The following is a 70,792-nucleotide window of genomic DNA, read 5'->3' as shown; positions in this document are numbered from 1 at the left end:
CGATGTGCAGATAGATCTGCAGATATATTGGCCATCGGCTGTGCTGCAAAGCTGACACAATATGTCTGTGAATGACGTCGTTCAGACATATCGCCGGTACACACCCGCCGTCGCGCCTTTGAAATATCTGCCGTTCAATTAAACAGCCGATATATCTCCCAGTGTGCACCCACCAGCTTTAGGGCCTGTTTTAGAGATATATACGCAATGCGGATATTTTTGCACTTGAGCGATTATCGGTAAATTGCACATGCGTCTGTCAAACTGCTTCTTTGTACGCAGATGCTTGGACTTGCAAAGCCATAGGTGGACGTCTCAATACAAATCCGAGTGGGACATTTGCATAATTTTGCGCAGCAAATGCGTACAAAGAAACAGCAGTGGTGGCATTTGCTTACAGCCATGAATACGGCCCGAAGTACAGTACTTTTATTCGTTAACATGTAACCCAAAGGCCATCATTTGAAGAAATGATCAGAATATTTTAGTTCACAAGCTTGGTAAAGACGTTCTAAAGAACAGACTTGATTTTTCTGACATAACTAAATTGCAATTTTTCTCGGAGTAAAGCATGATAGTCAGATGATATGTAATTGTCCCATATTCTTCATCCTGAGGTCATAGCAGCTCAAAATCCCCCTGTTCCTGGAATGAATTGAGACCACTTTCCATGGAACAGCTGGAGATCTTTGTGAGCAGACAGAGAAGGATCCTGGAATGTGGATTAATATCAGCTTGTGAACTCCCATCTTATTTCCAAATGATGTCCCACTGGTGATTTACTAGGCCTGGAAGCTGACTGCAAGGAATTATAGGCGATGACTGCACCGAACTCAAACTACCAAATACTTCAAGCACCTAAACTCCTTTTACTCTTTCAGACAGCTTTTGTTTCTCTTCATGTATTTAAATGTAGTATATGTTTACACTATTTGAAGCCTAAAGATCTAAAGCTGGTTACACACGGTACGATGTGTACCTAGCGATGCGATCCGACGGCCGCTATATTGGGCGGTCCCCACACACGGAACGATATAGCTGCGATATCGTTCCAATCCGTTGGATCAGCAGCTATATCACTCCATGTGTGGGGGCCTTTAGTCACAGCTTATGTCAAAATCCATTAAACACCCCAGTATCATTGTAGTTATTACCAATGTTATCTACTAAATACAAAGTTTCCAAAATCTTGGGCATTGATAGTTTCATTCCACAAATGTTCATATTGTGACAGAATATAGCAAATGGCAGAAGGGAGAACGGACAGTCACCTCTTTTATAACATTTCATATTTTGGGTGCATAATAATTATTTATGCACCTGGAAATCTCTTTATCATGGTGTATCAGGCCACGGGGAAAACTTAATTGACTACCACTTAATCAACCATAATATCTCCATGTTTTTGTGTTTACATATGTTTTTAAGTATTTATATTCTCTAATTTGAGAAAAATTAACTTTTTCTATCCCAGTAACAGTGCACAATGTAGCATTAACTGTAGGAATTTGCTGTAAAGCTGCAACAAAAATGCCTGAGAAACTGTTGGGAATATGACAAATGAAAAGCCTACATGTCCAGACACACTTTGCTGTTAAAGGGAACCTTTTCCATGTTGTGTAATACACCGTATAGAGTAGACCTATGTCTAACCAATGTGAGCTACACATAATTATAATACAATTATTTCATACTCTAAACCATTGCTATGCAACCCGTTACACTTTAGGTACCACATGGGCGACGCGATAGCCTTCAAATAAGCCGCATTTGACATTACATCCTAAAAATTAATTTATTACATTCATTCAAATAAAAAGAAACATATCTGTAATAACATATTGGTAGACATTTTAAACAGGCATTACCAGCTATAACAAATTTGTTGGTAAAGCTGGAAAGAGCTGGTGAAGGCTCACTGAGGCCTATCATTGCCCTTTACAGACATGGGGTTACCCTTTTTCAACATATTGAGGAGATTCAATTCAGTGGGATTTAAAAAGCATGGAGGAGTTGTTCCCATAGATATTCAATTGCCTGCGTTGTGCCCTGCCCTTAGTCAGGAGATGCCGGTTACCGCGCCTTAAGCCACGCGTGTAGTCACGGTAACCAGAATTCTTGAACTTAAGTGCCAGCAGCATCGTGGTCCTAGTTTAGTCAGATTTCTGCTCACACCTCAGGAGGGCTCGAGTAGAAATCCCCTAGTCGGGAGTTTAGAGTGCAGTCAATTGAATAGCTCCAGGAACTTCTTTTCTTGCTCTGTTCAAATGCCGCTGAATTGAATCGCAACTGTTGTGTATGGACAGAATTCTAATACAATTCTGTTGCATTTTAGTTCATTGCACATTTTTAGACTCGTAGGTGGTTCAATAACTAATGTAACCAAGACCTCTCAAAATGTGTGTAATGTTCTTATTTTCATTCTAGGCCAGAATAGGTAGACCACTGCTTCCCCTCACAGCCCTTAGACTGCGCCTCATTTCAGTCCTACTGTCCCAACATCAGATGTGAGGTGGCGGGGCTGGCGGAAACATGGTCAAACACTGAGGTACATAGTGTGATCAGATTTCTGTATCTAAAGCGCACATCAGCAGCTGAAATTTATCTCAAACTTGTCGAGGTATACAGTGATAACATCATGTCACAGAAACAGGTTTGGTGCATTGCCTTTGATGGCAAAACAGACGTTCAAGATGAGCAGCAATCTGGCCAGCCAAGCACATCCACCACAGATGACTGGTTCGGGAGGACATATTCATTCTAGTTAGCGATATTGCTGGCGGGCTGAAAATCTCAGTGGATACTGTGCACAGCATCTTTCATGAGCAACTGGGGTACAGGAAAAAGTGTTCATGCTAGGTACCGCAGCAACTCACAGAAGTTCTCAAAAATAGAATGAGGCTGTGTCTCGTACACGCAGCACCATGAGGAGGGAGTGCAGTTCTTGCAGTCTATTGTTACAGGCGATGAAACATGGGTGTATCATGTGACACCTGAGATAAAACAAGTAGCCATGACATGGAAGCATGCATCATCCCCACCTTCAAAGAGATTCAAAACAACTTCATCAGCATAGAAGTTCATGGCTACCTTGTTTTGGGACCACAACGGTGTGCTTCTTTTTGATTTCCTCACTTAGGGAGATACTGTGAATACTGTATGCTATTGTGACACATTGAACCGTTTGCGGAGGGCAATTCGTCAAAAACTTCCTGGGTTGCTGTGAACAGGGGTCATATTGCTGCACGATAACGCCAGGCCACACTCTGCCAACCGCACCCGTGAGCACGAACTTTCTGAGGTACTGGACCATCCTCCCTACATCCCTGACCTGGCACCGAGTGATTTCCATCTCTTTGGACCACTGAAAAAACACCTGGGTGGAAGGTGATTCGCAACCCATGTTGATGTTCAGCAAGCTGTCTTGTCTTGGCTTCAGACGCTTGAGACTGATTTATGCTATTCTGGAATAGATGCCTTAGTGTACCGTTGAAACAAATGCTTAGACAATTATGGGGATTATGTGGAAACATATCTGTACCTATGATTATACGTATATGTAAGAGTTAAGTACATTTACACAATGAGCGGTATTGAACCACCCTCGTAGTATACATGCTAACAAGTGATACGGAGAACTGCATATAGCAGTCAAAACAACAGTGTATATTGGCAATTATACTAATATTAAATTACAGGGACATATGTATCCATGGATAAAGCCTTCAAATCAAACTTGATTAGATAGGGATTTTTAAGACCACCTTTGCACAAAGTTAAGGCCTAGAAAGTACAGGGTCAGCAACTTTTATCTTGAAGAGGCTTTGGTAAGCTGCCAAAATTAACTACTTTGCTCAAGGGTCAGAAGAGGGGAATACTTTGCTCAATGCTGTACCCTTCTATTTAGAGTAGCAAGGTTAAGAAAATGTCAAATGGAGTTGTAATATCACTATATTATAATTTAATATAGTGAAAGGAGTAATGCAGACTTGTCTTAAGCTGGGTACACACCTAACCGAAAAACCGGCTGAGCAACCTATTTAGAGCCTAATTCATTACGGATCGCAACTGCGAATACAATAGTAATTATGCACGCAGTCTCACTGCGATGATATGCTAATCCCCTGCAATCGCTATGCCGTCGCAGCACACACAAGGACGCCCACCTTACCTTACATCCGTAATACTTAGCAAGACTGCAATACCATCGGTAACATCGAGTACCATCGCAGCCTCACACACACTTACACAAGCTCTGACCTTACTCTGGAATTGCGAACCTCGTCGCATGCTGTGAGTACACAAGTTGAGCATGGTATTGCAGTGAATAATTTATGCACGCCCCTGCAACGGCGTTAAACGCTGACTGAGTCACCCCCCACCCGTCACTACCCCAAGACGTTACTTCCTGTCAGTCTGCGATGGGTCTGTGTAGTCACTGCTATCGGTGGCTGGTTTGCGACCGTACACTTCAATGCATGCGCAGACTGCAACAATTGCTCGATTGCGTGCGTAATCACAGTTGTGATCCTTGCTGAATCAGGCCCTTAGTGAGTTATACACACTTACCAATTGGCAGCTCCATATGTCTGGCCAGACATCACAACTGCCCGCCCAGTTGTGATGTCTGTTTTTGTGGCCAGAGTATGTGTGGTCAGCAGGTTGCACGTACACACTGGCAGATGTGCCGATATGTTACACACAGACATATATAGTATACGATGTGTTGTTCGTCAGCTGTGAGAACGACATCACATAGTGTGTACCCAGAATTAGTCTTGCGTTCCATTAAAGATTGTGTTCAGGGATGTGAGACACTGCAGATTTTGTCGGTTCTGGATCTGTTCGCACTCGATCATGCTGTCACGTATACATACAGTAACAGAAGGGGGAATTGGCACATCTAAATGATGCTTGTCTGCATTAACATTGAACTTAAACTGCCATTTTGTCAGTTACCATCTTTAGTAAATTTACCCCTCTCACTTTTTTTTTAGTGCACTTTCAGCTGAGGAGGGAAATACAATGACTGAATTATTATTCAAAAGTTGGTATTCATTAAAAAGCTTTAAACCAGCATTAAAGAATTGACTGACCAAGCCGCATTTTCTCAATCCTCATTTAATTAGAAACTGTAATCAAGATGTTGTTTTTTTTTTTTTCATGCGATTGTGTGAGATGCAGGGTTGTAGAACTTTGGACGCTAATGCCACTGCTGTTACACATTTGTACGCAGTGGCAGTGCAAAAATATGCAAACTTTGCAGTCGCCGGTATTTGTATTGAGACGCCCACCGACGGTTTTGCAAATCCAAGCAACTGCGTACAAAGACACCGTATCGTTGGACTTCTGAGTAACAGTATGATCATGTAGAATGGCCACGGGATCTGAAACGCCTGAGCCATTTGTACTGAGTACGGGATCGCAGTTGCAAGCTGAGACACACCCCGACAACAGTTGTGACATGTCTGCGTTTGAGTCCATACACCCGACAACAGACAAATGATTCCTGCCTGTCAGTCACTTTGCAAATAAGTTGTTACTTGGAGCGACAACGAAAATGCATGTGCAGGCCATCGATAATCGCTCAACTCAGTCAGGCCCACTATTTGATCTTAGTCAGCTTGGCTATTTTAATATGGGTAGGAAACCCCAGGTGCAATGCAACTTTTATCACAGTGCAGTAGTGTACAAGTGTGTTCCATCAGGGCGGATATAGCTGTAAATGTCCATAAGTACTGTTCTCTATAGGAATAACATTTTGTTAGAGTAAATTGCCCTGTAATTTATGTGCGCCTCCCGTAACACCTGTACTCCTTACGTGCTTTAACAAAACTTTTCAACCACAACAATCACAACACACCCTGGTACAAATGTCCTGACATGCAGGCACACCTCAGCAAGTGTATGCAGGCGTCTCACCAGAGACTGTTTACCAGCCACCAGCAGTGTCTCAATGGTTCTATTATCCAGATCTGTGATGCTTTGTCTGATAACTAGGTTTGTACTCCTCAGAGTATTACAGAAAACATCGGAGAGTCATATAACCATAAAAAAATTACCAAGGGTTTATTCCACAATCTGTTAAATCATTGTTTTGTTCTGGAATCCTGAAAGTTTTATAAAATACTGAACTTTGGTAGGTACTGTGTGTTGCGCGCTCACACACACACTGTATGTATGTATGTATGCGTGTGGGTATGTCATGCTTGCCTACTCTCCCGGAAGTTGCAGAAGGCTCCCAATTTTTCGGGTAACCTCCCGCACCCCCCACAGAGTAGATATTTCTCCCGCATTCCTGCCCACTTCCTAGTGAAGTGGGCAGATTGGGGAGAATTTCCACGGCGATCACAGGTCGTGTAGGGGGAGGGGCTTAATGACGCAATTCTTCATGAATTGCGTCACTTGGCCTTGTCCCCTATTTCAATTTGAGCCAAGTGTGTGTGTGTGTGTGTGTGTGTGTAATTAAAATATATATATATATATATATATATATATATATGTGTATATATGTGTATATATATATATATATGTATATATGTGTATATATATATATGTATATATGTGTATATATATATATGTATATATGTGTATATATATATATGTATATATGTGTATATATATATATGTATATATGTGTATATATATATGTATATATATGTATATATGTATATATATGTATATATATATATATGTGTATATATATATAATATATGTATGTCCTTGACATGCAGTCCTAACTACTGCATGCTGACCTATGGTCGACAGACTTCTGAACTGGGATGCCCTATGTATGGTGATCGGGGGTGCTCCCACTTTGAGGCGTCCTGCAAGGTGAGGAGAATGGGTGCTGACCTACCGGTAGGTGCCCAGGTCCGTGGTGTGGGATCGACTCTCTCAAAGTCCAGTACGCTGCTGCGGTGGGTGACGTGCACTGTTGTAGTGGCTCACGTCCGTGGATGCAGTGCGGGTAACTGTCCTGTGCTGCAGTGAGAGCGTGCAGCGCTGTCGGCGTGGGGTCCTGGGTCCCTGAGCCTTCAGTGGATGGCCATCCAGTCGTGCTCAAAAACTCTACCCACCAGGCCTGGTGGGGAGTGTGCACGCGGTAGGGGGTGGGGCCACGTGTGCAGCGTGGCTGGCAGAGGCTGTGGCTGGTGTAAGTAGGGAACCAGCGTCCGGTGTGTAGCCGCTGCTGCTGTTGAAGTGCCCGGAACTTGGGGCAGATGTCGATGCAGGTGGATTCAGGATGCAAGGGAGTTCGGGGTAGGTCAAGGTGTTGATAAAGGCCCTGGCCGAAATGCGTTGGAGACCCCCCCCAGACACCAACCTACCTCAAATTGTTTAGATCAAACATTTAACAAACTTGTCTGAACGACCGTTTTCATCTGTTTTCTGGCATTTAGGAGCAAATTGCTGATAATCAGTTACTCCCATACGTTACCAGATTTTCAATCCAACCAATCAACTAGTTGGATGGTTGGACAGAAAATCTTTACGTGTGTACCCAGCTTTAGAGAGTGTTCCTCCTAACAAGAGAGTAGGTGATAGGGTTAAAACTCTATTGAAGAAGAAAAGTATTTGGATTATTACCTTTTAACACCCTAGTTCCTGAAGGGGTAAATGAAGGGTATGAGTTCACCCCCTTTATTGGGCGGAATTCAATTCTTTCTAGCCCCTATCGTGCCCGACGGAGCTATTCAATTCTTGCTCCTGTCGGGCACGATGAGCTGCCAGCGCTACATTTCAGCTCGCAGCCCCTGGGGGATGAGAGCTGAAATGTGCGAAAAGTGACATGTTTGGGCGCCCAAACATCACTTTTCGCGATCGCGCCCAGCACTTTGGTCGGGTTTAGCTCCTTTACGCTGCTAAACCTGACCTCTATGGCCGCGATCAGCACGAACATCTTGGACAATTGCATAGCGGCCCGCGATCTCCTGTCACTTTAGACGGGAGATGCGGGCCGCGAATATAATTGAATTCCGCCCATTCAGTAATGTTCTAAGAAGCTGTGTTATTTTGGATTTATTATATGCATATTTAATCGTAAGGAGAATATTTGGCTATATTGGCTAATGTTATTAATGCAAATTTTGTTTAGTTGTGTATATACGGTTTTAGTCCCAGCTGTGAGTTGAGAATGTATGTACTTTTACCTTCAGTCAGTTTTGTTTCACCTATTCAGATCTGATTGGTCATGTTATATAAGGTCTTTCAGGTTTTTATGTGTCAGGATGCATATTATATTTTATACTGCATTTGACATTGTATAGTATTGATGGTTCATCTTTGGGTTTATGCTGAATATTCTGTATACTTTATACATTTGAGCACAAATCTGTCCTGGGCTTATAGCACAAATATATAGTGCCATCTTTTTATTATAGTTATTATAGCCCTTAATAAATATTGGTGGTGTATACATACCTACAGGGCACTATAAATTTTCAACGGGATGTAGTTAATAACCCGGTAGACAAGATGCCGATGGTCAATATACCACTGCCGGGCAAAATGCTGACGCCAGCATCCCGTCGCCGGGCAAAATGCCGACGCCGCTATCTCTGCACGAATTAGGATGGGGGGGAGAGGGGAGGGTTAAATACTTCATCAGGAACTCAAGCCCGGAAGGTATTTCAATCCCATTCCTTTCCAACTATTAAGCTGCATACACACACAATGATTTTGTTACCAACGATTATCTGTCAGATTATCTGTCACATTTTTTAAAGTGTAATGAACAATTTTTTGAACTACAAACGATTTTTGTAACTTCCCTTAATGAAAATCGTTCAGTTGGTCAGTAAGAATGAACTACAAACGGGAACACGTATGACCGATAATCGTTCATCGTTCATAGTTCTAACTCAGAAACTGAGCGATTTTTTTCAACAATCGAACGATAACAACGTCATTAAAGTTAAATCGTTCAAAAAATCGTTGTGTGTATGCACCTTTATACTTACATTTAAAATGTGTAGCTCTGGGGTTACATAATATGCCTCCACTCTGGTTTGTGCTATATGTATTTGGGTGCAAATTATGGATAGGATTCAATTAGACGAGATAAGTCCCGTTTCCGCGATTAATTACACTGTACAACAAATGAATACTTTTAATTTGTTTCCTTTTTAAAAATAGTCATACATTACTAATTTGAGGTCAAGAAAAACTAAAATGATTTCAGAATTTGTTTTTACTAGCTCTGTTTTTTTAGCTACACTACTTGCACTATACTGTATGTACATTAGTAACATAGTCATAGTGAAAAGCTATATTAAAATAATCTGATATTTTCTTGATTGAATTAAAACAACTGTTATTTATTTTCTATCAGGGGCCTATTCATCATATCTAAAGTTTCTCTGGAAGTAATTAGGTTTAGAACTCGCATGGAGTTCTACCTCATTACCAGAGGAATTCATCATTCCTCCTCCCCATAACTATCTATTCCGAAAAGCTGTCATTTTTGCGATGACAGCTTTTTGGGAAATAGATAGTTATCCCTGTTTACTCCCGGCTCAGTCTGCTATGCTGTCACGTGTTCTCCCAGCAGAACACAGTACTGTTTAAAAAAAAAAAAAGTTTTTTTTTTTTTTTTTTTTTTCTTTCTAAACTTTATTGTGTACTGCTGGGAGAACACAATGTCAGCATAGCAGACTGAGACAGAGGAGAGACCAGAGCGCCGGAGGAAGACGCCGGGGGACCTGCCCAGCTGGAAGCAGGTAAGTGTTACTTACTATACGCCACCTCACAGTGGCGCATGGTAACACCATCAAATTCCGAAAATACATAATTTTTGGAATTTGATGAATACCATAATTTCCATATCCCCATATTAATGTATGGGGAGTGTTTAAATTAACGCAGGGGACTTAGCACAGGAGATATCAGTGATATCTCCTGTGCGAAGTGTGTTCATGAATACTAAGATAACATTAATTAAGGAAAATGTCCTTAAAAAACGTTATTTTCGTTTTGATGAATAGGCCTCTCAATCACAAATAAGAACACAAAACGAAACAAACATACAGCATACGAAAGTACTATATAATATAGTGGCCTATTCATGGGGGTGCTTTCTCTTTGCTTGTCGCTTGTACTCCTCTTCTGGGGCATCTCTTGTCACTGTCCAACAGTAGTGATTCACCTACCCTGATATCTTTGTTCCATTGCTGAAATGTCTTGGTGGAATCGCTCACTATGCTTGTCACTCAGTGCACCACAGTTATCTTGTGTGGGTAATCCCGTGAATCGCATATATATGAATAGAGGAGGGGACAAATAACAGATTCACTTAATTGGGTCATTAGGCCCCGCCCCCTCTGCGCGGAACGCAGATTGCTGGTAAGATTCTCTCCATTCTGCCCACTTCACTAGGAATACCCCTACATCATCATAAATGGGCTATATCTTGGAACTCAGAGCTAACTGAGAGTTTTAAATATCATATTCACTCTTTGCATGCTGAAGTCAAATAGAAGTAACTATTTTCACATCGGAACATTTTCATTGTTGTGCAGTGTTATCACTTTCGCAATAATTTTGAAATCACGCAATTCAGTTATTGCATGTGTGATAATTGCATAGACTGAAACCAGCGATAAGAAAATGTGGAGGTTTGGACCCCCCCATGTCAATTTTGGGCTAGAAAAAGGTAAAAGCAGTGGAAAATGGGTTCAAAGTAGTGGGCCTGGTATTTTGGAGGACTGTATGGTTGGACAGGTGTTTTAAACATTGCAGGTGGCTGCAGCAGGTGTATTTTAATGCACCCCCAATTTACATCCAGCAGTTATTTTCTCGAAAAAAGATAGCTTTTTTAATAATTTATCAACACTTATGCAAATACGCAGCATATATCAGCTAATTGACACAATTTAAGAACCCAAAATACTTTTATTACAGCCATTAATACACTTCTATATTGATTTCATATGTCAGTTAGGTTTCTCCTTGAAAAATTACCGCACGTATGCGTTTTCTATTTCCATAGACCATCTGGAAAGATATACTTCAGAAGTGATATATTGGGGAGATTACTGATACCATTCTGTCACTATAAGCAGCTTGTCCTTTTTAACTATATTGTTACAGATTATTGTATTGCAACATTAGATTCTATTTGTTTTATTGCACAATGCGTTGTAATAAATTGTCTTTGTCTATCAGCGCTACCTTTTTCTTTTATATCTGTTACTTGTTTTAGTGGATTGCAGTCCCCACTTAGTGTAGCAGCTCATTAGACATTTTCAGCTCTCACGTAGACTACATTGCGCACCTGTCTCTATTTCTTCTACGTATGCGTTTTTGACTGTTTTGCAGTAGGATTTGGTAAAAAATGGGAGCGCGCATTGCTGGAATAGGTAAAAAAAATGCACCAAAACCGGCGATAAGAGAGATAAATTTGGCGGCGATAATTTACCGCTTTTTAGCGTTTAATTTAATCTGGTCCTATATGTGTTTACTTGTTAGAAATGTTTTCGCAAGTGATGGCTATTCACACATACAGTGGTCCAGTGTTGACAGGGTCGTGAATTGTTTACATATATAGTTCCACCCCCCCCTGCCTGTGTTGTAAATACAAGCTCTGACTAAGACCAATGACGAAATGTGTTCGGGCATTCAGCGTCTACCCCGGCTCCTGTGATTCTTGGTGGTACCGGCACGCTGTCCCTTCCAGCGGAAGTCAGTGGCGTGGGTAGTGGAACCCGGCGGTTTCCTGAGGATGGTTGTTGTATTGCCTGGGTGTATATTCCTAATGTTATGTGGTGACCAGTCCACAGTGTTTGTGATATTGTGCCAGTTCACGTCATTGAGAGTCTCAAGTGGTTTTATTATCTGTGTGTTGAAATAAACGCTTTTATGCACTGTACAACGCCCCCATCTGTTCTTTTTTTCAGATTGCTTTGTGTCCTGAGGTGCCCCTATATATAAGCGGACTCAAGTGCAAAAATATTCACAACATTCTGTTTTGTTAGGTGAGCTGCTGGTCCACTCACATATTGATACTCCGAGTGACCTATTAAGCGCCAAACATTTTATATATATATATATATATATTTATATAATATATTTATAATAATTATGTATGTGTGTGTTTAATTAGTGCATGCTTGATACAGGGAAATTCATGTTTATATAGCCTGTAAGCTCCATAATTGTCCTCCCACACCAATCTTGTAAGGTGTTTTTAGAAGGTGAACAATGAATGGGCTCATAACCCATGGGGGTGCAGTTTTGATTGAGATTTTGCAATTAAATGTGTTTCTTTTAAAATTATAACTTTGTCGCTTTTGGGATACAAAGATTATATATACTGAACCCCCTCATGTATACATGATTGCCCACCACTATGCAAAGGGCCGCAGCTTTCCTGGTTCTTGGCTCCAGTGTGCTGCTTTTAGTTGCAGGAAGGAGTTTCCCAGCCTGATATGTTTTGATGACTATTTAATGTTTCCAGTGTTATAGTAGCCAGGAAATACTCCCCTCAGCCCTCCTCATTTCGGAAGCTTAAGGTTTACATTTATCTCATGTATGGTATCAGACTTCACAACTTTATCTTATTACTGAATAGCCTGTTTTCAAGTCTTTACAATGGAGCAGGAAAAACACAGATTCCTTAAGCTTGGTTTCTTTCAGAAGTGTTTCTTCAACATACAAAGAGAACATGTACAGGTTGAGTCTCCCATATACAAAATGCTTGGGACCAGGGGTATTTTGGATAACGGAATATTCCGTATTTTGGAATAATTGCATATCATGATGAAATATCTTGGGAATGGGACCCCAATATACACACAGAATGCATTTATGTGTTATATACACCTTATACACATAGCCTGAAGGTCATTTTATACAATATATTCAATAATTTTGTGGCTCAAGCAAAGTTTGTGTACATACATGAAATAAATTTATTTTTCATTTACACCCTATACACACAGCCTGAAGGTAATTTTATACCATATTTTTAATCATTTGTGCCTTAGACAAAGTTTGTGTACATTGAACCATCAAAAATCAAAGGTTTTATTATCTGTCATGCCAAAATTATTCCGTATTTCGGAATATTTGGATATGGGAGACTCAACCTGTAATAGGGACTTTTAGTGCTTCAGTTCTTGAAGTTAGTTTACAACTGTTATCTTTCTATTGCACAGGAATAAACATCTACAGTGATATTGTCTAAGGGTTGGAGGTGGGGCTTTTATATTTGGTAAATTAGGCAGGTGTTTATTCTAAAAGGCTGCCTTGGCATTTGTATCTGTATTGCATGCTGGGCACTGACTGAGATTCATATGCTGGTTGTTAGTATGTTGTGAAGTAAATAAGTTTTCAGTAAAAAAAAACTCAGAAAAAAATGGGCTTAGCTGTATCTTTGACTTTCTATATGTAAACTAGTAATTTAGTAGTGGATTATTGCTCGCTAAAATCATTTCCCTCTCAGTCGTGTCAAATATTAAAGAGAACATTCTGCTGCAATTCTTAAAAATTAAGCATACAGTTAATAATTTCCTGATATAAAATCCAGATTGTCTTGTGAAAATAGTCATATGGGGGAAGATGGGGTTGGGTATGGAAGACCGGCAGTCTGGATGCTGGCTGTCAAAATTGGCATCGCGATGCTCAGAATCCCAACAGGGGCTAGGTAAGTATCCTAACCCTCCCCCTTCACCCCCTAACCCTCCATTCCTGCATCCTAACCCTCCCTACCCTGCACCCTAAATGCTAATTTTAAAGTCCTGCATCTTTAACAGCTCCAAACTCCTTTTGATTATATTTGATATACTATTGTAGTTGTGCCTATAAATCTACCAGCACTGTACCTCCTTTTATCTTATTTTTAGACGTTTTAACTGTACTGAGAATTCCTTTATCTCAAGCTCATCACTACTACTGCCATTTATCCTCACCCCCATTCCCTCATTTACACCGTCTTTTTTTCCTTCTACTCCCCCCCCCCCCCTTTTCACTCAACAGCTACAGAATTCGATCCTCTACCACCAGTTCCCACCTCTTTTCTCCCTCCATAGTCTCCTTCACCTTCTCCTCCCCCTCTTTCCTCTCTTCTGTCTCCCTTCGTCCCATCTAGTACTTTCCATTATCATTCACTTCTCTTCCACCATGGTCCTGCTACACCACCACTAAGCCCTGCACCCTCCTTTTTCTCCAAGGCGCAACACTGAACCACCACCTTGCCCACCACCTGCTGTCACCCTTCATTCAGAAGCCCGCCACATACCCACATTTTCCTTATCCCCCTGCTTTAAATCAATCTCACCTCCACACTACATCAACCCTAATAATCTCATTCTCCTTTCTCCTCTTAACTCTGTCCCTTTTGGAAAGCCAGATCTCTCTATAATAAACTAGTCCCCATCCATGATAGCTTCATCTCCCAACTCCCTGAATCTCCTAACCATCACCAAATCCTGGATTTACCCATCTGACATCACTTCTCCTTTGGGGGCCTCACATCCTCTCACACACCATGACCTGGGCGTCGCAATGGTGGTGGTGTTTGGGTCCTTCTATCCTCTGGTCACTCCTAAACAACTCTTACCTTCTGTAAACTCCCTTTCATTCTTTCCATTTGAGGCTCATGCTAATCTTCATATGGGCTCTCAAGACCCGTTTCTTCCTCAAAGCTTTCAGTGCTCATCCTAACCCACTACTCCATGCTCCTTCCTCCCTATCTACCCCTGTGTCACCCCTGTTTGTCTGCACCTCCCCTTTAGAATGTAAGCTCTCACAAGCAGGGTCCTCTTCCCTCACGTGCTTCTCCTTGTCTTACTTATACTTTCAATTACTCCTAACTCCCTACAACGGCACCTAGCACTTGGTTGCTGACACCCTGCTGCTTATTTAAGTGTTATACAGCAATGTTTGTATTTGTCCTACATTGTTTGTACTGTTGATAACTACTTTCCTTGTGTGCTCATTTGTTTCTGTACTTTGTAAGGTGCTGCGGAACCCTTGTGGCGCCATATAAATAAAGGATAAAATATATATAATCTATCTCCGTTTAATATTGAAAGGGTTTGCAGTGCACTTGTACTCGTGAGATAACGCTGGGGTAGATATCATAAAGCAGTGGTCAGGGAACAGGTGTAAGTTACCCCACATGGGGTAAAAATGAAATTCCTGGGGGAAATGGACGGACAGCCAGGCATGCATATGAATCATTCTATAATTCATATGCATGCCCGGCTGTGCCGCAGGGAGGCTCTAAGCCGGACGCCCGCTGAGATGTTATTACCAGCAGGTGCCCGGCTCCTTCCCTGCAGAGCGCATGAGCCTAAGGCTGGAGTTCTCTTCTGAACTCCAGCTTCCGGCTCTCTCCATGCACACTATGGGAGAGAAGTCATGACATCTCTCCCATAGTTCCGAGGGGCAGCCGGGCGGACAGGACGTCGGCGGATGCAGGAGCGGGGATTAAGGTAAGTGTTTTTTTTTGTACAAGCTGCACTACAGGGGCACTATATGGGGGCACTACTACAGGGGCACTATATGGAGGCACTACTACAGGGGCATAACTATGGGGGCACTACTACAGGGGCATAACTATGGGGGCGCTACTATGATTTCCTTCCTTTCAAATCAAGGGGTAACGTCGGCGTATCTAAAATATATTTTGGGATAAAAGGTAAAAAAAGTTCCCTGACCCCTGCCATAAAGGAAGTAATAAAAAGACTATAGGTCGGATTAAAGCACACAAGACATGAATAGGTTACCTTGCTGCTTCCCAGCTCAAACAATGAGATCTGTATTTGAGACCAACGATCAACAGGTTGTCAATCAGAAGGAGGGCAGTGTGATGTTTAAAGTTGTAAAGCTGACACTGTTAGAATGCTACAGATCACAGCAGCCACCCTATGGATTGTCGACCATTTGATTGTCTATAATCTGACTACATCCCCAAACAGTGTCATTTATTAAACTTTTCTTGCTTTACTTATTGACGTATTGTGAGTACTTTCAACCTACCTTATTAACATAAAAAATAAACATAGTAGACTAGTTTTAAAAGAAGTTCAGAACAGTAGTAGTGCTTCACATAAGCTTTTTAACTGAAGCAGACACTATTACAGAACACATTGAAAAAGATTTTTAGATTTTGTTATAGCTTTGATAAAGTTTAAAAAAAAATAACAAAGTGAAGTATTTTAATGCAGTAGATTCTTGTTGGTGCCTTTTACAGGCCACTGGCACCAGTAGCCTAGACCCCAAGTCTACATTGTGCCCAGTGCTATAACACTGACTTAATTTGCAGCAGTGTATATTATATAAAATGTCTCTTGAGTTCAAGGGTGGGATGTACTAAGCACCGCATGCGCGATGCGGTACATACCTAGAATATCGCCAAGGACAGCTCTCCCGATAAGAGCTGTCCTTTTGAGATGACTCCTGAGAGGGACTTCCAGGTAACACCCAGAAGTCCCTCTGGCGGGGGGGGTCTTATAGGCTTCTATTGCCCACCGAGACGAATGGGGATGCGGTAAAACCCACAAACTGCATTTTCGGGGTTTTTACCGCATTTTCCCCTTTAGTACATCCCGCCCCAACTGTAGTCTAGCTATCATAATCTGTACTATTTTATCATGTCCATTTTATATGGTGTGTGTTTGTATAGATGAATGGAGTGATGCATACTCTTGGGGCTAAATGTAATAGAGTGCAAGCCGGCGCTGCTGCTGGAGAATACATACGAGTATGTTAAAGGCAAAGTCTTTGTTGTGAGACACTGTGTCTCCTAAACTAAATCTGTAAAGTGCCTGTTGGTGTTTATTTTAAGCTGTTGTAATTTCTCAGAATAAGTATTACAATATAAATGCCTTTATATGCTGTCAAACTTTAACTTTCTATGTCATGCATATATGGAACGTTTAATGGTTGATATGTTCTCTCCTTCACTTTATTTCTCATTTGGAGGTCAAATAAATTTGTATTTTCTTGTTTGTTTTTATAGATTAACGTTAATAAAAGTTAATCTGAACGCCGTCAGGTATTGGGGACACCCAACAAGTCTACTGAAACTATGACCATGGCTTTTCGGAAAGACTTGGACAAATACAGGGATATGGATGATGACGAGCTCCTTCACAACCTCTCCGAAGCTGATCTAAAACAACTGGAAAATGTCCTGGAAGAGCTTGATCCAGAGGTGAGCGCACGTGTGATTCTTGGGAAAACCGTAGTTTGTATGTATTCCTAAAGAAGAACATTGGGGTTTTATGTACAAAAATATAGTACTTACTAATTTAAGAAAAAAAAAATAATTAGCTTTCATATTTTATTAATGTAAACATTTTAATTGTTTTCATGTACATGTAATGTATGTATATATAGCTTTACTGTAATTCTTTGCACTCCTGTTCTCACACATCGCTGATAATTGAATTGGCCTATAAGGTCCTAACAAGCTGAAAGCAGCACCTTGCAACCAGCTGCAGCTGATGCTGCCAGATATTACTGCCCAGAAGTGTCTGTAGCATAATCTGCCCATAGGTAGGAGCAGAAATGACTAAAGTATATTGTTGTGATGGTTTAAATTATGCTATTTTCCAGAAATGTGAATAGCCTCGCGTAAGCAGTCCTACATCATTTATTATGTCTGGTTCTAGTTAATAGTACTTACTGGAGCCTGCTGTATTTAAATGCCAGTAGTAAAATCTTTGTCTTCTGTTGCGTAATAGCTTTTTCTTTGTATTCCCTTCTGCATAAATTAATTTACTTGCAATGCAATGTTTACTGTACAGTAATAAGTGATCAGGTGTGGTACAAAATGTCGACATTGTGAATGTTGGCATGCCGACATAGCATTTTTAGTGGGTACACATTAGACTATTTTGACGATATGTCGGCCCAATCTATTGGATCGGGCAAAATATCGTCTAATGTTTACCCAGCTTAACTCTAACATGGACTATTGACATTTTCACTGAGGATATTTTGTCCATGTTGACATAATGACTGCATACCCAAGTGATCATCTTCTATCTTAGGACTTTTAAACTGTGTATACTTGATTCCTGCCGTTATAGTGAGTGGAATACAGTTTGAAATCCTCCATCCATTTCTAACTTTGTACAATTACAATGGTAACAATATCTGAGAGTGCCCTCTCTTTTCATCTCTAGGAAGTTTTCAATATTCCCAGGTTTCTGGCAGTTAATCGATGGACATAGTACTGTGTCTGTTTACAGGACTTCACAGAACTCCTCCCAACTTTATCTGATAATGTTCCATTTTGGCTCTTAAAACTTCTCACATGAACTTTACATTTGTACAAGAATTTGGTAACCTGTCTAATTAATCCTTCAATCCTCCTAGAGCCCAACAGGACAGCAGTAGAGAAGAATAACCTGGTTCTTTATGACACCATAAGATTTGTGTTTCTATCTTCAAAGCGCCTGTATATGAAAAAGTGTCTGTTTGGCTTCTGTTTAGCATTTCCTGTAGAACATTGTAATCTTTCCCCAGGGTTTGTTCTCAGAGCTATGGAACAGGAAAGTGACATGAAGATACTTTTTAACAGTTTAAGTCCTCTATTTCTATAACATTTAATGATTGCAGTTATTTAGCTCTACTGCTTTAACGTTATATTCAGTATTTGCAACATTTTCTGAAGTTACCTGGCTTCCAGTTTCAATTTTAAATTATTTGTATTTTCCAGTTTCACCTTGGCATATGTTATTGAATAGACCCACAGTAGTAACTTTTATATGTGACCACATTTAGCTTGAGATATGCTGCACATTATATTTCAGTCTGTACAAGCGCTGCATTTTCTTCCCTACACGACCTGCCCAGTCTGTGTTACGTGCATGGTAACATTATTTATTGCAGTAATAACTAGCCACTTCCTTCTGGCATTATGAGCTGCATACAGATAAGCACATTTTTATAGAGTCTGCTCAAGATCTAGAGTCTATTTAAAAAAAAAAAAAAAAAACAACAAACCCTCTCATTGTCCAATCCCTGTCCTCCTTTAAATATTTAATCCCAAATGTTTCCTTCTGGATGATAGCCTAAAAATACAAAATATTTCCTGACATAACTGTTTATTAGTTTCTTCTCCAGAAGGGCAGTAGTAAGCGGTTTGGCGGGCTAATTATTGAGAGAAAAATTTATTTTGGCCCGACAGCATAATGAGGCTCTCAGAGGGGCAAGCCGAACCTTATCACAGCAGCTTAGGAGCAGCCTATCATGCACCATCCCTTAATGCCATCCAGCATCTCACTTACTGTTTTGTGGGCACCAGGTAGGAGAGGGGGAGGCTGTGAGCATGCAATGCTTGCCTCCAGGGCAGGGTCAAGGTGTAGGGGGCGGCCGGCATCCTCCTTCCGGTGGGGTTGGCTCTGACAGGGTGGGCTGAGGTCAAGGTAGAGGGGAGGCCGTTAACCTTCTTACGGCGGGGGTGGCTCCAACAGGGTGGGTGAAGAGGGCATACAGCATCCTCCTTCTGGCGGGGGTGGCTCCGAGCAGTGAGCTGCACTGTGACGCGGCCAATGAATTGCGCTGCAAAATGTAGTGCAGTGCAACTTTTGGCTCTTGTCAGAGTGCTGGGCTGAAGGGCATTTTTGTCGGGTGGACCACCCAAGAAATTAAGTTTTTATATAGGACACTGTAGGGTACAATTGACTCGCTAGAGACAGAATTATTCAGATGTTAATACACCAGCCACTGGCCAATACCATACACAGCTTTACACGCCCACCAAATAGAAAGCTTTACACCGGCTTCTGGACCATTACATGGAAAACTTTATACCAGCTTCTTTCCTTTCACATAGAAAGCTTTATACCAGTGTCTTTCCCACCACGTTGAAAGCTTTAGAGCGGCCTATGGTCCACTAAACAGAAATCTTTAAACCAGCCACTAGTCCACTTAAACTTTAAACTTGAGATCTATGAAAGGAAGTAATTGTGAGGTAAGATTATTTCTTTATGCACAAAACACTTTCTTGTTTTTGTGTTTGAATTTTATGAGTAGCTTTTGAGGTAACCTGGATTTTAGAGGTAGCTATTCTGTAACACTGTAAGCCCGATTGACACATTCAACTACTTTAAATCGTTCTTAGAAACAAAACTTTACTGTAATTGACAATGTAATGTAGTTCACATGAATATTGACATATTTATGTAATTCTGTAGCTTTGCACACCTTGGCATAGCTTTCAAGCACTGGTGCAAAATTTGCTTAAATGTTTAACTAAAGCACAAGAGTGTATTAGTGCTATATAAATAGAGGTTACATATCATGTTTGGCAATCAAGAAATCATGGCCAGCTCATGCATTAAGCAATATCTGTTTTATTTATCTGTCTATTGATCGATCTTTCTTTCGATCAATCGATTTTGTCTATCGATCTCTCCCTCCCTCCCTATGCATTAAAATGTTAGTCTTCTAATAATGTCCAAAGAGCTCAAAAACGGTTGAACAAAAATGTTTGCATACTGGAGCTGGAACGGATGGCTTGCAGATAGCTGTAGTAGCCCTCATGATCCGTGCTACACCTAATGGCACTTGTACAAGAGCTCCCAACCAAATTGTGAAAATAATTAGTGTAGATGGCCCAAATATTGATTTATAAAAAGGCAAGATTTGCCCCCCATATCCATAAAAAGATCATTAACCTGTATATACACAATTCACATTCTAGTATGGAGATTCTTCAGCATGCATCAGCTAATGAGAGATTTTACGGTTAGACTTTAAAACTGTTTATTATATCTGTGTTCAGGTTCATCTGCATTTTATATGTGTCAATCCAGATTTGTAGAAAAAGGTCAGGGCAGGGGAGGCAAACTGGCCATTTTTTTGTTTTATTTCATTTATATTGATGATACGTGAGAGAGAATCAGGTTACTAAAATAATTTATTTTTTGTGGGATGGGGTAGGTGTTAAAATCCGGTCATACTCAGATATTATTATAGTCGCTAGTAAAATGGCTAAAGGGTTTCCCAACATGGACATGATGTAAAAAACAGTTTATAATGGTATATAGGGCATCACAGACCTACCTATGGTATTGTAAAGAAGCACAAATTGTAAACTGCCAAAGAACTGTACCAATTTTCCCCCCTTAAGGAATGTTTGGACAACTATAATTCTGGTTGTTATGCCCTTGGGTGTACATTTGGTGAGGATTCTAGGAGTGCGTGCTCTGTAATAATTGATTAACAAAATGTGGAGAAAATATGGAGCCAGATGAATGAGTTTTGTTATTTTGGGGTGTGCCAGTTAAAAAAAAAAATCTAGTAATTTTCTAGAGTAAAATAAGTGGCAACAATACATTTTGTTTTTAGCCCTGTATAAGAACAATATTTTTGTGTTTTTATTGAGTATTAATTGCTACTTTTGAAATGTATCTGGGAATAATTTCATCCATTAACTGTTGTATTTCTGCTGTCCCAGAATGCACTGCTGCCAGCAGGATTTCGACAGAAGGACCAGACAGTGAATAAGTCCACTGGTGCTTTTGACAGAGAGCATCTGCTGGAATACTTGGAAAAGGAAGCACTAGCTCATAAAGACATTGAGGAAGTTGTACCATTTACCGGAGAGAAAAAAGGTATACCATCCACATGTTCTACTAATTATTGTTTTCATAGCGCTAATCAAATTAAGCAGCGCAATACAGCGCAAATACAATCATTCACACCGGACCCTGCCTCTTGTATTTTGTGTAAGGCCATTAAACTGTAACTATCTTTTTGGACTGTGAAAGGAAACTCATGCAAATTGCTGGGAGAACATAAAAAAACTCCACAAAGATAGGCCCTGGCCAGAGATGAATCTATGACCCCAACCCTATAAGTCAGTAACACTAACCACTGTGCCACCATAGATGCACACTTGTACTATTTACCTAGGGCTCCTGATTGTATGTGTGTGTTTCATATTTGTATTTTATTTTTGTTTTTCATTTTTATTATTCTATTTTTTTGTTTGTTAAGCAGAAAACTGGAACACCTAGGACATATTACACTGGCACAGTTTAGCAGTTCAAAATATTTTTATAAAGTACAAACTTCTTCTTTTAATCAAGTGTTGATCATAAGACCAACTGAAAGCTTGTTATTTCAACACACTGGTGTGAATCTGCTCTTCTGCTCGCACATGATGACATTTCTATTTCACTTGACAACTTTGGAATTTAGAGGTTTGCTTGCCAGTATTAGACCCAGTACAAACCAACAAATAGGCCAGACATATACTTTAGTGACTGATTAACTCTGCTAGTGCTATGGGTTCTACTGATAGGACTGTGAGTCAGACATAAACCAATTAGAGATACCATAAACATTTCATTGTAAAATTCCTTAAATGGAATCCGATCAGAGGTAATCTTACCTCTCGTTCAGGTTCTTTGCTGACTTTACTAACTATGGGCCCGATTCAGAGATGGATGTTATTGCGATTTTTACGCAGATTGAGCGTACAATCGCTGTGACTTTCTTGCTATTCCACATGTCATGTACAGAGGATCTATTCGCAAAATGAGTGACAGGTAGTCAGCGTTTGGGGGAGGTAATGGGGGGGTGGTCAATAAAACACAGGTGTGTCTGATCGTTTAAACGCAGTTACATGGGCGTGCATAAATTAGCCCTTGCGATCTCCTACACAACATGAGAGCCCTCTGCGTGTCAGGAGAGCTGTCGAGTCTGCTGCTGGTCATACCTGCAGCGAAGGCAAGATGAGCGCTTGATGTGCATCGATGGTGCCGATATTTACGCAGGTAAGCGACGTCATATGCGTATGAGACTGCAGCGGTGGGTGTCCTTATGCTCGAGTAGGCTTTGAAACTATTAACATATTTTCACAGCTGCATTCCATGCAAAATCGTTGCTGCGATCACATTGGCGTACTTCCCTGAATCTGGTTCTATGTCACATTTACTTTATAGTGAATGTATAGCAAGCTATATATGGGTATAAAGTGTGGTTATAAGAGCATTCATCAGTTTCCCCTACAAACTCCATAGCATTAGATTGCTTTTATTGCTCTAGTACCAGTATAAAAAAAAAAAAACTATTCTATAGGTTGTTTTTTTTTTTTTATGGTAGTCTGTACTATCAAATTAATCCAGCGCCAAGGCATATAAAACCGCTTTAGTCTATAGTCCTTTTTATTGCGACACAATAATCAAAGATTTTTTTTATGTAGATCTATATATCTATATCTCTGCCTATACATTATCTAACGTGCATTCTCTATTTGATCTATACTGTTACATTTTACATTATTTTAAGAGGTTTTTGTTTTAGTTTTGAGACTAATGTTAAGACTGAGAAGCATTTTATAACAGTATATATGGTTTGAATCCAACCTTTGCTCACAGTACATTTACCTACTTTTCATAAGGAAGGAGAAGCCTTCAGCACTGTAACCTTGGTTTAAGTTTTATTGGGTTTGCTGTTTCAAGATATTAATATGTATGACAGAATTGCAAATTAAAATGCTATTGCAATAGAAATCATAAGGCAAAGTTAGCTTTATCTGAAATAACATTATACATTGTTTCCTTGCTTACACTTGTCTAGCTCTGCTCTTCCATGTTACAGATGTGCCCTTATATACTGTTGCTGCAGTCGCGCCATACAGTAGCCCTTCTGTGTGCCAGATCCCGTACAGCTCTGCTTGTTCCGCATATTTTTGGCCTTTTTTTTTTTTTTTTTGCTTGAATATGCCTCGTAATCCCAATGCTATGCGACACAACCTCTTAGCGAGACTGCTCTGATTCATTTGATATGTAACACTGTTGCATTTGAGTGCGACTGAGTGTGAATCTGTATACGAATGCAGCAGCTTTTTTCCATGCTAAGTTCCCTTTTGTGCTTCATCGGCAATTTTGTACATATTTAAAATAAATTCCTGTGCGGTTAAAGTCGCAGCCTGGGATCTTTGGTACAGATTAAGTGGTGTTTCTCCGGGTTTGAGGTGCGAATGAGATGGAAATTTAAAGAAGTTGCTACACTGCTCAGCTTGGCTCTCTCGCGCTGCATTACATATTGAGGCTAGGTGTATAAGGACACATCTCTGTGTTTGTGTGTCTGTGTGTGTATATCAAAGTATATGTGTATATACAGTGGTTGTGCTCTGTTTTTTCCAGTAGAGTAAAAATACTCCTCACATTTTTAAGGTGTATTTTTACCCAAAGAGTATATCATTATTGGTATGTAAACTTCTTTGTAATTTACAGTATGATCATGAAAGCTCACCAATTAAGTAAATCAGTTAGGAAAAAGATCATGGGCAGTAAATGGTCAGGAACAAATAAACTGTGGTTTATTTAGATTAATATGAATTTGAACGGTAAATCAAATGTCACTGATTATTTGCACACTGAAGAAAATGACACACTGCGCTTTTTACTTTTTGCAGAGTACAACTGCCCCTGTGCACAGAGCATGAGGTCTATCAGGCCCGCACATCAGTCCTCCCCCCACCAGCCCCTTATATCTACACATATGCCCATCAGACACCCCAGCTACATCCTTAACAATGTGATTAGCGCTCCCATGCATATGAATGAATCCTGTTAGAAAGGTGGTACATTGCGTACATGATTTCCCTAGAAGACGGAGCTGTTTTGATAACACATGAAAAGTAAAACTGTGCAGTAGATCATGTCAATTAACATCTAACATATATTTGTAAAATTAAGAGATGCAGGGAATATTATGATTATTACTGCTCACTGGATATGCTGGTAATTATTATTGATCACAATGGAGAACTCGGCTAATAATAATAATTATAGGAGAGGATGCAGCTAATGTTATGATTATTACCACTAATCACAAGAGAGGATGCACCTGGCAATCTATATAACACCAGCTTTAATCAACATTATAATTTTGATTGATCCCAGGACTAGATGCTCCTGGTACAATAATTATGAAAATACTGACACTCACCCCCCTGCTCTGCAACTGCAGACTCACCAACCAAGGTCCTCTTTGCCAGCTACTACCCCTGTTTTGTAGTCCACTGAGCCCCTGCACTTGCCCATCATCTCCACACTTCTTCCCTTTATCCACATCCATGCTGCTGGTGTTGTTGTTGCATAATGGACCCCCGGAAATCATGTGACACCGGAGACACTCGTTGGCCTAAAATTGCTAAATGCAGGTACACACACACACACACACACACATACACACACACTCACACACACTATCTGTTCTATCATACTTGCCCAGGTGCCCTGCAGGGATAGAATATAACCTAGAAGTTGGGCAACCTTCTGTCCAACGTTTCAGTTTTTTATTACAACTTTCATCAGTATATTAGAAAAATACACAATCTTACATTAAATAGCAAACATACACCCATGTTAAAGGCGTCAGTTATTTAAATATACCGGTGCACTAGCTGCTGCTCGTAGCTTCGCCCACAATGAAATCGCTTCTGACAAAAAAAATAATTATTTTAGGTATTCCAGTTGTATTACTATACAAAGGGGCTCTGTCGCGGGAGTGGTCCACGTGACCAGCAGCGCTAAACAGCCGTGTACATAGTGCTACATTTATCTCTTGCATTGATGTCAATAAATTTTGTTTTTATTATTGCTCAGCTCAAACTTGATGGATCAAGATGAAACAAGGTGCAGGTTATATTTAGGAGTTTCCACTACAAAATGATGCTGTTTGCTTGAAACTCGGGCCAGTAGTTTTTGCGCCAGCTTGGAACAAATAGACAGACTCAATGTTCTTATAATAGTATAGTAAAGGCTGTACAAGGGCTGATTAAAAAGAGACTGATTTTTTTTTTTATTCAGAATCAGATGACTTCACAGGATCTGAACATCTTTTTCAAAGTAGAATCCTTCACATTCAATACATATTTTGCAGCGTTTCAATAACGATTCAAAGACGTGCGGTAGACTGTTTTGTGACATCACTTTTAGTGTTGCAGCTGTGGCATTTTTCACTTCGTCATCTGTTGAGAACTTCTTTCTGCGCAGTTGTTTTTTCAGTGTTGGGAATGCCCAGAAATCACAGGGCGCTAAGTCTAGGCTATATGGAGGGTCTTCCAGTGCTGTCTCATTAAATTCAGTCAGTTCTGCCAATGCAACAGCAGCTACATATGGTCAGGCTTTGTCTTGGAGCAAAAACCACTTTTTCTTCAGTAAATGTGGTCTTTTCTTCCTTATGGCTCCATGCAAATGGGTTTTCTGGACGGTTGCATAGTAGTCCCCATTAATTGTCTGTCCAAGGGGAAGCCAGTGCTGTAGGATCATACCATGTGCATAAAAGAACTGCATACGCATGACTTTATACGCCGAAGGACTCACACAGAATTTTTTGGGTGGGGGCGAATTTGTGTGTTTCCATACATTGACTATTTGGATTCTGGATCATAACAAATCCACGATTTGTCACACGTTGCAATAGACGTCAGAAAATCGAGTATTCTATCCGACATTTGAACGGTGTTCTTGCATGTTTCAACTCGTCGGCGCATCTGCTCTTCTGTGAGATTTCTGGGTACCCACCTGGCAGACATGCGATGCATTTTCAGTTCCTTTGTCACAATATGCTGAACCTGTTCAAATAAGATGCCAAGTGAAGCCGAAAGTTTGCTTAAATTTAACCTAATTTTGCAACATCTCCGCAGCTTTGGCAATGTTGAGATCTGTAACCGCGGTGGATGGTCTCCCAGAATGCGCTTCTTCAGTCACTCGCGTATTACCCTCTTTGAAGTGCTTCCACCACCGCAATACTGCAGCACGGCTAATGGTTTCTCCACCGTATGCTTGCCATAACATTTCATGAGTTTCATTTCCACTTTTTCCAAGTTTAACACAAAATTCAATCACACATCTGACGTAAACTTACAGACACATTTTCCTCATTCGCCATGACGAAACGTACGAAGATCTTCCACTCACTGTGACCAAACAAAGAAGACTACAGTAGTCCAACTGCAGGTTCAGACACATTAATGTATGAGCTTCACAATAACCAGTATCGTTGCCACGTCTACCTATGGAACAGAAAAACATAGGCAGTCTAATTTACCTTTCAATCAGACCTCGTATTTACACACTATTTCTACACTTTGTAGCATAGCTCACTGCTTACTCTTGTTCACCCTTTCCCCACTTTTCCTTGTGCTATTAACACAATGCCCACTCCAGTCAAATAACCTATGCATAGAGTAGATTGCATTCTGCCATGAAGACTTTTAGAGTGCTCTGCTTAAATCATGCCCTCTGTTTTCACTCTCAGGTCTTGTCTTTACTTGAGAATAGAGCAATAAACACATCCTGTTATTACTTGAAGATATGATCATCGTTCTCACCTGCTGAAACTTTGCCCGTACTTGTAATGAGAGAAAAGAGAATCTGTGTTTATCGTAACTTCTGTGTTGTTTTGACTTCCTTAAATAACTGAGGGCACTCCGGAAAAACAAGGCGGATCTGTGTCACAGCAATAAGGCAGTGCCGATTCCGAACTACTTTTCTCTCTCATACTGTGCACCAAAGACATGGCTGTTTTTACCAACTAGATAGACTAGGCACATGGGGCAGCATAGAATTGTCTATTCATATTTTTTCATTCTAATTGAAATGATCTATGCCAACCATCTATTTTTCTCAATACAATAATGGAGGTAGGGTTTTTGGATAGGCAGTGTATGATAGGAGTACAGATACTAAATTAAGGTACACTTACAATACCTAAAACAGAGCAAATACTAGACGATCCTGGTAAGTACTGACATTGTTCAAGTTTAGCAATACACTACTGTTTGTTACTCGCTGAATGGTGGTCAGATGATACTCTACAGCTGGTGGGTGTTTGGAGGCATGTTATTCTCTAGACAAGGCACTGAAACGCCTGTGAAAATGTGTCATTTTGTTTTCAAATGAGTCCCATAGAAGGGTATTGTTATCCTGAAGACGAATTCCTAGTATTCCTAGAACTAATATGCTAATGCTGCAGGAGGCGCCTGAGGGCAAAAAGACTCCTCCTGCCTGCGTCTCTGATCCAAGTGCAGCGTCCGAAGACGCAGCATCAAATCAACATCGCAACCATTGTTTCCAGCATTGTCCATGTGACTAAGATGAAGCATAGACTAGCCACCTCCTGCCTGCTTGCGAGGCTAGGAAATCTGCATCCTCTGACGCAGACCCTGGCCTCCAGGAAATGCGCATATCTGGAGATGTACCATCAGGTTTACTTTTCTGAATCAGGCCAACTGTTCAGTTGCTTGTGTTTTACAAGCCTTTTTATATGCTAGTAAAACACATGTAAATAGTTACAATGTTAATGTTTGCAATGTGACCATGACCACTTGTGTTTGGTATGCATCCTACTCTTTCCATATATGTTTACTGTTGGTACATTTGGGAAGCCTGCAGTGTCATTCATACACGGGTAACAAGCATTAGAAAACGTGTTTCGCTCCGTTTTAATGTAAAACAAAAAAAAAGCCAATGTTTAGATTGCTTAAATGCATCACAATGTGAGAAATCTTTTAAATGACAAAGGTCAGACGTATGACCTGTATTACAAATTTTATTGTGTAGGCTCACTTTCCATCTGATATACATGTGGTTAGAGTTGAGGAGGGTCCAGCTTTGCAAATTAGCAAATATTCAAAATCAAATGCACCTCTACCACTCAGGGCATAAAGGAGTTTATTAAAGAACAAGAAACTCTTCTGTTGTGGCGTTTTAATAGTATAATCTTATCCAGGAATAAAAAATACATTTCATGGAAAGTAGTGGTAATACTTCTAGTGTACTTAAGTCTGCAATAAAAGTTCTTCGGCTAACAGGCATCTTTCCTATTGTAGTCTAATACATGATTTTCCGTTTCTTACAATTATTTTTTTTTTTTTCATATAAGTTATAAGATGCTTCATATTTTTTGGATGCATTATCTAAACTTAATCATTTATTTATACATACAATATTCTAAGATTATAACTTTAGGAAAAGACAGTGTATAGATGGAATATACATCCTGTTTTCATGAGTTATTTTGCTTCATTGCAAATGTCTTGTATTTTATACTAGTATTCTAACTACACTATGTAGACAATAGTGATTGGACACCCCCGTGCAAGGGAAATGCATATCATTGCATACGAGTTTCAAATGGCCACTATTATGGAGGTTTCAACAAGACCACTTCGTAGGGAGACCTATGCATTTGCAGTTCTGTGGAAACAATGAATGTTTTTATCAGGGCGACAATGCCACCTGTCATGTTTCCAGGGCAACGCTCGGCTGGTATACAGAAAATTCGGTAACCTGAATGGACTGGCCAGCTCAGAGTCCAGATCTTAAATCCATGGAGAACCCCTGGGATGAATTGGAGCGATGGGTGCGTTCTAGGCCGACTCGACCTTCTTCAGTGTCAGTTGGTCACTGTACTTAAGGCGGAATGGCAAAACATACAGCCTGCTGTTGTCCAGGAACCTGTAGACAGTTTGCCAAGAAGGGTGTCTGCAGTAATCACTGCATGTGGTGCACCCACAAAGTACTGATGTCGATAAAATCTTGTTGATATATTTGCTGTCAGTGTCCAATCACTTTTGTCTACATAGTGTATTATTTATATTGGCTTGAAATCATTTAAATTTTTCTAAGCTACAGCAGTTTATTTTCCTTAGGTTCCTGGTAGTTGCTATTGAATTTATATTATGTAGACTAAATCGCCAGGAATAGTATTCAATATTTCCTGATCTTTCCAATCTGAGCTGTGATGAGCCACATCAACATACAGCTTACAATGCAGTTTCCTTGCATTCATCTGTCGCTCTGCATTGACATTTTGTGTATGAATAGTGGCTTATCTGCATATGGTGCCATGTTCCCTCTTTTGAGTTGGCTTCTTGTTGCGTTGTGATGCGTTGAATGCAAATTGAAGCAACAGAACACAGGTGCAACAAAGCCCTTATCTGCAAGGCCCTTGCAGCAATACAAGTAGCAGACCTTAAGCTGGGTACACACTTGTCCAATCCTCATGAGGGAATTGGTATGATATACCGGCGGACCGGATGTCAGCGGTCAGAAGACCAACAGCGGCATCCTGATGGTGAAGATCCCAACAGGGGCAGGTAAGTAATCTAACTAGCACAAGACTGAACCAGCTGGGGGGTTAATGCCATAGCTGAGTGACACAAAGCTTGGGGTACACCTGCTATATTGTTAACCAGCCCCAAACTGGTCAGCCAAGGGCTGGAATGCCTCGGGAAGTTGGGACCCCCCTCCCCGTGGTTTAAACAGCCCTGGGCTATTCCCTGCACCCCTGGTGGCTGTGGGTGCGGAATTTAATAGTGTTGAAATTATTAATATAGTTCTATACAGGCGGCCTACAAGTCCGCGTGTAAATAAAATATTAAAATAAAGTCAGGACACTGCAGAGATGTTCAATAAAGTACTAAACATTCAAACTGTTTAAGCTCTTTTGTAACGGCCGCCAACCCCCTGGACTTCCAGCGTCATCTTTCTGCTTCAATCTTCAGGAGCTCTTCTCTGCTCCTTCTCCACCAACAGACTCCCTGCCGCTGCCTCGTGCTGACTAATATCAACCAGCCTCAAGGGGCTTTGATTTGTGGCTCATTTAAACAAAATATGGAGCACCGCCATGGGCCACTCCGACATTAAGTTTATGGGACAGCAATGGAAAGCCACCAACTCTGAACCCATGACCGCTGCCAAGCTCTGAAGTAATGGCTGAAGGGGGGATTGGATCCTCCAGAATCCAGGCAATCCGCCAGTTACAAGGCCTCCACCGAGTCCCCCTGCATTGGCAGAAGGTACCGGGCCATGGCTGGGATCTGGTGTTAGTTAGCTGTGGGTGCTGCTGCTCCAAAGATCGGTCGCCAACTCTGGTCTCCGCATCGTACACACCCTTGTACATTGGTCAGCTGATCGGGTCTGCTCACTTTTAAGCATGTTTAAAAATCATTTGACCCAACCATGTGACCAGGATCGGGTGAAATCATTGGTGGAGTGAGGGTATGCACTTGACCAGTGTCAGATCAATTGGTCGGTCAGCTTTATACTGCACTTTCTTTAATGCAACCCCAGCTAAGATGGCAGCACATGTTAACAAAATGAGAACTGTAAAAAGCCGTTAAATAAGTAAAACCTGCCTTGATAGAATAAATAGAAAGTGTGTATTAAGTGTTTTAGGTTTTGTAATACTATACTAACTAATTGAAGAGGAGAATGGATGAAGGTGTTATGTTACTTTTAGAAGAAACTGAGATATTTGCAGTTACATTGCAGTTACATTTTTAAGTGGACATAGCACTTTTAATCTTTTAAAATATATCCGTAAATTGACTACCAATATTTAAAATAACATTGTTACTATGATCCCTAGGTCATAACCTTCATCCATTAAAAAGTCATTTTTCAGAAAATTGTTACAGAACTCCTTCATCCTCCTGCCTCTTCACTTATACCTGATCTGCTTTCGTGAGGTTTGTAGGTTACTTAAATTGCAGCAGTCAAACATTTGTCAGTTTGCTTTGAATAACTTAGTATAAGTCAGAGCATGACATTGTCTAGTTGCTGTAGGATACTGCACATTCTCACTTTAGGACTTTAGCACTATAATGAGTAATATTTGATATACATAAGCGATAGTACTATAACAACCATCCATCCATCCATATGTCTTCTATTCCTGTTCTCTAATTAAAAAAATGACAGTAATTTTATTGACTTTTAATGGCAGAGCCTTATATAATTAAAAATGATTATATCCCACAGTAATTAAGGCATCTACATGACATGGTCAGCAGGTGCAGAGCTATTTTATATAGTTGTTCTGTATACGTTCACTCATTCAAACAAGCGTTTCAACATGCTTTGCTTGAGTAACAGAAAACCACAGGGGGATCTATAACCTGCCAGAAGTGCATTACCCTCTATGTTCTGAAGCTTGGTGCTTTCCTGTACTTTCATGTGGTTGTAAATTCAGACTTTCCCTACCGGTTTATTCTGTAGACAGGCTTGGCCATAATATTACTGGAATATTTTTTTTTCCTATTCCATTGTTTAAATGACTACATACATGCTCTGCACTCTATTCCATTTAAAATCAGGAAAGGTTAGTTCTGCATATGGGTGCGGTATGATGTGTTGACAGTCATAATGTCGACAGGAGAATGTCTACATTCATCATGTAGACATTGATGAAATGTTGACCGTTAGAATGCTGACATATTGCCCCTGGTGGGCCATCAGTGACTAACCTGCTCCCGATGGCTGCAGCCGCTCCAGCAGCATCTTCCGGGTCCTGGCGGTCATGTGTGTGTCACCTTCCGCACTTTATGCCATTTTCCTTCACTATTAAATTGGTGAGATCACTGCCTGTATCCCATGGCCCAGGGATGCAAGTGCTGGTTCCGTACTAGAAAATAGCTTCAGTTGTGTTTTCGGATCCCCCAGCTCCTCGCAGAGCACTTTAAACGCCCCCTGGTTCCACAGGAAAGTTGCGCTTAGGAAGACAGCTGTAACACTCAGATGGCTGAAATCAATCTGATTGAACTAATTGGAGATATAAGTGGAATATGCACCTTAGAGAAAGCAGACACTCAGACCCTTTACTGCTTTCATAATACCCTTTGTTTATATTGATTTGAAGTATGGGAATGTACAGGCCAACTGTGCATCTACAGCTATTGGGGATTAAGTAGTAATGTATCTTAGAAATGTATATTACTCTCTTCATTCACAGGGTCTCCTGTAGAGTGTCTGAGCCATACACAAATCTGTCAGTGACTGATCATAAAGTTGCTGTTGTTCTCAGGCACCATGGAATGTGAAAGAGCTTTGGAATAAATGTTATGTACACTCCAGCTTCACATGCAGAGATCTTTATTCAAGACTAGCTGTAGAACCCGGCATTGCCTGGGCAAGTCCATGACCAAACATCATTAGAATTAAATTGAAGGGGGGTTTTGTAAACTGATATCTGAGTGACATTTAAAGTAATATTATGAAGAACATAGACCATAATAGTGAAGTTCACCACAGGCCAGTTTTGTAGTCCACATTTAATGTTTTTCTTTCTGGCACTAGTATATACAGATAGCCACCCCTTGAAACTTGTGAGCAAGCAACATAAAGCTGTTCATGAGAAAAGCAAGGCATCTTCAAGTGTTTACCTGCCTCTTTCAGAGTTTCGCCCTGTGATTTGTTGATTGACGTGGCAAACGCTAGCTTCAGGGGTAATTGGAGACTCTTAAATTGAAATGGTAGTGCTGTAGGTATTATAGGAAACCTGGGTATGAGCACAATTCGCGCGCTCCAAATTAGCGTGTGTAATACGTTGCTGTTGAAGCTTTCCATCGAGCCATTTGTCAGATTGGAATGCTCAAAATGAGGTCTCCTAGTCAGCAGCTGCCTGTTGGCCCATAAGTCTGCTCTTGGGTCTCAGGTGCTCGAAGCTTCATTTGTCACTGAGCTAGTCTGTGCACTCTCATTTGTGTTTGTGCAGAAGTTTCACCACTGCAAGCCATTTTTGTTGCTGTAGCCTTAGAGGTTATTTTTGACAAATTGCTCTTATGCTTTCCTGGCATCATTATTGGAATAAAGTGTGTGTGTGATTATTGAAACAACACTGGAAGCAAACTATACAGGAAAGTGCACAGCACCCTCTGCTATATCTTGCTATATATTTTTTTTTTTCAGTGGGAATTGTGGGAAAACATATAGCCTATGTTCTAATCCAGCCTCTAAACTATTCTTATGCCAATTTTTCAAGTCAACCGATTGAAAGGTTTGGTCGTGATTGAGCAACATACATACAAGATTCATTTTTATATATTAGACAGATAACTTGTAGTCCCTACTATCTACTGCTATGTTCATACTTAAATACTTTGAATTAGGATTGTTGTCTTTCAGTTTTATCTTTTTTGTCTTATTTTTAAATCCTCACCCTACCCAGTATAGTAATAGCTGGTTTGGTAAAATAACATCCCGTACAGCAGAAGTAATGTCTTTGTCCTCTAGCATACAGATTCCTTGTAAGTCTCTGGATGTTTTCCAGTCAGTTGTTCCTACCATAACTAGTAGTATGCAGACATGGTATTTTAATGAAAACATTGCAGACACATGTCTGAGAGGCCTCACTGAGCGTGAGCTGGTATCATGCTGTAATCACTGGTGCAGCCATAGTCCCTGACCATTCTATACATACCTCAGTGACGCTGGGCTTGTAAGAGTTTTCATCAAAATAATAATCATAAAATATATTATTCATAACTGTTAGTGAGCAATTATTGCTGCCCATTTGCAACTGCTGATTCACAGCTTGCTGTATCTTTCTAGCTTCTGTATATAAAGAAAGAGCTGGCCAACATACTGTAAATCCTGTAGCTGGCCAACATAAAAAAATTCTGTAAATGCCGGGTTGGAGGTGTTCTTTTGGTAATGTTACTGCGTGTGTGTGTGTATCTTTAAAAGCTCTTGGCATAGTGAACAAATCTATTTATACAAAGTAAGAAACAAATGAATGCTTTATTTCTTCAAACAAGGCCCTAGGTACATGAAGTGAGGTGTGGAATCAATTTATGTATAAAATAGGTACATCATCTGTTTTTGGTGGTGTAATCTGTACAAAACACATCACAAAGCCATGTATTTATTGTGAATTCCCTAAATCAGGATCATCAAACACTGCTTCCTGGCACATATTGTGAAATATCTGTTTACATGAAGCATAAGTATTACCATTCAGTGTGTAAAAGATGGTGGAGATTTCAATCTGCATGAATCAGAATTTAATATAATCTACTGAAGGTCATCTGGACAGATTAAGCACTTCACTGCAATAGGATTAGGTCTCAAAAATGGCTGGCAAATCCTATTGGTTTTTTCCAGAATGATCTGAAGATTTTGGATGTGTATAGTATGTATGTATGTATGTATGTATATGACTGTCAACTCGCCGTTCTGGTTGTTATAGATGCACAGATTGCATCACCTGCCGCTCAATGACAACTGGGACTCACTTCCCCCATCCTCATAGTGGGAAGAGTGTAGCGATTCGCCATAGGTTACATCGCACCTTGGACTTTATCGTGTATATTTTGATGTGTCCATGCGGTCTCTACTACGTTGGTGTAACAACAAGACCGTTTAGGGATCGCATGGCTAACCACCGTTCCACGATCAGGGCTGCCTTGCAATCTAAAATTTCCGATAAGCCAGTGGCCAAACACTTTGCGGCTTTGGGCCACTCTGCGGCTACTTTGAAATGTATGCTGATTGACTATGTTCCACAGCCAATTCGTGGTGGAGATAGGGAGCTACTCCTGAAGAAATGTGAGGCCAGATGGATATTCAAGTTGGACACTGTGGCCCAAAAAGGCCTGAACGAATACAATCCTTACAATATCTTTTTGCGGTGAAGTACATAATTTATTTTTATTTAGATTTTGCAGTGAGGCGTATAATAAGAGTTTGGCACATTTATTTATATATATATATATATATATATATATATATATATATGTGTGTGTGTGTTTTAGTTTGACCTTGTAAACACTGTGTCAACCGATACAATTGCATAATCATTGTTGGCGATTGTCTTGTATACAGCCCTATGGTGTATGCACTTTATATTCTATTGGCATACTTATATATGTGTGTTTTAGAAGTGTATGTGTTGTGAGTATTTCTATGTGTCTATGTTATGTGTCACGTTTATTATTAGGGATGTCCTCCCTCCCTGGTACTGATTGATCTAGCCACCTTAGAAATAGGTCTGATAATTTGTTGGCATTGTTTAGCCTCTTCACGCTGGTGGTCTTGTGACCAGCGTGTGACAGTTTCACTTATGTGTCCTTCTGAGTTAGGTCTGCTCTAGACCTTTTGTTTATGTTTGCATGCTTGTCAGCGCCGGCAGCAGGGTGTAGCAGCGCTGCCTAACAACCACTTGTGTCATGTTGGCTTGGTTGGCCGCGTCACTTCCGGTTTGCAGTGCCGTGGCAGTTTACAGCCCTTTACATTGCATTTGGGGACCACTGTTCCTTCTTTATAGGTGATGGCCATGCCGTTTAAGTGGTGAGTAGTCTCACTATCTATATTTGTACTGTTGTTCAGTATATACGCTCCTACTTCCGGCGTTTTGCCGAGGGCGGAGCTTGACTAATTGGTGTGGCTATTTCAAGTCAGCTGGAGGACAACTGGGTTATGGGTCTGTTTGGTGGTAGCTCTGTGGTGGCAAATCTGTCTTGATAAAGGTCCTTGTGGGACCGAAACATCGACTTTGTTATTTGATCCGTGAGTAATTAAAAAACTTTCTACTGAGTGGTGAGTGCCCAACTTCGTTCATTGGCCCTGATTCAGACCCACTCGCGAGCGGCTGTCCGCTCGCAAGTGGGTCGATGTTCTGCACTGAGCATGCGCACGACGGAGGGAGCTCCGTCGTGCGCATGCGCCAGACGCGACGAGCGAAGGAAAGTCCTTCGCTCGTTGTGTCTGATCAAAGGGGGCGTGCTGTCGATGTTGATTGACAGCACGCCCCCTTTGGTGGGCGTGCCGGGGGCGTGCCTCCCTGCCGGGGGCGTTCCCACGGGAACGCCTCCCGTCAGAAGCCGGCCCACTGACATCACTAGTGATGTCAGTGGGAGTGATTTTGGCTCTGATAGAGCCAAAATCACTCCGGAGCTTGCGGTTGAAAACCTCAACCGCAGGCTCCGGCTCGCAGTTTCGATGGTCGCAATGGTCAAGACCATCGCGGCCATCAAACTGCACGCTCGTATAGGCTGTGGGTGGTGACCCACAGCTATACGAGCGTCCAGGAGGACGCTCCATTTTTTAGGCCCTGAATGAGGGCCATTGTCTTTAAATGGAGCACCATGGATTGCACACTCTGTTAAGCGAGTGCAGACTACTGGAATATATATATATATATATATATATATATATATATATATATATATATATATATATATATATATATATAGATATATATATAGATATAATTTTTTTTATTTTATTTATCTTTTGTTATTTATTGTCAGTTATTTACATATCACAGCGCTTTTGCAGAGAATATTTGGTCATTCACGCCAGTCCCCCTCCCAACTGAAGTTTACTATCTTTATTGCCTACATATACACACAACTGGGTTAATTTCAGAATCCAATTAACCTAGCAGTATGTTTTTAGATTATGGTAGGAAACTGGAGGAAACCCATCCAAATTCTGAGAACATAAAACGGCACACAGATTTGGGCCTTGGTGGGAATCAAACATGACCTCAGTGCTGTGAGCCCTTAGTGCCTTCTGTTCTGGTGTTTTCCTTCTGTGCCTCCAAGTCCTGCTTATTTTCATGGGGATGCGGTTAGGATGCCGTCTGCCAGAACCCCACATCGGAAATCGGAATCCTGATTGCCGAGACAACACCGGTGCTGAAATCCCGACATGACTCTGGATGCTAATCCCGGCAAGGACACCAGTGAAAGATAAGTATCCGCTGCGGGGGGGGGGGGGGAAAGAGAGTTAGGTTTAGGCAGCCTGGGGGAACTTGGGGTTAGGCTGCGGGAGGGGGAAGGTTAGAGTTAGGCTCCGGGCAGGGGCGGTTAGCCACTAAGGGGGGAGGGTTAGGTTTAGGCACTTACTAGGAGGGTTAGGGTGCGGGTTAGTATAAGGGTAGAGGAAAGGAGGGTTAGGGGGTAAATAGGACAGGGGAACATTACTTACCGTTTCACTTGTCTGGATTTGAACCATCGGGATGCAGGCTGTCAATGTACTGACAACCGGCATCCCGTCCATCAATATTTGATACCGATTCCATTTTTATGTGGTGTCTTTCTTACCACTTGTTCAGCTACAATAACAGTTTGTAAAATGTGTTTCCCCTTCCAGAGGTGGGAAACAATAGCACTAATGTGCATCACTGAGATTCAGGAGACCCATCTGTCATCGCAACCTCACCCAATGCTAACAAGAAACACATGTCACTACAGATCATATTTTCTTATAACCTATGTGGATGTTGATGCAGAACAAGTAAATCAGGCTGATCGCTAGATTATTTACAGAACAACCACTTAGTAATAATGGCTCATTCTTGTCTTGATGCCTCTGGATATGATGGATTGTGTTTGCTTCCTGTGCACTCAGGCTGGTCTCTGGAGAGCATTGTTCAACTGTTCTCATTTTCATGTTGTTATCCACATTCACTCGCTTTCATGTTATTATTCACATTCACTTGTGTGCACGTATAATATAGTGTGTATAATCTCATCTATTTCTCATGACTTGGATCTGTGCTTTGCTTAGAAGGTGCATTCTACATAATACTACCAGTATATTACAGAGCTCTGACATAAGTAATCCTATATACTGTACCTTACTGGAATATTGACAGCTGGTACAGTGATTGGGTCTAATTATTATTGCTGTTATCGTTTATTTATATTGCGCCACAAGTGATCTGCAGCACCTTACAAAGTACATAACCAAAAAAGGGACATACAGTACAATACAATGCAGGACATGGATATGGATAATATACATTGATACATTGGTGGCCAGAACACCCAAATAAGCAACAGAGCATAAGCAACCAAGTGTTAGGTGTCCTAGTGGTGGGTAAGAATAAGAAGTAGATGAAAATAAAGTAAGGAAAAGCACTAGAGGGTAGAGGGCCCTGCTCGCAAGAGCTTACATTCACAAGGGGAGGGGCAGACAGGCATGTTACAGATGGGGAAGACAGGGAGGAGGGAGCATGTAGCAGCAAGTTAGGGTTAGAGCTGGAAAGCATTGATGTAGTGGTAATAACATTATGTATGACTGCACCAATTAATGACTATTTCAGATTATTTTATGTAAGTAGCAGTGATAAAAGTAGTACGCAAACACGTTGTGACTTATAGTCTATAGTATATACACCTGGGCTCATCAACTATTTTTAGTCTAGATGATAGACATTTAAATTATTGTCTGCCACAACATCCTACTGACATTTGTGGGGGCCCCTTTTTTTTTTTTTATGGGATGCCTCTACAGTAGTTGAGTGACTTCACAGATAAGCAGCAGAAACTGCCTCCTGGTATTTCTTTTATATGGTTGGAGATTGTGCTTTCTGAACAAATTGTAGTAATCGTAGACAGTGGGGGAATGCATTGACCCGTTTCCTAAACAATTTCCACAAAAAAAAGGTGTTGTACTTTCTACAAATATTCTATTCTATGCATTTTTGCTGTCTCCAAATAAACCAGTTACCCTTACCTTACAATAGTATTGCTAGAATGTCTGTATAACCCTCCACAGTCATAACTGAAATAATGCCACCTACAGGCAAAGAGAGTTGGAATTCCAGGAATGTGAATATTTGGTAACTAAAAGGTCAAATTTTGACATAAAAAAAATGTTTTCTTTGCAGGGAAAATATTTGTCCCCAAGCAGCGGCCTAAAGATTTTCATACGGAGGAGAAGTTATCTCTTGATCCAGAACTGGAAGAAGCATTGAGCAGTGCCACTGACATAGAACTAAGTGATCTAGCAGGTTAGCAAATGAAAAAATTTATTATGCCTATAACTACTTACTGTACTCACTGCATGGATGAATAAAAACATATGTACACAAACAGGTTCTGTGCACACCGTGTGATCATTGAATGTAATAGTACGCAGCAGTAACTTCGCTTTAGAATTATTTGCGTAGTTTGCAGTTGTATTGTGTGAACTGATTGTGAAGTTATTAACTATAATGTTGATAAAACATTTGTCTTTCTTTTTTAAGCTATCCTTGGGATGCCCAACCTGTTACCAAACAGTACTAGTAATGGGTTTGATAGCCAAGGATTTCCAAGTAAGTAGTTATATTTTATACTAATGCTTCTTTATGCAAATACTTGTTTGCAAATATAAATACAGTAATCCATTCTTTTGTGTTTCCTTAGTGACAAAATCAATATGGGAATGTAGAATATTTCCTTTCATTTCACTAACCAATAACTTTGAGAAAAATATATCTTGTACAATGTATTGCCTTTGTTTTGTTTTTTGCTTGTTTGTTTTTTCAGCAAGTAGAGCATTGGTGTTTTGAAAATTATGCATGTTGTTGTGGATGTGCATGTTTTTTTTGGTATGTACAAGGGACAGACTCCGCTTCTAAAATAAAAATTCTTCCCTTTATATTTAGGGACCGACTCAATTCTTGGCGGTGTGCAGTTGCTATACTTGTAACTGTGGTACATCATATACACTAGGGTTCATTTTGTCAGATTACTTTGCACCTCCATAGGCGTGCACAGGATAGAGAGAGATTGTTGCCCTACCATAGCTCAGGGTGATGTGAGCAGCCGCACATCGCTTGGAATTGAATCGGCCCCTTGTATGAAGAGGAACTGCAACATCCAGAATTCGGCAGAGCATCTCGCATTTCTGATTTCACACTGGCTTCTCATTTTTAGCATACCAGGCTAAGGGGTATGTTTACTAAAGTGCAGGTTTTTAGAAGTGGAGATGTTGCCCATAGCAACCAATCAGATTCTACTTATTATTGTAGCACCTTCTAGAAGATAATAGCTAGAATCTGATTGGTTGCCATGGGCAACATCTCCACTTCTAAAAACCCGCACTTTAGTAAATATACCCCTAAGTCTCATTGCTCTTCTTTATCACATTCATTTTCCTGTTAATGCACAATTTTTTTTTTATTTTTTTTTTCAGATGTTGTCAAGGCAGAGCCAATGATACCTGTCTTTGATGAACCCCCAAACCCCACCAATGTGGAAGAGAGCTTAAAGAGAATTAAAAGCAATGACCCACGCTTGATTGAAGTTAATCTCAATAACATAAAGGTAGGACTGAAGGCTTACTATCACATGCTCTGTGCCCAGCCAAGCCAAAGCTCTATCTTAATATATCTTGGACATTTCTTGTAAAAGCAATCTATTCACTAGAAACCACTGTTTCCTAGTAAATTACTAGACGCTTTCACTTTAATATTTGTTCAGGACACAAAATAATTATGGGTGCACCTTATTACAGTCTAAATCAAGCATAGAGCAAATTACCTTCTAAAGGTATATCTATGATACTACATTGTTCATATTACACAGATCTAAATGGATCACAGAATGACATTACTGTTTGTTTCTACATCATTCAAATGCCCATTTTGCTAGAATGTTACATATGTGCTATAGGGCAGCGGTTCTGAACCAGGGATAGGAGTACCACCAGGGGTACTTGCTTGGGACATTTCAGAGGTACACAAAATCTTTCAGTAATGACTGGGGATGTGGGTCATGTTTTGGCTGCCATCAATGGCAGATATACTTCCTTGATGCTCCATGAGCAGAATCTCTGTTAGGGGTGGGAACCTTTTTTCTGCCGAGGGCCATTTTGATATATATAACATTTATTTGCGGGCCTGGTTTAGGCCATGCCCTCTCCGCATGACGTCACATGGGGGCAGGGCCACAATCGCTGGTGATTACAGCAATGCCTGGAGCATCCTGAGGATGCTCTGGGGAGCTGTGTAGGGCAGCGGTGTCACTGTCTGAAGCATCCTAAGGACGCTCCAAGTGGCACTACTGCATAGAATCTAGTTGCAGTGTGCCATTCTAGGCACCCTGCTAGCCAGATGAGGCTAGCAGAAAAAAGCTCAGAGGGCCAGACCAAATGATACCGAGGGCCTTATAAGGCCCCCAGGCAGGAGGTTCCCCATCACTGCCCTACAAGCTGGCTTGTATAGTAGCAGAGACAGTCACCATCTCTTCCTCCCTATTTCAGAGGCCCAGACTCTGGTAACATCTTCTCTTGTAATGTGTTGAAATTCTTATGTTCTTGTGTTTAATTAAATCAGGACCCATATGGAAAGCAGTGTCCTAGGTGAGATCTACAGGCAGGAAACGACACTGATATGATCTCTGGTGTTCCCTACACAAAAGAGATTCTCTGGATTTAGTAAAATACAGATCATGCCCTTAATGCCAGAACTTGTGACTGATATGAGCTATAATATTGCATGCTAATATTTTTAACTAGATTCTAGTTGACTCAAAATAATAAAGTTGTAAATAAATATATAATAATTAAAAGTAAAAAAAAAAAAAAGATTCTTCAAATGTACCTTCCCTGTAATTGTTAGGATGTAACGCAGCTGTAAAATAATACTAGCACAACATATGTAAAAGCGACAATACAATTAGAGTCCATATTTTTGTTTTAAATTGTAATATGTGAGAAATAGATGTACAATTCATTCTATTGTTGCATTTTTTTTTTTTTTTAAATCTTGTTTATAGCACATTTATTGCTTCAAAATATCTTGACACCTAAACACTTAATAGCAATTATATCAATTACAAATGTTTTGCTTTGCAAATGTTAGAGATGCAAATAAAGCAGATGGCTTGATGGTGGCGGGGGACCTCTGCTTTAGGGTAACTTGTATCACTATTATTTTCCTTTTAGCTATTTTTATTATCAAACAGTATAAAGTTATGTACTGTCGTTCATTTATCTATAGTCATCTTGTTGTTCCTTGTTCCTTACAGAATATCCCGATTCCCATTTTGAAAGAATTTGCAATGGCTCTGGAATCAAATACACATGTTAAAACCTTTAGCATTGCAGCAACAAGAAGCAATGATCCTGTTGCAGTAGTAAGTACTTAAGAGGTGCTAGTGTCTTGCCTGATAGCTTCAGGTACCCACGCATGTATAATATGGTCAAAGAATTGTATTTCAAAAGAATTGTATCATGCTGTGTGTGTGGACAGGTTGAACGTTGATAAATACCAATGTGTGTTACAATTGTTTAATGAAACTAAAATCAAGAGTTGTTGTGTGTAGCTATGTCTTTGTAATGCTTAGAAGTGTAGAGATATTTGACATTGGATTGTATTGTCCAAATATGTAATGATTTAGATTGTATGTATGATCACTTGCCATACTCCCATCAATGTGCTTATAGTGCATCCCTAACTGCAGCTTGGGCAGGCTTCAGTGTAACATGGTTTCCCCCGACTGCCAGGGAAATCGTTCAGCCCAAGCCTGGCATGTATATATGTGATTGCAATGAGCGCTACTAAGTTTAATGAATGCAAAATACATGGTAGTGCAGCTACAGGTTTATTCAATGGATCATATACCTGGAGTCGCAATTTCTAAAGCTTTTTATCTGGTGAATCTGGTTAGGCGTTTTGGATGTCATTTGTTGTATTTGGCATATGCAGACACAGTACATTTTTGTTTTCCACATTTATGGAAGCTGGAACGTTTTGTATGATAACCAGTAGGTGGTAGCAATATTCCTTTTCATCGTATCTGAGGTTTTAAGTTGGGTAGGTGCTAGGGAAGTCTTTAGAGACCTATTTGTTGCTGTGAGTAATAACTGGTTTAGTGGGAACGTAGTCTTTTAGAATATTATCGTAAGATCTTATACATTTTAGTAATAATACATTTGATCTCTGTAGCACAGTTGTTAAATTTAAAACAAAAGATAAGCTACTATTTTTCTACATTTTTAGTAGTTTGATGTCCAGACAGTTTCTTGTCTTTGTTAAACTGAATCAGAGAAGTTCTGTCTAAATTAGTTACCTCCTTTAGTGCTTGTAAAATCATTTCTGGATAGCCTTTAACTCTGAATTCAGCATAGTAAGGGCTTGTTGGTGAACGCCCCCATCTGTGAACAATTTCTGCACCACCTACAGTAATAAACTTACTGTTCAGATATTCTGCTTCCAAGAACGATTATGTGCTCTATTGAAGTGTAGGTAAGGATTCGTACTAATGTTGTTTTGGGGGTCAAAATGTAAAAACTGTTGGAAAATGGATTTAAAGTAGTGTGGTAGGTAATTTGGGGGGCTTTATGGATGGGGATTGGAGGTGGCTGCAGCAGGTGTATTTTTAACTTTTTTTTTTTTTTTAAAGTACCCTAAAATGACAAAAATATAGTTGCACCCTTTTTTATTTACCACTAATTTAACTACAGCACTTATTTTGCCCCCAAAAACTTGCTTTATCATTTGTCCACTGTTTAAAAACAATGCATATAACAACATTGCATATAACAGCCATTTCACAATTTATAAAAACCCCAAACCCTTTGATTTTGCCTAATACACTTCTAAACTACTACCCAATGTTAGTTTATCTTTTTTTGGGGGGTACAGATACATTTCCCCATTTTCATGCACACCTTTTGGTCTTTGTTTTGGTCAAATGCTGCATTGCATCTTTTGTAATAGGATTGCCAGAAAACTCGCATACGCAATAGCGGCGAAAAGTAACACATTCAGGCGAAGGGTGCAAACAGTTTGTACATGCAAAAATGTTCCGTTTTCACAACTAATTAATTCCGGCCCCTCGTATTGCATACAGATAGATAAATAAGTAATTTATTAATAAATATATAAAAAAATGTATTCTATTTAGAGATTAGACATTTAAAATCACTCAATGCTTGAGGACAGATGCTAATTGAATGTCACAAAATAATTGTGCATACATCTGATGTAAGTGAATCTGAAGGATAAATTAAAGGTGTTTGGGGTTGGAAAAAGAAACAAAAGATTGTGCAATGGATAGATCCCAACCTCAAATGGTCATCCAATAGATTGTCAATTTAAGGACTGTAGTAACAAAGCAAAGGATTTATTTGCTAAAGGTTCAATTACCAAGTAACCCAACTTCCATTTCTGGGTGTTATACTGGATTATTCTTTACACCAGATGTATGCACAATTATCTTGTGACATTCAATTAGCATCTAGCGTCAGGTCAGCTTGGACTGATTATACTACTCCTACCAGTCCCTACGTCTGTCCTCAAGCAATGAGTAATTATAAATGTCTAATCTCTAAATTGAATAATTTTTTTTTTTATATATTTATTCATAAATTACTTATTATCTATCTGTATGCAATACTAGTGGCCGAATTTAATTAGTTGTGAAAACGTAAAATTTTTGCATGTACAAACTGTTTGCACCCTACGCCTGAATGTGTTACTTTTCGCCGCTATTGCGTATGCGGGTTTTCTGGCAATCCTATTACAAAAGATGCAATGCAGCATTCGCCACAAAACAAAGACCAAAAGGTGCGCATGAAAATGGGGAAATGTATTTGTACCCCCCCAAAAAAAGATAAACTAACATTGGGTAGTAGTATAGAAGTGTATTAGGCAAAATCAAAGGGTTTGGGGTTTTTTAAATTATGAAATGGCTGTTATATGCAATGTTGTTAAATGCAATGTTTTAAACAGTGGACAAACGATAAAGCAAGTTGTTTGGGGCAAAATAAGTGCTGTACTTAAATTAGGGGTAAATAAAGGGTGCAACTATATTTTTGTCATTTTAGGGTACTTTAAAAAAAAAAGTAAAAAATACACCTGCTGCAGCCACCTCCAATCCCCATCCATAAAGCCCCCCAAATTACCTACCACACTACTTTAAATCCATTTTCCAACAGTTTTTTAAAATTTTGACCCCCAAAATAACATTAGCGGGAATTAAGTTAAATAAATTATTTTTGCCTAATTAGTCATTAGGAGGTGTGTCCACGGGGTTCTGAACAAAGTCCCCATATTTTTAGGCCAAAATAGGGGTTTTGCACATTTTTTCACATGCTCTGAGATGGTGAAAGCTATTCGACGCTTTTAGCTGTGCAAATTTAGCATTTTACGAAAAGCTGAAGCTAATAGAATGGCACGATACACACATGTGTAAACTTTTCACCAAAACGCGGCTTTTTGCGGCTAATTGAATCCGGCCCTATATATTCTTTACTAATTGACATTTAGTAGTGCTGTTTTTTTTCTTTTTGTTTTCTTTGCTCTATGAGCCTCCCTGAACAGCAGCTTTATGAACTCACTGGGGTGTGGTACAAAATGTTGACATTCAGAATGTCGACATTGCCAGATTGTCGACAAATTTTGGATGTTCTTTCAAATGTACATTTTAAATAGCTCTAGGACATTGTAGGTAATAGCTCTAGGATTATCAATAACTGTGACCGAGATGGTATAGTGCCGCAGAAATATGTGGTTATTATTATTTAGAGCGATGTAATGTTTTTTTTTATGTTGAATAACTTGGAAATAACCTTGCCATTATGTAAACATTTTCTTGCCTCCCTTAGACATTTGCTGATATGCTGAAAGTGAATAAAACGCTAAAAAGTCTAAATATTGAATCAAATTTTGTCACTGGAACTGGCATCTTGGCTTTGGTGGAAGCTCTGAAAGAGAATAAAACGCTACGAGAAATCAAAATAGATAATCAGGTATATTTGTCTGTGTAAAATTGTTTTACTGCGCTATGCACTGTTGGATTTACAAATTTAGAAAACTCTATATACGGTTTGCTGTCTGTTTAATTAAACAGGAGGCTTGAATAAAATAAAATAAAGCTGATACTTTAATACAATGGTCCACAGATAGACACTGATAATCAAATGTACATATATAAAATCAAACAAGATAAATCAATCATATAATAGCAAGGATCAAATGCCTCTCTAGCTTAGGTGCATTGCTAGGAGAATGTAACTGTATCCCTGAGATTTCTACAGCATAGCGTTCTAATGTTCAGCTCCTACACCAATGGCTACAAATGTAGCAATTAGTTTCCAATGGTGAGGCAGCTCACTTGCACTGCTTAGATTGCAATCACTACTGGCGTCCCAGTGTGAAATGCAGTCACGCTGGAGGATAAACGGGTAAGTAATGACAGTTGGAGTATCTCACCCCTGGAAATCCGTGATCACAATAGTGTCCGTCCCAGCTCAGCCCGTCTGGACGTTGTAATTCCGCGGCTGGATGAGGCCGGGTGCCGTACAGCCAGGGACAGATGCTGCTAATAGAGCGGTGGCTGTGTGTCAGCTGGCGGTGAGCTCAGCCGAAGACAGGTGCTGCTGGTGGAGCGGTAGCTGTGTGTCAGCTGGCGGTATGCTCAAAAAAACCTCCAAATAAGCGTGCGGCAAGTATTGATATGCTGTGGAAAAATCTCAGGTGCCTGGGTGATGACGTATAACCAAACAATTTTTGTATTGAGCGCCGGGGCAAATAGTTTGTTTTCCTTTCATTGTATATTTGTCTGTGTGCCTTATCAAAGCTTGTTATGTTTACATCTGAAATCCTTGAGGATTGCCTCTGTAACACTCTTTAATTGGCTCTACAATTGCATTAGTTATATTATGATTTCATTGGATTAATACAGCTAGTAATTAATGGTTCATAGAACTAACTACTGCCACATTTAGGTGTGAGTACAGGGGTGACATAGACCTACATGCTTTGTCACATTTTATTCCCTTTATCTAATGTATGTTTTATTGGATTATCACTAATTATGGGGCGATGATTAATGTGGGGTTATCATTTGGGATTTTATTTGGAGATTTAATTCTGGTAACTTGTAAAGACAAAGTGTTTGCTTTGTTGATTGCTTATGACATTGAGACATCCCTGATAAACCCTCTTCATCTTTGCTAAGCAGCTCTGGTCATCATCTGACAAAACTGGCATACTGATGAGATACTGATCTGTGTCAATGGTCTGTTTGGGCCCAAACATGATCCAATTTGTGGTCAATTAAGTCTGCAATTGACTATTTGGCCTTCTAAAACACAGGATGTGTTTATATCTGTGTTCTCCCTCTCTCTCCCTCTCCTTCTCTCTCCCTCTCCTTCTCTCTCAACTGTAGAGGTTTTTCTGGGGTTCAGTGGGGAGATGAGTGAGGTAATAATAATAGTAAAGGTGCATACACACACAACGATTTTTTGAACGATTAACGTTTAACGATATCGTTTGAAAATATCGTTCACTTTCTAAGTTAAACAATGAACGATTATTGTTCATGCGCGTTCACGTTTGTAGTTTGTAGTTCAGTCAGGCTTGTCAACTCAACGATTTTCATTTAAGTTAATATGCAAAAATCGTTTGTAGTTCATAAAAATCGTTCATTACATTTAAATAAACATAGTTAATGAACAAGTTTAGTAAACGATTTTAGTTAATTTTTTCAAGGTAGAAAATTGTTTACTAAAATCGTTCATTAACTCAATCGTTGTGTGTGTATGCAGCTTGAGTAATGATTACTAGACGTAAAAAAAAAAGTTCCCCCAGCATACTGCAATGGACCAGCAAGTGTGATTTACATCCTACATGATAACGGCAATGCAGAAATCCCAATTACATACATTTGCAAATGTATCTAACTGAGATCTCTGCATTGATATTATCATGCAAGGATGTACATTGCATTTGTTGCAGTGTGCTGGGGGAACTCGTTTTGTTTTTTCTTGTCTAGATTAGCCCCTTCCTTACATGCACCTGTGATAGCCCAATAAATTAAGTAACTGCTATTCTGTGCATTACTCACGGAATGTAACTTTTTAACATTTTGAAGCCCTGCAAATTAATATTATACAGTGTGTGTATGCCAATTAGTCAAACTTAATTATTCATAATTTTTTTCACTTTCTTTTTATACATTTATATCTGTTGTTCTTTTAGACATTTTTCTGACACATTTTAAGCACCTATTTATCTCTCGTGGTGGCAATAAGACAAAATCTGTTCCCCCTTCCACTTGTCGTAACTGTGTTTTACTTGTAATCACAGTTGCAAGAAATTAGACTGACTAAAAAGTGGCAGAGATTGTTTTCTATGAATTTTATTGCTAATGATTATTGTTTTATATTTTTTAGAGACAACAACTGGGAACTGGCGTGGAGATGGAAATTGCTCGGTTGCTGGAGGAAAACACAGCAATTCTTAAATTTGGGTACCACTTTACACAGCAAGGTCCACGGACAAGGGCGGCCACTGCTATAACGAAAAATAATGATCTTGGTAAGATGGGAAGTGCTGTACACTTTTGTGCTACCATTAAAGTGCTCTTCTTCCTACACAGAGGTGACTAAATTGTATTTACAGCATGCAGCCTATTGCATCACAACTAATGTGTCATCACTGAGGCATGTTACACATTGAAGATATTGTTTCCTTGTGAACTGGTAAGGTGCGTACACACGGGACGAAAACGTCCCGTGTGTCGCTGGCAGGGGTGTGCTTAGTGTTCCCTCATCCCCGAACATGTTCAACCTGACATTATCGTCAAGTTGGACGGGAGGTTCGGGCGGTGAACGACAACTGCATACGGGAGCGCGCATTGGTAGTTATCGTTCATCGTTTTGGTGATGAAACCGGACGATTTTTTGGACGACTGAACAATAACAACATCATTATCGTTCAGTCGTCCAAAAAAATCGACACGTGTGTACGTACCAGTAGGCTGAATGTTGGTTCAGACCTCAAAATGGCTGTCTCCACAATGTAAGCGTTCAATGTACCTTGTCATAAAAATGTATTGTAGCTATACCTGAAAAATGTGCAAGCCTTGCTAAATAAAATAAAAACTAAAATCCCTGTATTTCAGAATATACTGTACGTGGTATATTTTAAAGTCACTGACTATAGCTTTTATTTGATTATATTTAAATGTGCTTTCCAGCCCAGAAAAAATATCCCTCAATGTAGCATTTTTACATAGTCCTTTAATATTATTTAACCGGGTAACATCCAATATCCTTTTTTTTTTTTTTTGGCGAGGACCCATTAGGTACCGTTGTTGTTGGACTAATAGTATGTGTAGTGCTAGTTCAGTTAAAGGTGGTCACGATTATATATATATATACACATATCTATCTAATGAATACAAAAATAGTGATAGTACATCAACTGACCCAGCCACTTTAATACAGGTAACACCTTAATGATACATGTATGTGTGACAAACAAACACTGGAGTGACACAAATTTATTATGGACAAAAAAAACTTTTACTATATATTGGTCAGTTGCAACCTGTTAAAATCAATTGTACATAGAGTATGCATGTGTGTAAAAGGTACTACGAATTCAATGATTGCTAGTTGAACAGCAGTGGACATAAACAGTGTCAGGAGATTAGGATTGATATATTATTTGGTTGTGGTATTATATGTCAACATAACCATTTCGACATGGTGATAGTGTCGACTTTTACCATGTCGTCATGTTGCCTGCTCCCGACAGCTGCATTGGCTCCAGTGTTGTATTCCGGGTCCGGACAGTCATGTGGCTGTCACTACTTGCAGAGTCATCTGATAGAGAGGCGTTCTGATGAGTATATCTGCCATATCCCCAACCACTACCCCTAACCCTCCCACTAGTGCCAAGCCTAACCTTACCCCACTTCCCTGTAGCCTCACTTTAACCTCCTCCTAGTACCTAATCATTCCGTCCCACTGCCTAACCCTAATGTTGACATTGTGAAAATGTCGACATTTCACATGTAGACATTCTGTGAATGCCAATGTTGCCTGTCGATATTTTAACAATATTGACATTGTTAATGTCGGCCTAAAATGTCTATATCTCCATTAGTCCAATGGTTTAACCAAAAGAGTTTGTAGAAAAGGTTTTTAGTGTGCTTTCATTCTGTTACTCTGAGTTGTGCCCATCCTACTGTATGGGAAAGCCACTAAAACAACTATAAAAATCAGGTGCCACCAAACAGACTTTGGAATGGGCTAGCATAGGGAAGATGTTCCAGACAAGCTTAACCTTGATTAAATTATACCAGCATCTTCCCATGAAACACCCATCGTTGATCCCCATAGCAAATGTATACTTTGTTTTAGCACATTACATAGTAAAGAGAAATAAAGTTCCCGATCCTTCAAGTATTAAAAAATTTATTTTTTATTGTGTTCTGACAATATATTTTCAATGGGGATCACGGATCCCTATTTTTATGGCAGTCCAAGCCGCATTCCTATTCGGTACGTCACGCGCCAGTGCAGCTGATCATGAGCGCATGAAGAGTTACTTGCTATATTCTAAATGCCAGAATTTTGTTGTTCATTAAATGTTTGTGTGTTGACCATTTGACATTGCAGGTGGTTACCAACTACTGTTAAATAAGAATCTTTCTCCTTAACATTGTTTTGTCAAAAGGAAAATCTACTGATAACTTTTCATATTATATACTTCATAACTTTCACACTCATAGAGAGACATTTACCATGGTAATCATGAGACCGCTATCCCTTACATTGTTATGATCAGAACTCTGCCAAGTCTTTTCTTCTGACGTCTTTTCTTTCCACTCTGTTACATTTCTCAGTGTGGAGTGTACGAGTACTTGTTACTTCACATCTACCGGCATCTCTTCGAGGCTGACTCCGCTGTGACACACAGGTTATAGTGCTGGGAATACATGGTCTATTTCCATGCTTGTTTCATCTGTATTGTCCATTGCACGTCTGTTTTTGAAATATCTTGTTTCATTCACTGGCCGGAAATACAAGGCAATGACCTGTATCGTTGGTTGCTCACTACATCTACACGTAGCTTACTTCAATGGTGTGTACTTGTAAGTGCTAATGGTGTTGCTTGAGTTTGTATTTGTTTGTTAGTAATCTAATAGCATGACACAACAATTGTTAAATTTAACTCACAAAAGTTGTTGAAGGTATGCTTGCTATAACTTGATGTCTGTGGTATATTAAAATTCTCCAACAATAACCAATTAAATATACCCATGATGAAAAGAGAATCCCCGGCAAATAAAACATTAGCAATAAAACTCAATTTTCCCCACTGGCAAAACAAGAAAGATCCAGTGGCCGAGACATTGCCCGATTCAACTATTACTCATCGTAACTAGTTGACATTCCAGACATAAAAGCCAAGAGACGTTTTACAGTAGAGAGGGAGCATTGTACGGTGGGCGGTGCACCTGATCAAGTAAGAAATAGCAGCCGTGAGGTTGGCTGCTTTGTCAACCATTGTTTGCATATTTATTTTTTTTATACTTCTCCAGGATTAATACTTAATATGAGCACTGCCGAAGCATGCAGGTCCCGGCATTGTACACCATGTTTGCTAGTGGGGTAGTGGGTTTATTAACCCGTTTTATTTCCCGTCCATTTTCCATTATTTTCTTTCTCTCAGAATATGGTTTAGGTAATACTAGAGTTCTAGCTTCATGTTCCTGGAAAGGTCAGACTGGAGCAAGAGGCAAGGTAAAATCTATATGTAGTGTCTGACATGGTGAGAGTTAGGGATGGCATTCACCTAGGTTTCAGAAAAAAGAAAATTGCCCCCCAGCACACTGCAGATAAATCAAAAATACTTGAATCCTACATGATAATAGAAATTCAGAGGTATTGGTTTACATACATTTGCAAATATATGAATAAGCGCTGGGCCGACGTCAAGGCTCCTCTATACCAGCGTCCCTAACATTAAGGGGTTCACGTCCGAGAAGCAAGGCACCGCAAAAAATTCCAGCTAAGGACCATCCCCAGGGCATCACACGAAAAGGGGAAAAAAGGTGATAGTGAAGTGTAAAAGGATAGGTGTGTAAAGATAAATCAATAAGTGTTAATGAGATATATAAAAGAATTAAAATGACATAAATAATACACAAACGAATAGAAAAGTGAAAAAATATTGTATGTGAATTAAGTGGTGATGCCATGAGCAAGGTCCAGCCAGAACAACCCCGGGGGCCCCACTCCCAAACGCTCACCCCAAAATAATTATTGCTACATAATAGTAGCACCCACTCTGGGTCATATAATAACAAATTGATGTACTGCATGATAACAGTACATGTATGAGCTGAGAGCTAACTTACCTTGGAGGTGTGCTGGGGGGCAATTTTCTTTTTTCTGTGTTCAGTGTAAACCCTGCCCTTTACAAGCACCTGTAGTATATTATTAAGTTGATTGAGCAACTACCATATTTTTTTATTAACCTAGGTTTGTAACCATTAATGGTTTTCTCCAAGTGGTGAAAAGCTTTGCCATCAAAGGGGGAGGTCCGATGGCAAAATCCCATCCCTTTTAAGTATACTGCACTTGTATGGCCACAATTCCCATTCCTTTGCACAGACTAAAACTTCAATAGTTTCCTCTTGATGGACAAAAAACATCTACCATTGATGGATAACACATCCGATGGCCATCTTTAGTGAGTATATGAGTATACAGTTCTCCAGGACTTCACAGATGTGATGGAGTCTCTGCTCTATGCACCAAGAGTGTTCTAGTTGAGACTTATCAACAGCAAGAAGATGCTTCTAAATTTGTTTTATATTATCTCTGTGTCATGGAGTTAAAAGCTGAGAACTTAAGTTGACAAATGGTGGTTGCAGCATTTCACTTTCTTAGATCTGTGTTTTTCTGCAATATCTGCTTGTTCCCATATCCTGCTAGTGGATTTATGGGTAGATTGTAGGTCACTTTTGCTGAGTAACAGTGCTATTTGTGAGGGGAGAAATGCAGCAGACAATTGGAAGTTTGTCTGTTCCTTCGAAAGCTTGTCCTCTTCTAATAGAAGAGATTGCTAAAAGACTATAATAATCCATATTTTTTTCTAGTTAATAATCCATTTTTTTTGTTTCTCAAATTGCAGTCCGTAAGCGAAGAGTGGAAAGCGACCATGATGCAACTTTATTTTAACATCAGAACATTGTTTGGAGATTTCAAGATCATTGGTGCATAATGAGCTGTGTTCGGGCGTTATAGTCTCCGACTTCATCTGGCTGGGAAGAAGGGAAGATACTGGAAAACTGCAAACCATTATCTGATCATTCTTTTCACTCTATTATGATATATCTTGCTTTTTTTAAATTTAATTTAAATCTAATCATAAACTGAAGAGCCATATATATCGGATAATTGCAATTTCAAGACTGTAACTTACTTTTTCTGGAGTTGTATGAATACTGGTCCTTGTCCAAAAGTCACTTGAAGGCCACAACACAGATGCGTCAAGGGAGGTATATTCTGGGTAGGTGGTTTAAGCATTGTTGTATGTAAAAAGGGAATGTCTAGGTTGCGTTAGTTTTTTTTTTTTTTTTCTTTAAATACCTAATGACAAAAAGGAATATAGAATGCGGATAACACCATCCAAAAACTGTAGTGGTACCTTACACACTGCAATTTGTATGGATTATTTGATCATTTTAGACTAAATTTGACACAAATAACCAAGTGTGTGAGCCAAAAATAATTTGTCTGAATAGATTAGTCATGACTGATTAGATCAGATACAATTAGGGCAGAAGTATGAAGCTCTGGGAAGTGATAAAGTGTAGAGTGATAAACGACCAACCACTCAGCTCCTAATTGTCATGTTACAGTCTGTGTTTGTTTGAGAAATGACAGTTAGAGGTGATTGGTTGGTTTATCACTCCCCACTTTACCTCCACTTCCCAGAGTTTCATACATCTGCCCCAGTAAGTCTGGTCTCCAGATAACCATGCACACCACATCAGTGTTCTGTGTTCAAACCACAGCAGGAAACATTGGGCTTTCTGAGCTGTTTGGCCAGTCCCTCACCAAGTCACTGGAAACATCTGGTACTTTCATAGCTCACAACAACTGGGTTGCAGTGTGTGTAAATCTAGATTTCACTGGAATCTAAATGGTTTAATCTCCGTCAAAAGCTGGATGACAAGATACATAAACCTAGAAACAGAAGCGATCTAGAAGTGCTTTAGTTGATGTGTATGGAAACTTTTAATTATGCTACCAAGCACTCCACTGGGGAGATGTTTCTTAAACCACTTCTCCCTGTAATTATTTGTCTATGCTATAGAAGAGGTGGGTTCTTTAGGGATGTTTCTACATTTATATTGTGTTTTTCTTTTCTATAACAAGATGCTGTAAATATTCCATTTGTTTTGAGGGCATATTGAAGTTCTGAGAGATCTTCATTTATGCAGCCTATACAATTGAGCTTTTTACCATTTGGCTCACTTATTTCAGGGAAACAAAATGAACCAAATATCCCAACCCAGGTAATTCTAGATCTGGGTAAGCTAAGTATGTTTTAACCTCTTATGCCTGTAAATTTTAAACAAGAACACTTCTCAGTTGAAATCTACTCTTGAATTACGGGATAGCCATATAACATAGCCATTTCAATCTATAGATTACATTGTTTATTTCAATAACTATGTCAGTAAAATAACATTTACTTCCTTTATCATTCCTGATTTTAGATGCTGAAATTATTTACATTGGCCGTATCTTATATTCTATTTTTGTAATAGTGTACACGTCATTAAAGGGTGCCAAACACTGTATTCTTGCGGTATAAATTCTTATGTAATATACATATTACTTTTGTTCCTCAAAGAAAGCCCTTCATGTTTTAAGCATTTATAAATAAAACTTTTTTTTTTTCAAAAAGTGTACTGTATTCTCTAGAGATAGGGTTTGCTAAACCGAAAATACACTGAAATAATTTCCCATAATAGAAAATATTAATTTTGAATGTCTGGTAAGTAGTAGTAGTAATCTGGATTGTAAAGTGTATCCAAGCTACAACAATATTTAAATACTAGCTAATTTAGTTTAATTTTAATTTGAATTCATATATTCAGAGAAATTGCCATACTTTTAATCCTGATAGTGGCATGTGTTATTCTTGTCATGTATTTATTTTCTTTTTGACTCTGCAATAACAGTGTTAAAAATATATGACCCACCGGATCGCCATACCAAATTAAATGGAGGCAGTGAATGCTCCAGACACAAATAAATCTCCCAAGCTGTCCAGTTAATTTAAGGCATTGTTCGCTCTAGGAGGAAAAGACCTTTTGTCTGCATAATATAGGGAGATATGTATCAAGCAGTGAGGAGAAGTGAACCAGTAGAGAAGTCGCCCATAGCAACCAATCTGTTTCACGGTAGCATTTATGAAGTACATTCTATATACTGATAGGTAGAAGCTGATTGGTTGCTAGGGTCAACGTCTCCACTTGTCCTCTTCTCCACTCTTTACACTGCTTGATACATCTCCCCCTTAGGCAGTTTCCATAAATGTATGCATCATAAAGAACTAATTGACTTTTTCAGCTGGATTAAAGTCTTGAACCATAGCCCATAACCTACAATCGTGGCAAAGAGCTACTCTCTGCTATCCACTTAAAAAAACACAACAGGGATGCTCACTTTCCCACTGATCTTTACCCTAACTATAGACTCTATAGCGGGTACAATATGTGCCAAACACAACATGTGCAGGCAATGTTCTCCTCACATTAGCGAAACCAATGTGATATGCTACCAGGGTTTTCTGGACTTTCACATATACACCAATACTAAGAAATTGCTGGAATGAAACTTTAGTTTTAAATGGCAAGCGCATTACAATTAATTACACAAAGTTAAGCACCCAGCACCTATTTCCACAATCAAAGTTGACCTCCATATGATGAATAAACTGCTCAGCTCCACGGATTGAGAAAAATCACTACCATCAAGGTGAACATTTTACCTTGGCTTCTCTACTTTTCCAGGACATTGCCAGTTAGCATGTCCATACAGGCCCTCACATACATATCATTTATCTGGACAAAAAAAGTGAAAATTGAGATTCGTACAATGCATAGAGACTAATGCCGGTTACATACTAGACAAGTGGTTCCCAAACTTTTTCAGTTCAAGGCACACTTAGGGTCTCCTTCATTTTTTTTCAAGGCACCCCTAAGCCAAATTACATACCGAGCTGTACCTTTTTGACCCAAGTAGTTGGGTCAAAATTATGTAATTAGTATATAGGTCAGGACAGAAATACTTTTGTTTCCCTCCACGCCCCACCCTATAGTTAGTATACAGACAGTGCCACTCATAGCGGTTTCCCCTCCCCCCCACACAGTTAGTATACAGTGCCAGTGCCACTCATAGCTGTTTTCCCCCCCACCCCCCTCCCTATAGTTAGTATACAGACAGTGCCACTCATAGCTGTACAGTGCCAGTGCCAATCATAGCTGTTTCCCCTCCCCACAGTTAGCTATGAGTGGCACTGGCACTGTATACTGTTTTCCCCCACCACCCCATAGTTAGTATTCAGTGCCACTCATAGCTGTTTCCCCTCCCCACAGTTAGTATACAGTGCCAGTGCCACTCATAGCTGTTTTCCCCCACCACCCCATAGTTAGTATACAGTGCCACTCATAGCTGTTCCCCCCCCCCCCCTATAGTTGGTATACAGTGCCACTCATAGCTGTTTCTCCCCCTCCCTATAGTTAGTATACAGACCGTGCCAGTCATAGCTGTACAGTTCCAGTGCCAATCATAGTGGTTTCCCCTCCCCATAGTTAGTATACAGTGCCAGTGCCACTCATAGCTGTCCCCCCCTATAGTTAGTATACAGACAGTGCCACTCATAGCTGTTTCCCCCCCATAGTTCGTATACAGAATCAGTGTCACTCATAGCTACCCACTGACCCCATAGTTAGTATACAGTGCCAGCGCCTCTCATAGCTTTCCTCTCCCCACCCCATAGTTGGTAAACAGTGCCAGTGCCACTCATAGCTGTTTCCCCCCCACACCCCATAGTTAGTATTCAGTGCCACTCATAGCTGTCCCCCCCCCCCACCCCATAGTTAGTATACAGTGCCAATGCCACTCATAGCTGTTCCCCCCCACCCCATAGTTAGTATACAGTGCCAATGCCACTCATGGCTGTTTCCCCCCCACACATCCCTCCTTACAGTCAGTATACAGTGTGTGCCACTCGTAGCTGTGTCCCCACCCCCTCAGCACCCTATAGAAGCTAACGTTACTCACCTTTACTACACAGCTCAAGAGCCGCAGCTGTTCCCTCAGCTCTTCAGATCGTCCAGCCGCAGCGTCAAAACAGGCAGCCCAGCCCACTGTTTGATTCTGTCCAATCATATCTGACCTCTGCCCCCCGCACCGCCCCGTCATGCCTCCGGCTCCAATAATGATGAGAGCAGCTTCCCTCCGGCTGCGTCCCCCTCCTGTGACAGCGACTTACTGATGCAACGGATCCACGCGCGCTGCAGATAGAGGAAAATACTGGCAGCAGCTTCCCTCCGGTGGTTGCCGCGGCGCACAGTTTGGGAACTACTGCACTAGATATGTCGGTCCGATCCGCAGGATCAGATAACATATCGGGCACATCGTGCCCCCCCGCTGCCCAACATTGGGGTCGCTCCATCATCCGTGCATGTGCGGACGACGGAGCGACCCAGATGCCTACACTGGCAAGTTCAATGGTGCCGGTGAATCACATATCGGACAGGCCATCACCGGATCGTGCAGTGTGTACCGATCGGCTGATATGTTGTTCTTCGGCACGATTGGGCATTGTATCGGGGGGTCGCTTAGTGTGTACCCACCTTTAATGGCAGACAGAGGGCCTGATTCAGAGCCGGACGCTCTGACAGAGCGCTCGCTCTGAATCAGGGCCGGCCCTCTGGTTTTTTGGAGCGGCCTCCTACAGCTATAGCGAGCAGCCATGGTGATGGTCACAATGGTCAAGACCATCGGGCTTGAGACGATACCCTTGTGGTAGGGTTTCGTTGCCGCAAGCCCAGGAGTACTTGCGGCTCAAACAGCCGAAAGCACTCCCACTGACATCACTTGTGATATCAATGGGGCTGGCCCCAGACGGTAGGCGTTCCCATGAGAACTCCTCCGTCGGGCCGCCCCGCCCCCGGCCCGCCCACCAAAGGGGGCATGCTGTCACTCAACATCGACAGCACGCCCCCTTTTGTACGAGACCCGGAGCGACTGCTTGCCTGTCGCTATCCGGGTCTCGCGCATGCGCACGACTGAGCCGGCTCCGTCATGCGCACTGGGCCAACATCGACCCGCTTGCGAGCGTTCAGCGCTCGCGAGTGGGTCTGAATCAGGCCCAGAGTCCCCAACTTAAAAAAAAAAAAAAAAAAAAAAAAACCTTTCACTTCTCATGGCACACCCACATATGAGTCAGTGCTGACCTAAAATCGGCTATCTTGCATCAAGATTTATCTCATCACTACTTTGGCTCTCTAAACATAACCGACCACAAATGGTTAAACCATACTCTTTAGTATAGTTTTATTTTTTATTTCTCAGGTGGAAGTTAGGACGGTTATCCAATCTTATATCAGTGCTTCCACAACAGAAACTAGAAGTTCTGAATTAGGGTCTCATTCAGACCTGCTCGCGAGCGCAGGACGCTGGCAAGCGGGTCGATGTTACCCCAAAGCACTTGCGCACGACGGAGGGAGCTCCGGGTCATGCGCCAAGCTGTCGCTCCGGGTCTCGCACCAAAGGGGGCGTGCTGTCGATGGTGACTGACAGCACGCCCCCTTTGGTGGGCGTGCCGGGGGCGTGGCTGCCAGATGGAGGCGTTCCCATGGGAACGCCTACCATCTGGGTCCGGCCCCACTGACATCACTAGTGATGTCAGTGGGAGTGATTTTGGCTCTGATCGAGCCAAAGTCACTCCAGGACTTGCGGCCACGAGACCCTACCGCAGGGTCTCGTCGCAAGCCCGATGGTCGCGATGGTCTTGACCATCGCGACCATCATCATGGACGCTCGCATAAGCTGTGGGTGGTAACAGCTATGCGAGCGTCCAAAAGGCCGCTCCACATTTAAATAGGAAGGCCCTGATTCAGAGCGAGCGCTCTGGTCGGAGCGTCCGGCTCTGAATCAGGGCCTAAGGCCCTGATTCAGAGCCGGACGCTCTGACCAGAGCGCTCGCTCTGAATCAGGGCCCACCTCCATAAATATGGAGCGTCCTCCTGGACGCTCGTATAGCTGTGGGTCACCACCCACAGCATATACGAGCGTGCAGGATGATGGTCGCGATGGTCTTGACCATCGCGACCATCGCCACTGCGAGCAGAAGCCTGCGGTTGAGTTTCTCAACCGCAAGGCCAGGAGTGATTTTGGCTCTATCAGAGCCAAAATCACTCCCACTGACATCACTAGTGATGTCAGTGGGGCCGGACCCAGATGGTAGGCGTTCCCATGGGGACGCCTCCATCTGGCAGCCACGCCCCGGCACGCCCACCAAAGGGGGCGTGCTGTCAACATCGACAGCACGCCCCCTTTGATCAGACACTACGAGCGAAGGAAAGTCCTTCGCTCGTCGCGTCTCGCGCATGCCCACGACGGAGCTCCCTCCGTCGTGCGCATGCGCAGTGCAGACCATCGACCCACTTGCGAGCGGACAGCCGTCTGAATCAGGCCCTAAGTCCACTATTGTTCATCAATCATCCACATGGATGTCATTTCCTGTGATCCACTCTTTCACCAATGCTCCTCATTTAGGTTCCAGGATTACAACCCCGAAAAAAAACGGAAAATGGATATAGATCGTGTAATACGTGTTTTTTTGAATAATGTATATCGGCTATACAAGCAAGTGTACACAATAAAATGTTGCAGAAGACATAATACAATCACATAAAAAAATAGTAAAAATCCCCTGAATGGTGAAAATTAGGGTAATTACCAACAGCAGGTGAGAACTGACAACGGGCAGTTCTAATGAGCCTTGTGTCATCAGGCACCAATTGGTCGGGGTCCTGGGTCTCCCACGTCCAAGGTATCTCCTCCACTGCCGGGTATATATCCTCCCCGCACTTATCCACAGCACACCGTCCTAATAGCGCCAACGCATTTGAACCCGCTATGGGTTTTTTCAAGGTAATGATCAGTGTGCTCGTGGATCCCCATGCTCTCTATTTAAAGTGTAGTGTGGCCAATCGCTCTCACTCGGCACAGCTGTAATCTAAACTACACCTCACTAAACAAACCTAATTCCAATCCTCTAATAGAATCATCCCTTGTTATTGTGATGCTCCACACCCCTTCCCAATAACCAATCATGTCTCCGTGGTCGCCCGCATCAGGTGATAACCTCAATCTATCCGTCCTCCGTCTACCAAAGACGGATGGAAGTTGACATTGTTCCTACAATGAAACTGGCGGAAGTGGTCATCGTTGGTCTCGCAAGTTTGCAGAAGTAACTCACTCCATTCGTAGACTGGCGGAAATGATCATCCTTAATTCCAATATATTGAAACGTATGTATCCTGATCAGAATGTTCTTATATCGTAGGTCACCATTTTGTATAAATATTAATCATTAGTCCAAAAATGAGAGGATACGTAGTATGAACAATCCTAATAAAAAAAAGATAAAAACATCACCATAGATGTTATATGAAATCGCATATAAATAAGTGGGTACTTGTGTACTTTATGGGCTCATTGCAGAGAGAACCCAATGAATGTTTTAAATGGTACTTGTGTACTTTACGTACACAACTACCGAAAGTTGTCCCCACCTCAGTTGTCCCCTCGGTGGCTCGCCACAAGGTTATATTCCCCCACTATGTCTACTTGGATGGTAGGGAATGATGCTGGACACTGGCTGATGACATCCGGGTCCTCTCCGTGAAGGGGATTTAGACATTACCATGCATTGATAATAATAATGAGTTTAGGACACTAGGGTTCTCTCTGCAATGAGTCCGTAAAGTACACATGTACCAATAAGTGCATTACAATCAATCATGGATTTTAGCAATCATGCATATGAATAAATAACTACAATTGTTTGATAAATGTATATAGAAATTTTTTATTTCAAATTCTATCATAAGAACCACTTAGCCTCAAAGTCTGAATTCAGACCCCCCCAGGTTGTAAGGTGCTGCATTCATAGATGAGCTTCATCTCAGTCCTAGCTAACTGCTTGGGCAAATCTCTATGCTTAGGGTTGCATGTAACTGCTTTAATTCCTAAAAATATAGAGATTCCTAAAGTAGAACGATTATGATGAGTTTTAAAATGATGTGACAGTGTATGTGTTTCAAGACCCTTTTATATTACGAATGTGTTCACTTATGCAAATTTTAAAGGGTCTCCACGTACGACCTATATAAAAAAGCTGACAAGTACATTCTACAACATAAATAAAAAAATTTGTATTGCAAATTAAAAATTCTCTAATCTTATGATGCTTCCCATTTATGGAAATATCATTGTATTTGCTTTGCCCTTTATAATCTACCTCCTTGCACCCATACACGAGCCACAATGATGAAACCCTGTGGAGGCTATTTGGATTTTAATCTGAGTGGGCAATGCACTTCTCACTAAATGGTTGCCTAAATTAGGGGCTCGTCTATAATTACATTCTGGTCTCTGATCACAATTCCCGATCACGGGGCCTTTCTGTAAAATTGACCAGTGTTTCTGTAAAAGTTTCTCCAATGTTCTATAATGTACACTGTAATCAGTGATGAACCCCAATTCATATTGTGTACGATTTTCATTATGATTTTTTTCCTTTTTAGAAGCATTACTCCATAAAACATCCCTTTCCATTATTTCAGTTTTATCTCCTGCTCTTTTAATGACTGCTATAGACCCTATAGCCACACAATAAAAATTTTTGTTGCAGATTATCAGCTTGTTGCAGGTACAGACTTTCATCTGAACAGTTTCATTTAAGTCGTTGCAGTTGTCCACCTGGAATTGAATTAAGCCAATTTTCAGGGTGGCAGCTGCTGGCATGTATAAAAGTCACCGAGTCAGTGGGTATAGTAAATGTTTTTGTTCACAACTTTCCCTGGTGTTCATAGATTGTTATGTCTAGAAAGTCCACAGTAGATTCACTAATATTAAAACTGAAAAAGAAGTTCAAGGTGTTATTATTTAAGTATTTCCAAAAATCATCTAACGTATCTCGGTCACCCCACCACAGGAAAAGCACATTGTCTATATATCTGGCTACTATGGAGGGTGTGTCAGCACAAATGTTTGCAGTTATGTACCCCTCCTTGGCCTAAGGCTGTTGGAATAATGGCACATGGGACCCCCACACTGTGGGCCTCCCCTTTATGCTTCCTCAAGCATTGGCTGGGAAAACTTAGTGCTGGTTAGTGGAAAATCAGGGGACCCCACGCTGTTTGTCCCTCTGATTTTTCCACTGGCATTCGAGGATTCAAAGTGTCGAAGTTGAATAATTGCATGCGACTGCAATTCAACTGTTATCGGACGATTTGGTCGTCCGCTGCCAGATTTATGTTGGTACAATCCACGATGTAACATTGCGTGCGCACGCACCCAGTGTGCACGTATCCACACATTCGCACAACACTAGTGAATAATATACAACACTCTCACACTGACAAACACAATATTCATGCAGGGTTTAGTTAATAACAAGAAACAGCTTCTGTATACATGTCTGAGAAAAGTTATTAAAAAACAATACACCAGGATACTGTGAGTGTTTTACATATAAATTGGGAAGCCCCGCATAGACATGTATGGCTGTGGCAATTGAAATATAACCCAGACATTGATATGCACAATTGAATTTGTCTGAATTAACAATGGTCAGAGGTTTTGCTTACCAGACGCAGTGGCAACGACAATCAGCTGGGGGTCCCCACCCTGCTTGAAAGTGAACCTAGCTGCTTGTAAAACCTTGCATTATGGTTTTAAAAATGTTAGTAAGGGATAAAATATATATATATATATATATATATATATATATATATATAAAATCCATCATAAATAGACTTACATGTATAAAACACACACACATAGACTCACATGCATAAACACCGCACATTGGGCCTGATTCAGAGCCGGACGCTCTGACCAGAGTGCTCGCTCTGATTCAGGGCCCTCCTCCATGAAAATGGAGCGTCCTCCTGGACGCTCGCATAGCTGTGGGTGACCACCCACACCTTATGCGAGCGTCCATGATGATGGTCGCGATGGTCAAGACCATCACGACCATCGGGCTTGCGACGGAGACCCTGCGGTAGGGTCTCGCTGCCGCAAGCCCTGGAGTGATTTTGGCTCACTCCCACTGACATCACTAGTGAGCGTCCTGCGCTCGCGAGCGGGTCTAAATGACCCCCATTATGCACAGCTGCGCTGTTTATCATAAGCACTCTACAAATAAACGCACCATGCATATTAGCAACTTTATGCAATATTCTCTTACACAAATTACATAAAAAGGTTCTGCAGTAATAAAGGTTATTACCCAAAGTGTTATTTATATTTGCAATGATGTGAAGTGCATGTTATATGATATTTATGGTTTAGTACATAACAAGTAGATCATGTTTGGTGCCATTCTAATCCACTGTGTATTTGCAGATCTCCGGTTCTATTGGTGGGAAAATCGCTACAAGCATCTGCAAGTTATGAACTATAGGGAATTAGGTGATAGAATGTAAAACGTATAAAGTGTTCATTGCTTAGTTATGGTGCAGGAAAACGTACACAAAGAGCCACTGAGAGGCTGAACTTCTCAAGTACAAACAGACCAATGAACTATGTTGTAACAGAAGACCAAAGAAGAAGAACCAATGAAACAATACCAGCTCATGTCCATTGTATTGACAATTCCTGAAAGAGTATATATGTGCGCTCTCGGACCCCAGTCTTGAGTCTTCTTGCTGTGCTGTTGACGGAGGTTTCTGGCTGATGCCGGTATCTAGGACCAGAGCGCGTGCGTATATAACGACTGTACCTTGGGTCTGTATGATTTACTTGCGCTAATTGTCTTTAGATCACAGCATGTAACTATCTGTACTTTTCTTGAATAATAACTTTTGTGCGTTGGACCACAAGTGCCAAAGTCTGAGAGCATTTATTGGGGTGTGCGACTGTTCATAGCGCTACTTAGCGCCATCTATGTTTAGAGGTTTATAGGCAGGATTGTACCAAGGTTTAATCAGGAAATAACAGTTGGGGTTTCGAAGTGTGAATAACGCTATCTGCTACACGGTAACAATCAGTCAGTTGTCTCTCAGCAAAAGGGTGGAGGCGCCGTAACAGGAGACGCATTTAGCCGTCGCCTGTTACCATTTTGTTGCTGAGAGCGCACTGCCGGTTATTGTGTAAAAGGAGTGCTGATTAGAATCCAGGGACAAGCAAGGAAAAAGTTTGTTTTCCCTCGTTGATTGAATTGTTTGTTTAAAAGGGGAAGTCGCATTATTGTGTATGCGACCAGTCGCACAATAGCGTACACGTATTTCCTGTAGTTCTGCCACGTGTTTTGAACAAAGCTGTTGAAATTGCATTGTGTTATTGATAGTTAACATTGTTGTAAGTATCTCGATCAGTGTTGCCATACTCTGGGAGAACGTTTATTTTTCTACGCAGGAAAAAAGTGTGTAACAGTGAGCATTTGTTGGTTTAGGGTGTAATACGGTTCCTAAATGTTAAGGGTATCATAGGACCCTTAAGTGCTAGGTGTAAGGAGCGGCCTAGTGACTCGGTAGCAGCTTACCGTTTACTATACACAAAGCAGGTGTATGGGTTGTTATTTTTGTTAGGGTTCGGCTCTCAGTGTGATTACAGTATTCAGTAATCAGTTAGGCTTATTTGAACACTGTAATTGAACCGCATAGTTTTGGCTAAACTGTGATTGTGAACTGATGAGAGGGTGGACGAAATCAACTGGAAAACAAAGGGTAAGTATTACCCCCTAGCAGTTGAAAGGTAGTCAAAAAGGGATTTCTGCATAGAAGCAGCTTCTTCCATAGGTGAGTGGAGGCATCTAGAGGTCTTCCATAGGGTTTGTGGATACGCCCTGTTTAAAAGATGTCCACAGGTAAGTGAAAGTGTCTTGAGTGTCTTTCACCAGTTTAAATCTTTATTGAAAAGCGTAGGAGTTGTCCCAGGATGGGAGCCACGCAAACAGTAGAGATGTTAGACCATGATGTGCTGCTAATGGAAGCGCCGCTTGGGTTGGCACGCCGTATTATGCACACTAGGTACGGTACTTATGCAATTAGGTACTGTGATGTATGGTTTAAGATGACGATGAAGAGTGTTAGAGTGTTTCCCAGAATTGGTAGCTTTGATAAGAATGTATTGAACAATGTCCAAGATCACATCGGTCTGGTGTGTTCTCAAGTGAAAAAGGTAAAATATAACGAATGTTTAAAATGATGGCAGCATGATGGAGATGTGTGGCTTAAAGGTGTGCAAGTGCCACAAACTAGCGTCACGAGCATGATACCGGAAAGTACACTCGCAACGCTAAACTGCAGGGTGTGCGTGCCTCGTGATAACGCGCACGTGTGGCATGGTAGCGTTGTGGAATGTATTGCCAGTGGTTCACGCGCACCATCGCTGCCCTATGCGGATGGGGGTGCAGGTGCAGTTGTGAAAAAACATATAAAAATGTAACAAGTAATTTGTACCCTCTCTTAAGTAATCATAAGGAAAATGTTTATGATGCGGATGACGAGCCTATTGTTATGTCTGCCATTTCCCATGCTGTACACATGTTAGATGCTCCACCACGGCAAGCACAACTGGTGCCGCCATCTCCATCAGTAATAGTACAGGAAGTGTTAACATCCACTGCACCCATAGAGGAAGTTGTTAATCCTATACGTAGCAGCAATAGACTAAACTCCCAGCCAGGTAATAAGGTCAAAAGTAGCAGTGCGGCCGGTCTGCATCTTATCCGGACAATAACTGTTCCGAATGGGAATGCAGATGCGAACGGTGTAGTGCCCACCAGGAAGATAGCAATGCATTGTCCTTGGACAAGAGCGGAGCTAAACTCCATAATGAATGATTTCCCCGATCCTAAAAAGGAATTAGCCAAATGTCAAAGATTTAAAAACAATTTGGGTAGTTCTCACGAGCCAACCAACAAAGATTGACGAGTGGCGTTAAGGGCTTGTCTTCCACGCAATACGGACATGACAAAATTTACCACGGATTGTGTATTGGATGGAGATGTTCCTTTAACAGACGAAGTTAACCAAGGTAACATTTCCCGCATTGTAACTCAATTGGGTGTATATTTTCCAGTAGTAGTTAACTGGAGCAAAATTTTCACCATAAAACAAAAAGATAGTGAATCTGCAGAGGATTATTGTAACCGAGCTCTGCAGGCTATGGCCCAGCACACTGGGTTAGAAGATATTAAAGATAGCACTCACCACAGGGGAATGATTGTCACTGTACTTATGGATGGTCTAAAAGAGAACCTAAAGACCCAAGTTCAGGCCTCACAGCCTGGCTGGCGGGGAGTCACTGTAGACACCCTCATAGAATCCGCTATTGAACATGATAAGAACATCTCTAAAAAGAGAGAGACCCAGAGCGAGAAACTAATGGCTGTTATTATCCAAGCTCTAGAAGGAATGACTGTAACATCACAGCCAGCAGACACACCTGAACCTGCACAGCTACACGTCCTCACTAATCTACACCATCGCAAACACAGCCCTACCCCACTTATCACACACAACCACCATATCTCCCTCAATAGCCTTACCCATACAGACCACCTTTCTGTCCTGCTCAACCCACACAGCAATCCTTGCATCCACCCTTCTCACGAAAGTGCTTTAATTGCAACCAACCAGGACATGTGAGTAGGAACTGTACAGCGAAGAGGGTAGGACCCCCTAACCAGGGAGTACCTGGATATCCCCATAAGTGATATACACAGAGACCAGCAAATGTCCAACAGCTCCAATTGTGGCCGTTAATGCTTTATTGAAGAGTGGGAGTCAACGCTAGGGGTCAGTTCATACCTACAGATAGTCAGGTTAACGGGAAGTACTAGGGAAGAACCGGTAATGATGGTTGATGTAGCTGGTACTGAATATCCTTTTCTTGTAGACACAGGGGCGACCAGGTTAATTTACAGGTAACCAACGAGACAGTACCAGCAATGGGCATAACGGGTAAAGTGCAAGGTCACTATCAGGCCATTGAATACGAGACATTCTTTTCTCCTGGCTGCAGCGGCTCCTACTAACCTACTGGGGAGGGATTTGTCATGTAAGATGGGATGTGTCATATATTGTACCCCTGATGGTGTATTTTTAGATATCCCAGAGAGAGTTGCGCACGAGGTGAGGGATATGCTGGACACTCCCCAAAGGATAATGTATCACTCTACCAGTTTAAGTGAGAATCCATCTCAGGTAGATCAAATGTTGTCCCAAATTCCAGATTTACTTTGGACCAAGGATGGACAGGACACTGCATTAATGGCAAACGTAAGTCCCGTAATGGTAAATTTAAAAAGCGGTAGGCAAGCTCCAAAATTTCCCCAGTACCCAATAAAACAGGAGGTAGAATTAGGGGTTTATCCTATAATTGAGCGATTGTTACAGCAGGGAATTTTAGTTCGTACAACTGGTGTAGCCAACAGTCCCATCTTTCCTGTAAAGAGTGGTGGGAGGGGTTATAGGCTGGTACAAGACCTTAGAGGGGTTAATAAGGTAGTAGAGAGCCAATTTCCTGTAGTGCCAAATCCAGCTGTCATTCAAATGCAGATCCCACCAAATGCAACCCATTTCACTGTCATTGACCTCTGTTCTGCTTTCTTCTCTGTACCTCTTCATCCTGACTGTCAGTATCTATTCGCCTTTACATACAGGGGTGTACAATACACATGGACACGATTGCCCCAAGGTTTCATAGACAGCCCCAGCATCTTTTCCCAGGCCCTACATGACTGTTTACAATCTTTTCAACCTGCCAATAAATCTGTTCTAATACAATATGTGGACGATTTACTGTACTGTTATGTTCTGATTCGTTTATGTCATGTTTAAATTACACTAAACTTTTGCTGCTTCATCTCTCGCAAACAGGACACAAGGTTGCCAAGGACAAACTACAGCCATGCCAGTCCAGGGTTACATTTTTGGGACACTGCCTAACTCAGGGGTTACGACATCTCACAAAAGACAGAATTCAGGCCATTACAGAACATGACACTGCTGCAGAACCAACAGCAAATTCGTACCTTCTTGGGAATGTGTGGATACTGCAGAATGTGGTTCCCAGGTTTTTCTATGTTGGCCTTGCCATTACAGGACTTGTATTCAGAGAGCGCTCTCTCTGAATCAGGGCCGGGCATTTTTTTTCAGAATGGCCTCCTGGCCGCTCGCATAGCTGTGGGTGACCACCCACAGCTATAGCGAGTGGCCATGATGATGATGGTTGCGATGGTCAAGACCATCAGTAGGGTCTCGTTGCCGCAAGCCCCAGACAGCTTTCGGCTCTAACAGAGCCGAAAGCTCTCCCACCAACATCACTTGTGATGTCAGTGGGGCCGGCCCCAGACGGTAGGTGTTCCCATGGGAACGCCTCTGTCTGGGCAGCCACGCCCCAGCCCACCCACCAAAGGGGGCGTGCTGTCACTCAACATCGACAGCATGCCCCCTTTGGTACGAGACCCGGAGCGACGGAGTGCCCATCACCATCCGGGTCTCGCAAATGCGCACGACGGAGCCGGCTCCATTGTGCACATGCGCACTGGCCTACCATCGACCCGGGTTGCGAGCACAGAGCGCTTGCGACCGGGTCTGAATCAGATCCTGAGTCTCTTCCTCAAAGCCCGAATGTGTCATACACACAGAGGAATCAGAGCAGACTTTTGATTTGTATTGTACGGAAGCCGATGGTTGCGCAGCAGGTGTCCTCACACAAAAACATGGTGATGCCAGTAGGCCCGTAGCATACTACAGTGCACAGTTGTACACTGTGGCAAGATCACTCCCATCCTGTTTAAGAAGTGTAGCAGCAACTGCTCTATTGGTCAGTAAGAGTGAGGATGTAGTACTAGGCCATGATATGATTGTCTATACTCCCCATGCTGTATCTGCTTTGCTAAACTCTGCCCAAACCAGACATGTCTCCTCAGCTAGGTTCACAAAATGGGAACTAGCCTTAATAGCACCTGCAAACAGCACCATCAAAAGGTGCAGTACGTTAAATCCAGCTACGTATTTACCATATGTGCAACATGATGCACAAAGGGTAGAGAGAGGCGAGCCGCTGGCAGCAGGTGAGTTCTGCAGGTATATTGATGCACATGATTGTATGGAATATCTGAATCAAACCTTTACCGCAAGACCTGACATACGGGATACACCTTTAGAAAATGTAGATGTGACATTTTACATGGATGGGGGTTGTCATAGACATGCTGACAGTGGAGAGTTATGTACAGGTTATGCTGTTGTAAATGACGAAGACATCATAGAAGCCGAACCTTTTGGACCACCACACTCGGCCCAAGTGGCGGAACTGGTGGCACTAAAGAGGGCGTGTGAATTAGCGGAAGGCAAATCTGCTAATATCTATACTGACTCTAGGTACGCCTTCGGAGTAGTACACTATTTCGGTGCCTTATGGCATCTGAGAAAATTTATGACAGCAGCAGGCACACCAATTGCACATTCCAAACATATAAAAGGACTATTAACAGCAATCCAATTGCCAAAGGCAGTGGCAGTAATTAAGTGTAAAACGCATACATGTGAAGATGATCCTGTCTCACTGGGCAACAACAGGGCAGACGAAGCTGCAAAATGGGCAGCAGGGTTAAAAATGAATGTACCAACTGAACAAATCATGACTTTCCAAACAATTGATATGCTGAAATTAATTGAGATGCAAAATTTGTGTTCTACCCAGGAATAGTCAGTCTGTAGGTCCAAGGGATGTGAGCAAGAGTCCTCTGGACTCGGGAGGGATGGACAAGGTAATCCACTGGCTCCCAAGGCATACTACAACAGCCTGGCTGAGGCAGCGCATGGTCTGACTCATTTGGGAAAGCAAAGTATGTGCAAATTGGTGAGAGCATACTGGTGCACACCAGGTTTCTCTTCTCAAGCAGAAAATAGAGCAATGTCCTGTCTAACCTGCTTGAGGAAAGACATTGGGAAAATGATCCCTACCGAACCATCTCACATTCCTCCGACTGACGGACCTTTCCAGGTAATACAAATTGATTTCATCCAATTACCACCCTGCAGGAATCTCAAGTATGTATTAATGTGCGCTGTGTTTTCCAATTGGGTTGAGGCATACCCAGCTGCCACTAATACTGCTGTGTTTACTGCCAAGAAAATAGTTCAGGAGTTTGTATGCAGATATGGTATCCCTAAAATTATCGAGAGTGATAGGGGTACTCATTTCACAGGTGATGTTTTTCAAAA

At 41.1% G+C, this 70,792-nt stretch overlaps 1 protein-coding gene across 2 annotated transcripts; it reads left to right on the top strand.

The window, feature by feature from the left end:
* Positions 1-11,905: 11,905 nt before the first annotated feature.
* On the top strand, positions 11,906-55,208 carry LOC148451031 (tropomodulin-3-like). 2 transcript variants are annotated; one of them, XM_088462357.1, is made up of 11 exons: positions 11,906-11,975; positions 16,967-17,161; positions 21,419-21,575; positions 39,385-39,507; positions 39,745-39,813; positions 40,677-40,807; positions 42,512-42,619; positions 46,095-46,238; positions 48,666-48,810; positions 51,128-51,201; positions 53,425-55,208. In XM_088462357.1, the coding sequence occupies exons 2-10, from the start codon at positions 17,036-17,038 to the stop codon at positions 51,181-51,183; spliced, it is 1,059 nt and encodes a 352-aa protein (XP_088318483.1). In that variant the 5' UTR covers positions 11,906-11,975; positions 16,967-17,035; the 3' UTR covers positions 51,184-51,201; positions 53,425-55,208. The 2 variants fall into 2 exon arrangements, with proteins under 2 accessions (XP_088318483.1, XP_088318484.1); XM_088462358.1 differs by lacking the exon at positions 51,128-51,201 and having other exon boundaries at positions 11,910-11,975.
* The last annotated feature ends 15,584 nt before the right edge of the window (positions 55,209-70,792 follow it).

Source organism: Taudactylus pleione, unplaced genomic scaffold (genome assembly GCF_031769625.1).
Source record: "Taudactylus pleione unplaced genomic scaffold, aTauple2 ptg001207l, whole genome shotgun sequence".
Taxonomy (NCBI): domain Eukaryota; kingdom Metazoa; phylum Chordata; class Amphibia; order Anura; family Myobatrachidae; genus Taudactylus; species Taudactylus pleione.
The sequence above is the reverse complement of the archived record's forward strand: the minus strand, read 5'-3'. Positions and strand labels throughout refer to the sequence as shown.

Coding starts and splice junctions, on each gene's coding strand:
- LOC148451031 (XM_088462357.1), top strand. CDS start 17,036: ATGACCATGGCTTTTCGGAAAGACTTGGACAAATACAGGGATATGGAT. Junction 21,576..39,384: donor ATTTACCGGAGAGAAAAAAG/GTATACCATCCA, acceptor TTTTCTTTGCAG/GGAAAATATTTGTCCCCAAG. Junction 42,620..46,094: donor GCAATGATCCTGTTGCAGTA/GTAAGTACTTAA, acceptor TGCCTCCCTTAG/ACATTTGCTGATATGCTGAA.